This window comes from Dipteris shenzhenensis, chromosome 2 (genome assembly GCF_047967505.1).
Source record: "Dipteris shenzhenensis isolate YYH24624 ecotype China chromosome 2, Dip_SZ_1.0, whole genome shotgun sequence".
In the NCBI taxonomy this organism is placed as follows: domain Eukaryota; kingdom Viridiplantae; phylum Streptophyta; class Polypodiopsida; order Gleicheniales; family Dipteridaceae; genus Dipteris; species Dipteris shenzhenensis.
This window is the reverse complement of record NC_141597.1, coordinates 20,172,020-20,236,296: the sequence shown is the minus strand read 5'-3', so window position 1 is coordinate 20,236,296 and position 64,277 is coordinate 20,172,020. Positions and strand designations below refer to the sequence as shown.

The 64,277-nt window shown below is 41.9% G+C and overlaps 1 protein-coding gene across 2 annotated transcripts; it reads right to left on the bottom strand.

The window, feature by feature from the left end:
* Positions 1-33,341: 33,341 nt before the first annotated feature.
* Positions 33,342-60,333, bottom strand: LOC147904453 (zinc finger protein-like protein). 2 transcript variants are annotated; one of them, XR_015542261.1, is made up of 8 exons: positions 59,794-60,333; positions 59,211-59,686; positions 58,965-59,079; positions 57,908-58,573; positions 52,681-52,755; positions 52,181-52,306; positions 33,903-34,271; positions 33,342-33,783 (listed from the first exon to the last, which is right to left on the bottom strand). XR_015542261.1 is itself a non-coding variant. In XM_087386529.1 (7 exons), exons 1-7 carry the CDS (start codon positions 60,127-60,129, stop codon positions 33,993-33,995), a joined length of 2,073 nt encoding a protein of 690 aa, XP_087242655.1. In that variant the 5' UTR covers positions 60,130-60,333; the 3' UTR covers positions 33,342-33,992. The 2 variants fall into 2 exon arrangements, 1 of the variants encoding a protein (XP_087242655.1); XM_087386529.1 differs by having other exon boundaries at positions 33,342-34,271.
* Between the last annotated feature and the right edge of the window lie 3,944 nt (positions 60,334-64,277).

Sequence of the window (64,277 nt, the reverse complement as noted above, 5' to 3'; positions counted from 1 at the left end):
TCTCCTCCCCAATCCGAGTCACAGAATCCAGTCAAGATGTTGCCCTTGGTATAGGTGATGCCATAATCAAGTGTGCCTTTGATGTATTTCAGCACCCGCATCCCTGCCCTCCAATGGTTCTCCTGGGGCTTATTGGAAAACCTGCTAAGTATACCAGTCGCAAAACTGATGTCTAGCCGTGTGTTGCACAGGTAAATCAAGCTGCCCACAAGCCTTCTGTACTTCGCTTCGTCCACCAGTGGTGATGAATCCTCGTTTGAGAGCTTCGCGTCAACCTCCATAGGGGTACCAACTGTCTTGCACTCAGCCATGCCAAATGCCTTCAATATCTCTCCAGCATACTTCAGTTGTGAAATGAAGATATGTTTCGGCTCCTGCCAAACTTCAATCCCCAAACAAAAATGCATCAGTCCGAGGTTTGTCATTTCAAACTCTCTTCCTAGCAAATGCTTTGTCTGCGAGATCTTCTCTTCATGGTTCCCTGTTATGACAAGGTCGTCCACATAAAGGACCACGATCATACACCTGCCTCCTTCTCTGAAGATATACAAATTTGCATGAGATGGGCTCCCCTGAACCCGTTTTGCAGAAAGTAGGCATCAATTCGCTGGTACCACGCTCGTGGGGCCTGTTTCAGCCCGTAAAGTGCCTTCTTCAGTTTGCAGACTTTACCTTCTGAACCGGGGATCTCAAAACCTGGTGGTTGTTCCACGTATACCTCCTCCTTGAGATCTCCATTCAGAAAGGCGGATTTCACATCCATTTGAAACACGGCCCAGCTTCCCTAGGTAGCTAAAGCCAAAACACTGCGAATTGTGGTTAGTCAAGATGTGGGAGCAAAAGTATCTTGATAATCAAAACCATGTACCTATGCAAATCCTTTTGCCACGAGCCGAGCCTTGTACTTATCCAATGTGCCGTTGGATTTGTACTTGGTCTTGTACACCCACTTGGTACCGATTACCTTGCGTTTTGGTGGTCGATCCACAAGGTCCCAAGTGTTGTTCTTCATTATAGAGCCATACTCCGACTGCATAGCCTCCATCCACCTATCATCGCCCTGTGCCTCTTCAAGACACTTGGGTTCATCAGCACGGATCACTTCTGTCATCAAAGCATAGTTGACCAAGTGTTCCTGCACCCTTCTTTGCTCCTCTAATCTCTTGGACCGGCGGTGTTCGGATGGTTCCTCCTCAATGGCTAGAGGTTCTCTGCCGTCCAAAAGCTGCTTTACCCACTTCGGGAATGGCCGTTGCCGTTGTGGTTCTGTAGGCTTTTCTTCATCTTCTTTGTCTTGAATCCTCCCAAGCACCGTTGGGGGAGTTCGGTCTGCTGTTGGTGGTGGTACTAGATGGATATTCTGGTCCTGTTTGTCTGGGAAGGGAGCATCCTCCTCCACTTGATGCGGCTGTTCTGAGAAGACCACATCACGACTTACAATTACCTTCTTGGTAACAGGGTTATAGAGACGGTAACCCTTCGCCTCTTCACTGTAGCCCAAGAAAATACACTTCCGGCTCTTCGGTTCCCATTTGGTCCTGGTAGCATCAAGGACATGCACAAAACAGTCACATCCAAAAACTCTGAAATGTGCAGCTGACTTGCAGTGGAGTCATCCCGTTCACAGCCTTCGTGTAGCTACGATTTAGGATGTAAACTGCAGTGTTACATGCTTCAGCCCAGAAAGTCTTTGGCAAATCTTTCCCTTTCATCATACTCCGGCCCATTTCGCAGATGACGCGCATCTTGCGTTCTGCTACTCCATTTTGCTGTGATGTATGTGGCGGGGGTTTCTGCCTCTTGATTCTGTGACTTTTGCAGTAATTTTCGAATTCAGTCGATGTGAACTCTCCACCTCTGTTTGATCTCAACTTCTTCACCTTCCTCCCCGATTCTTTCTCGACCATTACATGCCATTCCTTGAACCTACTGAAAGCCTCGTCTTTCATCTTTAGGAAGTATATCCATATCCTTCTACTATAGTCGTCGATCAGCGTCATGAAGTAGTAGGAACCACCCAAAGCTTCCGTCTCCATCTTTCCGCAGAGGTCCGTGTGAATGAGCTCTAGAGGAGCCTTTGCCCTACTGGCCTCTTTAGGAAAGGGCTGCCGATGCTGCTTGCCCATCATGCAAGCTTCACATACATTGGGCAGATCTGAAATTTCTGGTAGGTCTGCAATCATTCCACTTTTATGCATCTCCTTCAAAGAACTAGGGTTTAGATGACCAAACCTCTCATGCCACAGCTTAGTGTTCTTCACATCCGCTCGAGCACTGAAAACTGAGAGTTCGTAAATGTTGTTGTACCGTGTACCTTTACCAACGACCTTTCCTTGAAGATCCAGGATCTGTGCACCATTCTTATCGAATTGAACTTTGAGGTCCCGATCCGTGATCGCAGAAATGGACAACAAGTTCCTCTTGATATCTGGCACATAGAGAACATCGGACAACTGTTTACAACTCCATCTGACTTGAGAGCAATCGTACCTTTTTCTTTTGCTGGACATTTTGCATCATTGCCGACTGCTACCATGATGTCATTCCCTACCGGCTATAGAGAGGTATACCGAGGGTATACCAATCCTTCCGACTGGTCATGTGGCGCGATGCACCACTGTCAATGATCCAAGGTTCATCCGCAGGTACATGAACTGCCTCCGTGCAAATCTCCTCAATTGTGACGAACAGCTCTATTGGTGCTGCCTGCGCGCTGTTGCTGGACTCTTTCTTTACTTCGTTCTTCTCATCTGCAATCTTCTTTCGGCACTCATTCTGCTTGTGCCCTGCCTTGTTGCAATAGAAGCACTTGATCTTCTTCTTTCTCTTTTTATCATCAGAAGAAGATGGGTTACCAGAGTCCTTACCCTTACCTTTCTTTGATCCGGTCCAGAAAGCTGAATCTTCTCAAGTCCTCATCTTTTGACGCATCTCCTTTTCCAGAAGCATCGCACTAAAATCCTCAAAGTTGAGGGGTGGATTTCTGTTCTGCGTATTCAGCGCCGTAACAAGACCGTCGTACTTTGGTGGGAGAATCCGTATGCACCTTCGTGCTAGATTCTCGCTGGTGATGGTGATGCCAATCGTAGTCATTTGATCGCGCAGATTCTTCACCCTGGTGATGAATTTCTCTGCCGCTTCAGACTCAGACAACTTCTCGTTCACAAGTTGAGTCTCCAGATTCTAAATCTGCGTCTGCTTCATGGTCTCGTATTGATTTTTCAAGACCGTCCATGCCTCCTCTGCTGTGGTGACATGTTGAATTAATGCCATGACGGAATCACTAACACTGCAGACAATAGAACACAACGCATCTGCATTTCTTCTTGTCCACGCGAGAATCTCATCCGCAATTAGTACTATCTGTTGTCCTGCATTGGCTGGATCCGGTCTCGGAACTGGCCTCACGTCCACCCCAGTAGCAGTGTCCCAAAGCTCATATGCGCTTAGGATGGTCTTCATCTTGAACTTCCAGAGAGGATAGTTAGAGCCGTCCAACTTTCCGCTTTCGCCGAACGGTGGGATTCGTAGTCTTGCGGGCTGGGCCATCTCTCACAATCTGCTCGCAAATAGAAACACACTACCAAATCTTCTTACTAGAGTCCAGGCTCTGATACCATCTAAGAAAATAATACGTCTGTGCTCAACAGATAACAGGATCTCGTACACAAGAGAGAAAACAAGATAGTATGGAGAATCAAAGATTTGATCACTATAGAACTGATACAATAGATGGCGCTGCCTCCCAACCATGCGTTCCTGTGAAAGAAGCTTCAATGGTGTGCTGGAAACAGTAGAAGACAGAGGTTGAATGCTAAGGAATCAGGGTTGCTGTAGCCAGTGATGAAATGGGCTTCATGGGCTTGCTCTTATATAGCCACCAGTCGTAGTCGGTTAGGCTCAATTGGGTGACCGACCCAGTCCACCCAAAATGGTCGACTGGGGGTCGGTCTGGAAATAGGCCACCGACCATACGATAGAATCGGTGCGTAAAACAGAGCAACTAACCTACGAACACCGTTCGGCCCAGAGCCATCCGAGATCATCTGAGGCTCCAAACGGGCCCCGCAACCCGAGAGTGGGCTGCCCTGGGAAATGCTCCATCTACCCTCAGTGTGGTCAGTCAAGGGATGCCTTCCTGCACTTGCATGTAGCCTAGTTGGCGGTGTGCCAACTCTATCTGAAGCCGTCCAGCCATCGGGCCACACATGGCCCCCATCTGGTGTCCAAACTAGGACCTACCGCGGATAACCGAGCTACTCAAATGCCTTCTCCTCATATGGGGGGCTTACAAGTAGAGTTAGTTGGTTCCCGCGTAGTTACACGAGAGTGGAGCATTGATATCTAACAAGAAGGCCCAAAAATCCTAAGAACGATTGTAAACATGCCTATGTTGCTAGACCTATGTTTTTCAAAAAGTGGTTCTTGGAGCACCTAGCTAATAATTTTCGACGAGGATTGGCTAGGTTCGAAGACGATTAGCTAGGTGCTATAAGAACCCCTTTTTAAAAAACATAGGTCTAGCAAAGTTGTCAAAACATAAACATTCCTAGGGTTTTTGGTCTTCTAAACCCATTTTGGATGTCAAAATGCTAAAATTTTGCACCTAGAGAAATGCAGCATAATAATGATTAATTTTGAAACGAACCATTGAAGCGTAGAGCATTTGCATCCATGCATCATTCAAAGAAATGTAAGAACATTGAAATACACTCCTTTGCATCCATGAAACATTCAATCTACCACACTAGGTATAGGAGCTATGCACTAGAAGAAACCATAAGAACATTTGAACACCCACTCCCTCCCTCTCTTAGATTCTTGCAACTCAATTTTAGTCCACTACCCCACCACAGAAGCATTGGACTACAATATTGCAAAAGGAATCCAAAAGAACAATGAACACTCACTCTCTTATAGTATTCCTCTCTTAGATTCTTGTCACTCAATTGTAGTACACCTTGCCCCACCACACTAAGTGCAAGAGCTATGGACTATCATCTTGCCAAAAGGAACCAGCAGAATAAATGAACAATTAATCTCTCACTCTCTTAGATTCTTGAGACTCAATTATGGTCCACGTTGCCCCACAACACTAAGTGTAGGAGCTATGGACTACAATCTTGCCAAATGAAAAGTGCTTGCGGCTCTCGCAAGATTTTATATGTAAAAAATGAGTGAAAATAATGAAATATTGCCATCGGTAGTAGGCCTATTACTATCAATAAAAGGCCTTTTATTGCTTGTAGTAGGCCTACTAGCTCCAATAATACGCCTACTATCGCAATAATAGGGTTACCACTGTTGGTAATATGACCTACTACCGTCGGGAATAGGCCTATTACCCCCTTGGTAATAGGTCCCCTACCGTTGAGAATATTATCTGGTTTACTGGTTGTTTTTTTCTGGTTACCAACATGGGGAGATTATCTTCATGCTGTTTGGGATTGAATATGATGTTCGTGAATGACACATTAACGCAAACGTGAAAACATCAATAGAATATCTGGTCAAGGAGACTCTTTGGGTAGATTATTTGAATAGGCATGCATCCCAAACCCAAGTTTGGTGAATGCATCATGCCTCTCCATGCCAATGGTAACAAGATCATGTTTGGTGTTAGTCGCAAAACTCTCTTGTCCATGGGAATTTGCAATCTCATATGACATATCAATGGATTTGCCAAATGGCCTCTTGGATCCTTATGAGTGTGCAAAGATGTGACCAAGGGATATGTTGTCTCTACCATCAATGAAGGTAAATGGAGTTGGCCTTCTGTAGAAATATCTAAACATGGAGGAGACCTTGTGAGTGGTCAACATAGGAGCACCATCCTTGCTAACAAGAGACCTCCTAGCCTCTTTCCTAAATCCTCAAAAAATGGGGTTCGTGTTGCTCCTAAGATACACTGAATAGGTATCCTTCCTATCCCCATCATTTAGGTGCATAGAAGAAAGCATGGGCTGCTTACCCATCCCCTGCATTGCAAGATGCACAACCTCTCCAATCTTCTCACAAATTTTTCTACCCCATCTTCTTTAATGCCTCAGTTTCCTCCTAGGTCATGCTCTGAAGCATTTTGGCTATCCCTATCTTATTAGATCTATCAAATCTACTTTCAAGCTCAAGCTATTACAAGCAGAGCTGTGTTATTACTCCACACAATAATCACATATTGGCTGCCCTTGACAATGTTTTTGACCCTTATTGCCATGGGGTTAACATAGAGGAATCCCTAGAAAAGGAGGGATTATTTCTACGGTTATCGAATCCTTGATCCAAGATATTGCCAAAGATCTTAATGAGCTGTTATGCCCTACAATGATGGATATGAAGTCCCAGGTAGTTAGAGCTCCATGAGATAAGTCAAATATGACTTGTCGTAGTTGTAACAAGAAGGGGCATTACCAATTTGAATGTCTCAATACCCCTAGGCTTAATCTCCTCAAGGAATCTAATTTAGATGTTGACTTGGACATTGAGACCTTAGACCTAGTCAAGGGAAGGCATGAAAGTGAACCACAATTGGGATACATGCATGCCGTTTTACTAAGCCAACCATATTCAAAGATGTAACTGATTATTGTGGGTCCTATGAAACTTGTCAATTCTTCGGCAGGAAGGATCTACAAACTGGTCAACTTCATCATATGGTTTGCATTCACCCTTTCTAGAAATGGGGAGTGGAGTTTGTTGGTCCCTTACCTTTAATAGGTTGAGTGAAGAAGTACCTCTGGTTGCTACACAATATGTTGCAAATTGGGCTAAAGAAATGGTAGTAACTTCTTGCAATGGAAATGTTGTGTTATTTCATATTTGAAAAGGTTTTGTGTACCTATGGAGATTGTCATTGACCATGGGTCCCATTTTGTGAATGATTTTGTGGATTTATTGATGGAATGCATGTGCATCAAGCATCACACATCTAGTGTGTATTATCTCATTAGTGGTCAAGTGCAGAGGGTGTGTAGGTCTTGTGCAAATCTATTAGCAAGATGGTTGCTAGACATTGGGGACATTGGGATAAAAAGGTAGTTGAAGCAATGTGGGCCTATAATATGATAGCACAAAGTTTCCATAGGGCATGCACCTTTTGAGGTAGTGTACAAGATTAGAGTCAATCTTACGAATGGAGATTGAGATTCCTTCCTTTGACTTGTCTCATAGTGGAAATTACTAGAAAATTAGGTATTAGAAGCTAGTTTTGTGCACCTTGAGAGTCTTGATAGGAGGTTGGCTTGTTCTAGACAGAGGTAAAGCAATGACAACTAAAGGCCCATCTAGATTCTAAAATCCAAAAGGGTTAGATCAAGATTTCAACAAGGATGACTTGGTTCTATGCTTTGATAGGATAATCATCAGCTTAACAAGAAGTTCCTAACCACTTGGACTGGCCCCTATAAGGTGGTGAAGGAGCAAGAAAATGATTCACTATTGGTCAAAGAATTGAATGAGCTTCATGGACAAAAGGTCTTTAGAAAGAGACATCTTAATCCATTCCATGTTTATGCATGAGGATGCTTTGCGATCCTAAACCTAGGGAGGGGAATATGTACTAGGTAGAAAAAGACCAATCATATGGTATTTCCATTGAAAAAGTAGCCACCTTATGGTGGTCTTCTCTTGTAGATTGGATAACAAAGACTGACATACACTTCCTAGTGGGAGGAGATTCCCTCAAAATTCCTTTGATGTGGTTAAGAAAAGTAGCTCCAATTCTTTCTATCTAAGTTAACATTGCTGCATTATCATCATTGATTCTATCAACTTGTTCATATAGTTGTTTTTCTTTAACTCCTTGGGAAAAAAACTTTAAAGGGGGAATCTCCCTCCTTGAGCCATTTCAGCCTTGACCTTGCTTGGAAGGATTGAGAATTCTTGCACCAATGATCTTCTTCAAGACATTCTCATTTGGGCATCTTGGTGAAATCTTGCAGATTGTATTTGTCCAAAAGGTCTTTTGATGATTCAATTTCATTCTAGGAATGATCCCTTACATGTGCATGTGTGTGCACGCACATGCGCGTGTGCGTATGTATAAGAGCGAATAACAAGCTATACAATAATGGGTGGCTACTTGCTTCCAATGATTTGATGGAGAAGATAGGATCCCCTTTCGAATTGGTGACAATATATGATGTGACTCCTTGTCTTCCTAGATTTTATCCTCAACTTTGGCTCCACTGAATAGGCAACCTTTTCAGCCACAAGGATTATCCTTATGAGTTTGCATATTCTCTCCTAGAATGTTAACAACCTCCATAGTAGAGGATCCCTTAGTCCAAGGAAGTTGGTTCTTCATAATGAGTTACAACCATATGGAATGTTGATGATCTAGGGAGTGTACATATCTTTCTAGTAGAGAATAGGCACCTCTTTCGAGCCCTTAATTGGGGAACATGGTCATATCAGTGGACTCTACAATATGATTGGTGAAATTCTATTGATTGGGGAATATGGTCATATCGGTGGAGTCTACACTATGATTGGTGTAATTCTTCTATCTTGTGTGATGGCACATGGCAGTCTTGTTCCAAGGAAACTTGATATCACCCCACTAATGTTCATGCCAAGGATTTATTTTGGTGTATGATAGTGGACACTTTGGTTGCCTTGGATTCCTAGATTGCAAGCAATGATTTCAACAACCTAAAGACCTCAAAGGATTAGTGTGGGAAAGGCAGGGAATTTCATCATATTGCTCAGCAGGTTGAGTTGCCTTCCTCTTTGCACAACTAGTGGCAAGGAAAAATCATGCAATGCTTCCTTTTAACAAAAGGCTAGGAACCTTGACTTCTCATGAGGACTTCAAGACAAGAGGGGGGTAGCTTCTTGAGAGGCTAGATAGGTTATATATAAGTGACATGTAGGGAGGGTCAAACTAGAGATGCTTTTTTATCGTGCATCAGCTTTCTTGGCCCTTGATACTTTACAGTCCCTATCCCATGGGATTGTCACATTCCAAATCAAACTATAAAAGAGCAGAGGTGAGATATTAGATTACAAATTTTTGTAACGTGTGACTAGTTGGCAAGGGAGAAGTTGCTTGAGTATGTGGGCCTCATTCTTGTGGAGTTGTTAACCATGTGTCAATAAGGACTTAAGAAGCACAAAATATATGTCTAGAGTAGTGGCAAAGATCCACTTGTACTTACATGTGCCTAGGAATAATCTCTCAAGAGTCTCTCTTAGGAATCCTACATGTGCATCCTACAAGTGATTCCTACATGCACATCCTACATGTGATTCCTGCATATGCACATCCTACATGTGATTCCTACATATGCACATCCTACATGCGATTCTTATATGTGCATCCTGCATGTAGGTCCTACATGCAAGTCCTCATGCAATTCCTACCTACAAGTCCTTCACATAGACAGAGAAACTCCTACAGACTGTGCTGATGAAGATGAGACTGCCTCGTACTAAGGACTTACTATCAAATATGCCTCATGCTGAGGGCTTACTACTGAATGTGCCTCATGCTGAGGGCTTACCGAGGAATGCGCATGATCAGAAACTGTAGGCTAATACATGCTAACATCCAAAGCATCTACATCTCATCTGTCAAGGCCAATGAGGCTCGAGTCTGCATTATAGACTGGTACATCCCCTGTGGCAATGAATGGTCGAAGTAGGTTCTCTTTCCACTTGCGGATCTCGTCCGGAGTCATGATTGGTGTATCATCAACTATGTGATGTAAAGAACTCCATGATGGAGGGCTTGACATGCAAATATACTACAACGACGATACCCATTACATATGTAGGTGACAAAAAGCCTCAATATCTTTCAAATGATGGAGAAGTGGCAACATTTGCAAGTGAGAATAGCATCTTAACTTGAAGTAGACATGCACAAGCATGTGTGACAAACAAACCTCAAATGAACTCTTACTGTCATACCACTCAAGGGCTAGGAGAGATATAGTATTTTCAACTACAACCAAAAGCAATAATTTCTAGCTAAAACCAAGATTAAATAATGGAATTCAAAAAACTAACACTGCCAAGGTTAGTTCAAAAGAATTGTGAACAATGATAGGTTACTTCAACAAAAGCTTAAAAATGCTTTGAAAATACTTTATACTACTATTTGTAGACCAGAATGTGCCATCCACAAATTCTAACATTGCCAAGGGTAGTACAAAAGAATTGGGACACAATGATAGGTTACTTCAGTAAGCTAAAAAATGCTATCACAAAGGGAACTTTGTTACTATCAGAGAACTAGTTAATCAAAAGTTTTGTCAAAGGACTGCATGAAAAATTTAAAGAGCAAATGGATCATTGCTCTTACAAAACTCTAGTAGAGGCATAGGATGTCACAATGATAATTGAAGAGATGTAGAATTGGAAAGACAAGTTTCCAAACCTAGATTTAATACAAGTGGAGCCATCTCTAAATTCATAGACACACATAGGTCAAAACCTATAGAATCATCAAATAAATTGAATAAAATTTGTGGATACTCTGGCAATGTGTTCAAAAGAATCATCTCAATGGAAGATCGACAACAAGAAAAAAGAAAAAAAAGAAAGAAAGGAGCTAAGAAAGATACCGTGAAGATACTGTGAATGTACAATCAAAGTGATGACCTTGAACCAAACCTAACAAAAGTAGATTGCACAAAGGGGGATGCAACCCAAAGAAATAGCATTAGAAGGTTCTAACACACATCTATCCAAGGATGTGAAAACAGGATGTGGCATTCAAGAACACCTCCGCCACACTAGAGCTCTTTGAATATAATACTTCTGCATAAAAATGATGTAGAAAGTATCCTCTTGGATAAGTCTCAAATATGGATGCTAGACATGGAAAAGGAACTTTATCTTACACATAAGATGAAGATTTCACCAAGCCTAAATACAAAGATGTAAGAGTCGAAAGCACTCTCTTATCAACATCCTCAAAGGCCAACTCTTGACATGTTTCAAAAAGGAGAACAAAAAGGAGTAGACCCTTCACCAAGACTCCAGCAATTCAAGGATGTTCTCCAAGAGCAAGTACGACTAATGTATGAATTCCAAAATGCTTGGCTAAAATAGTTGACATAGCTCAAGAAACAACTACAAGAGGAGGAAGAGCAAAAGAGAAAACTTACTTCAAGCCATGTAGAGCAAAGAAATGAGATACAAGACTTAAATGAGGAGCTCAATAAATTAAACAAATGCTAGAATTGACACCGGCCAGGCATTGGCCCCTATCAAAGATCTCCAACATTTATCAAGATTCAAAAGGGAGAGTCATCATTGCTAATATGACAAGAAGACTCTTAAGTCAATATCTCTTCAACAATAAAGGTTAAAGAGGACTCCAAAGAAAACCACTCAATTGAATGCCAACCAATCGAAATGTCAATGTGGTCCCATCAATGGGAAAAGAAATGGTCATTCAACACAAAATTTCAATCCATACAATTAGATGCAATCCAAACAACCAAGGACAAAATCTATCTAGATACAAAGGAAAGATGTGCAATGCTTTGTATCCAATAGACAACAACACTTGGATAGAAAATTAGGTGGGCATGGATCCTCAAAAGATGCATCAAGAAAGCAAAGAATCCAACACTTTCAACTATTGATACCCATGCAATGAGCTAAAGGAAATCTAGATACCTTGATGCATGTGTGCAAAACCTGCAAAGAGTGACTTGATGTCCACAAAAATGGGAAACACACCAAGCATGAAGCCATCAAATACAAATGTCCCTCAATGAAAAAGAGCTACATCCCGTCCCAATCACAAATGGAACACTTTAAACATTTGAAAAGAATCAATCTCAAGAGATGCAAAGTACAAAAGATACAAAGCTACATGCATCAATAAAGACAGATAAATTAGTACAGGGATGCGTAATCAAAGGATAAACTCATACACAAAGATGAGGTTGTGCTTCTGTCAAATACATATCCACATATGAATTCAAGTGTCAACTCTCTATACCTAACCACAAATAATAAATGGTTTCACAAACTAATGAATAAAATTTATAGATAAAATTCTTTTGATGTATGTTCTTTTTCATATTTATTGGTGCCCTTCTCTATCTCCCATTAGTATAGTGTCTCTCAAAATAGGCAAAAGAAAAAAAGTTTACATACTTGAGGTAGTAAGACTGACTGATAGGGATGCATATTATTATTGAGCCAATCGATTCCTTATATCTTGACCCAATAATATTCCATTTCCCTCTCACCCAATCTTGTCTCACTATACCACTTGCTTGGAGGACTGGCACTTGGTAAAGGGGGAGCCAATGTATCTTGTAAGTATCTTTATTGCTTAATATCTTGTTAGTTAATGCATTTTGATTGATGTGTTCTTTTTCATACCTATTGGTGCCCTTCTCTATCTCTACCTCCCATCAATATAGTGGCGCTTAGAGGAGACAAAAAATAATGCTTACATACTTGAGGTAGTAAGATTGAGTGAGGGGCACATGGATTATTATTGAGTCAATTGGTTCCTTAAATCTTGACTCAACAATAAACATTTACCTCTCACCCAGTCTTGTCTAACTATACCACTTTTTTGGAGGATTGGTGCTAGTTAAAGATGGATCTGGTGTATTTCGCAAGCATATTTATTACTTACTATCTTGTTAATTAAAGCGTTTTGTTTGATGCATGTTATTTTTCACACCTATCATTGCTGCTCACCTTGGGATAGGTTGTTTAGATGTAAAGGTTCCAAACAACAATTTCTAATTAAGAAAATAGAGAAAAAAAATCATCCCTCATACTCTACCAAATTAGGTTCTACTAAGGATTACAAAAGGCAACAAGAAAAAGCAAGCGAAAGAAAAAAAGTGAGTGGTCCAAACCAATAAAAGATTGAAAACACCATATTTCTAGGAGAAATATGTGATTCCTTTAAAGTCTGATTGTCTCTCCAAAAATGATTATGTTCTGTCAATTTGAAATTTTACTTTTAAAAGATGCCTTGGAATGCTTATCTCACTAACATGGCTACATTGAATCAAAGAAACCCTAGTGCCTTTTTGGAATAAGAGATTGTATCATGTTCACAATAATATTTCCACATTCAAATATGGGTCATAGTAACTAAAACACATAGAAGATCCATCAAACAAAAAGATACAACTATACAGTTGCTGACATCTAAATTTTCTCCAAACTCCAATATTAGTTTTGGCAATAGTGAGCCTATATTCGCTTATATGATTGAACAAAACTCAAGTGTTGTTTGAAAAAATGAGATATTGAGTGAACAAAACTCAAGTGTCATGAGATTTTATCAATGCTACAATAATATTTGCATACAAAATAGGTCATGAAAAGTGAAACAAGCTCAAGTGTCACCATGAAATGTACTATGTGTTAGAGTTACACACTCCATTCATCCTCAACACCATGGTTCACATCATGCTCTAATGGACATTTTGTCCCATGGTTTAATGTACATAAAAATTTACAGCTTTGAAAATGCAATATAGACATCACAAAATAGATAATAGTAGGGTTTTATTTTCATCCATACCGGAGTTGTTGGGTTTTTGCTCATAGATATAGCTTGAAAGAGCTCGAACTTTATAAGTGTGCTAATTGGTGCATAGATTGATGCACAACATCACTCAATTCAAGCACAATAAGAAACACAAATAAATGTGCTTACAAGGCACGTAAGGATCTTAGTACACCTCTTGTTTTGTGAAGTCAAGACATGTACACCATGGGAATCCTAAAATTGTGATAGCAAATCGACCCCTTGGCATGGAACACATACACCTTGTAATATTCAATTACTTACTCAATTTAGATCTTCATCTCACCAACATTCGATCGTGATGAGAAGGTCTAATATAGGTTCATGTATTGCCATGTTGAACACAAGAGTTTGTCTGCATTCTCAGTGATGATGAAGATGATTCACTTAAGCTCAATCATGAGATTTATATTAGTATTTACCGCTCTTTGCTATCCACTTTGATTTTAGAATGAATTGAATAAGCATCAACCCTTGCTTTGATTTTGCATTCTTTCTTAGTGCTATTGTTGAGGATTGTAACAGGGTTTTTCTGGAAAGGATTTGATAAAACCTCCAAATTTGTTGGCTTGCTTCCTTTGAACACTCTGTGCAACTAGAAAACTTTTATTCAAAGCCTTTGGCCTGAAGAGATCCACCTCTTGTTGGATATGGGAAAGAAGCTCCACGATGTACTTGATGTTGAGTATGTCCTCCCATTATTCTACCTTTGTCCTTAGCATGAGGTGATTAAAAATCTCTATGCATTGTGGAAGTGACTATCCTTGCTTTTCCTAAAAATTGCCATGTATGTAGCATTATTTCTTTGTAGCCAAGGGTATGAATTGCTTCTCCATGGCTGACTGCTTCATCCCATGTGGTGAATGGGATGCGTAGTCCTCTCTAAACTCTTCTTTGGATGGAGTTCCACCAATGCAAAGATCCCTCAGTGAGCTTGATGGTGGCTAAGGTGCAACCGTAGGCCTAAGAACTTGGCTAAGGCTAACATCTTATAAGCAATATCTAGAAGGTTGTTGAATGCCATTGATGGATATCAAAATAATGTCTGATTTCAAAATCACGAAAATCTAGCCTTGATTGAGTGATTGGGGAGAAAACCAAAATGGACAATCTCTTAGAGGGCCATCCGTAGGGGATTATGCATGCACTCCCAAAAGCACCTGAAGAAGGCTGGGATAATCCATCATCTCTTGGGCACTTCTACAATGAGATTTCTTTGAGGCCTCCATAAACTCCTCATTTATGAATAGGTTTTCTCATGCACTAGTAGACCATAGAGGGAGTGTGTGCCCACACAGATTCCTAGGCTGTGATAACCTATGGGATCTTCTCCTCTGCTTGGAATAGTTATTAGTAAGAGATTGTGGGACTTGAACCCAATATATGCTTTACCCACTCATTGGTCCTTTCCACTAGGCTACATGAAGATGTTGTGAAAGAAGTATAGTACAAGGGTTTTAGAGGGGCATAGGAGGATGCCTTATTAATCACTCTCCTCTCCATTTCTCCGGTTCCCTTTTCCATGCCTCATTTTATACATTATTTCTTTTTCTTTTTTTCAAGAAAGAGACTTCTATGAAGAGAAAAAACCTGTGAGAGCAAGCTCAAAGCGGAATACATCATGAAATCATGAGAATAAATAAAACCCCCTCAGAGTGAGGTGGAAAACAACCAAGATTGAGGCTGAAAGTGCCACCTCAACCCTGTAGGAGTCTCAGAGAAGAAAGGAGAATCCTTCCATTCCCTGAAGAAAGAAGCCCTCCTAACTGAGGCTGCATGGGAGTCTCCCAGCAAGTGAGTGGCATATCATCTGTGTCTACCCAATCCTCTGGAAGGGCTGCCTCAATCTGCAAGATCCTCCCTGCACTCCCTCTGAGATGTCCTGTCAACTGAGATTTGGTCTCCTCTGGAAGCCTGCGGAAAGCTTTCCAAGACCCCAAAGATGATGCAGGTCCCCTCTCCCACCTGGACCATTGCATGTAGAGTGAGGCACCAAGTGGTATACCATGATCATCTAAAATATTGTCATTCCACATGATCGGTTGCTATCAATCTCTTCACGAGAGGAAGGAGGAATTCTCCGAAGAGTGCTCCTGAAACTAGCCCAAGCTTTCAGAATGGCAACCATGAGAGGGGACGAAGGTGATCTGAGGTGTGCTGTGGTAAAGATCCACCTAATACTGCTCATCCAGTCTCCTTTTGAAGAAGGTGTACACCTCTGTATGCTGCTAATAAGAAAGGCCTTCCATGGTTCCTGCCCTAGCATAAGTCCCCGTACCACCATCTTGCATTGTAAATCTGGATCAATATATTTAATATTGAGACCCCCTTCCTGTGTAGGAAGGATGAGGGTCTCTCAAGCCACCCTGGCTAAGGCATCTACTATGCCATCAAGCCCACTCCAAAGAAAATTTTTGATCGGTATCCTGAGCTGAGTGATGCAGTCCCTAGGACGGCACTAGCATGAACAAACAAACCAGATCGTGGCCAAGAGGACTTGGTTGACCACCATAACTCTAGAGGCAAGATCCAGCTTGGCTGAGCTCCAAAAAAGAAGCTTCCTCCTGATGCTCTCCAACACGGGAGCAAACTGCTGCGTGGAAGAAATATCCAAGCCGACCTAATAGGCACACCCCTCTGAACCCAAGAGAATCCTATGTCAAGCCCCCAAACTGGAGTGTCCTCATCACTGATCCAAAAGCCATTGGATTTATGCCAATTTATATGTGCCCCCACCGCCAAGAAAATAAATCCAATGCTGTCCTGAAAGAAGTGAGCGTCTGTGGAGAGGCATCCAAGTAAACTGCTGTCATTTGCCAACTCACTGTCAAGTAGCTCCTCTTCCCTTCTAATGGGAAGTCTCAGCCCAAATATGTTAGCTTGAGATCTAATATAGATACTCATAGCTTCGGCCACGAACAAAAAAAGAAAAGGAGCAAGGGGGCATCCCTGACGAACTGATCTGGAAATCTGAAATCTCTCACCCCTTACCCCACCAATAAGTACTTGGCTATGGGCTGATCTGTACAAAGAGGAAACACCTCTGATCCAAGCATCAGTAAAGCCAAGACGTAGAAGGGTGCCCTCCAAAAAACCCCAATCTACTCTGTTGTAAGCTTACATTATTTCTTTTCAATGTGCCTCCATTTTTAATAATCCATACATTATTTGATTTGTTTCAATTAGGGGGACCTATTAATTTAACATAGCGTACATCTTAAAATTATGCATCAGACTCTTCATTGGAGATGAGGCAACGATTATGGAAGGCACAATGGATACCACTAAGGTGAGCATCTTGATTATTGAAGGCACAATAGATAGCCGTGAGGTGAGCAAGATGCTGCATATAATTGATCACTTTACTTCAAAGAAAACAAGGAATAAAAAAATCTCTCAATCATATTTTAGTTGAGGAGGCATGTGCATGTGCATGTGCATGTGTGCAACATTGATTACAACATGGTTCTATGTTTCAACTTTGTCCCCTTCATTGTGAGTGTCTAAACACATGTCTAGCTAGAATACTACATAGCTACTACAGAAGTGAACTTGCACTGTCACTAATTACAACATGGTTCTGTGTTTAGGCAAGCAGCATAGTGAGATCAAAACAAAATCCAAGCTATGGTTGCACCATGTGTCACCCTAATTCAAACTGAGGCCTGGTTACCTCCACTCTAATTCAAGTTGTGGGCACCTCCTAAAGCTGTTGTCACCTCGTAAAGCTGCGGTCACCTCCTAAATAAGGTCGGTTTGCTTTTTGCATGGATACTAACTTTGTGACACAAGTTTCTTTCCCATTGTCTCCAACTTCAATTTCATTTGCTCTGTCTTTCATTTCTTTTCTCTTCTGGCCTTTTAAATTCTACAAAACGCAGGCTACCCCTTCTCCACAATACACCACCTCCCCTTGCCTTGCTTCCTTCCCCTTTTCAATCCCCCTCCCTGCTTCACTTTGCTGTTTCCCATAGCCAAGCCTCTCCATTTCTCCACTTCTCCTGTCATAGCTCGCTTCCCATCTAGCAGCCTTCTACTAGCTATACTACTAGCTAGATTCTCGTTTGTGGTTAGTGCTCACGAATCTTTTCTTCTCATTTGGCGCGGTGGATTTCTTTAGAAATTTAGTGATAAGTATTCAGGGAGAAACAAGAATAGTTACAACAGTCCAAGATCATTTACTTAACGATTCAAGGAGAAAGACGAATCGCTACAATAGTCCAAGATCGATTGTTAGGTAAAGGTTTCCTGAGCTTGATATTCAGATGAAGCTGCTATCAGATTAAGGACGTGGGCATATTAACGTAAGTAGGAGATAGAAGTAGCAGCTAAGTTCTTGTTATGATTCTCGACTGCTTCTAAACGACGTATTGCAACAAGGCTCTTGTAGCAACAATGCTCAACTTGCCGGTCGCTCGAGGATCCCACCCTCTTTCTCAGATCCTTCGTCATTAATAGCCCTTGAATCAAGCTTTTCCCCGCTGATATTTATCAGCATCTAATCGTTGATGGTGCCTTTGAATGACATCCTTCCAAACAAAATCTCGAAGAAGAAGATCCCCAAGGTTTGTTGCAATGATTTCTGGGTTCCCACGAAAGATATGGAGAGAGCATGCATGATCTTCTTTTCGTCGACTTCTTTTATCTCAGCTCGTAGCTATGGACATGGTGCGCCGGCAATGCCGTCCAACCTCTACCATGCCTCCATCGTACATGCTAACCTTCATCTTGATTAATTCAGAGAAGTCCTACGGTGCTACTCCAAGGACAGGTATTCCGATTCTTTTCCTGCAAGTACTAAATATTGAAACCTTAAACAACTCTGCAAGATGCAACGAGGATGCAGGCAGTTGCTGCTTTTACGATGCAGTCTTCCTTGTGATCTCTCACTGTCGCCAGATACATTCATCACACTGGTGTATGTCAAGTGAGTACCCCAGCTGGTGTCCTTACAAATCCAAGAATCGTGATCTAGTCTTGACGCGGTTTCCCTTATAGCGTTATCCGAACAATCTGCCCGCTATCAAAATAGCATAAGGCAAGAACATCAAAATGGTCGCAAATTAACGGCCTTTCTAAAAAATAAAACAACCCCATTTTACACTTTTACAACCAAGCAAACTATGAAAGGATCACGCCTTGCGACATCCTAGGCAATGCACCTGATGTAGGCACATTTTGATCCATCTTAGTCAGGCTGCTTCTCAACCCGAAAGTTCATGCGAGCGCTAACTGAGTAGCTCATTTCTAGTGACACTCTCTTGCAAGCTATCTGCGAGCGCTGTATTGCTTATGGATTGCATCCTCTTACCATATACACTGATCAACTAATCTAGAGAAGCAACTGAGAGGCCCCAACTCGCTACCATAGCGGAGTTCATATGTGCTAAGGTCCTTGCGTCTTAGAACATGTTTGTGTCTCGTGTCCGGAGTCAAATCCTAAATAGCATCGACAAGGGATGACCAACTTTTTGAAAGAAACTTTTTATCTTCTTCCTTCTTCGTTTGTTCTTATCTTCTTCAAAATAAAAACAACAATATTCTTACAAAAAATACATATCATGCAATGTGCAAAATACATTATGCGATTTGCAAAATACACAATGCAAGATCCCAAGGAACGCACATACATTATGCGATTTGCAAAATACACGATACAAGATCCCAAGGAACAACACATTCCTTGGTCTTATAATTTTTGGAGAGAAAGTGTGCCAACTCTCCCCCCACATAAACGTGTAGTTACATGAATATCTGGTTATATATAATGTGAAATTTGTGCCCAGATGATCATGTTTTCACATTATTATATGGTTAAATATACTGCCAACTTTCTATCCACATGCCAACTCTCTATCCACATCAATGTGTGGTTATATACAAGAAGTTATCTACAAGCACATCTACTCTTATATTCTAATTGTTATCATTCATAGAAATGAAGCGAACATTTACTGAAAAGCGAGTATGTGCTTATCATAATAGTATCCGGAATAAGAAAAGACAATTATACCCTAGTGTTATATCATGGCCATTCATCGATACATATTTACAAGAGTGGCAAAAGATGTTCTCCAAATTTATAACAAAAATGAATACTTCTTGAGTTCCACCCTCGAACATCAACTCATCATTCACTTTCACAATCTAAGAGAGCTGCCTTCCCAATCTAGTTATTACTTGCTATGTTTCACCCTTGTCCCCTTCATTGTGAGTGTCTAAACACATGTCTAGCTACAAGACTACATACCTACTACAGAAGCGAACTTGCCCTGTCACATGATGCAGCAATTGGCAAGGGATGTAATTCGACTTGGCGATTCTTTGGGTTGCCCTTTGATGGCACCACCAATTTCAGACTCGGGGGAAGGCAGCGTGACGCCGGGCCAAGCCTTGCACATGCAATGCTGGCCCTGAGGTATTTTCTCATACACACTGGGAACATGGCGTCCGCACCCTGCCCACGACGATTTGCCGCAGCTCGAGCACTTCACCTCGTAACACATGTTTGCTTCTTGTGGTTCACCAACTAGTCGACCGAATGCGATCCGTAAGCGTATAATTCCGGATCTGTTTAAAACCACCCAACATAGACACAGGCCAGTTTGTTTCAGTCCAAAGAATGTTTAATCCCGCAACAGGGCGGCATAGTTTTGAAGGAGCAATCTGCTGATCGATAATTAGGACCCAGCTACGCAAGCATTACCAGTTTCACGACACAAAGGGTCAGCTCGCGCCAATTGAAGCTACCCAAATGCCAAATTCCAAAGGAAACAAAGGCAGAGCAAAACTCCCCGAGAATCTGGCAATCAAAACGGCAATACACAAATTGGGTGAAGAAAAAGAACCTTGTGTTAGGGGAGCGTTCTTCAATGGTTGGCGTAAATTTCCGTGTGAAGATTTTTTATAGCGTGGGAGATTTTCCCAAGCGTTAAAGGAAAGTCAAGAAGGAAGACATTTTCAACAACTCGTAATAATGGCATGGAAGACATTTTGCAACATATTGCCATTATTATTTCAATCACTCTCGAATCTTGCAATGAGGATTTTAGTGTGGAAGATTTTGAGGAAGATTTCCCATGAGTGGACTAAAAGTCAAGGAGGAAGATATTTTTCCTACAGAAAATCTCGATAGCTTTGTAGAAAATGTGGACTCTCCTTTGCTTTCCTCTCCCTAAAACGTCGGGAGGAGGCCCCTTGTGACTAAGTGGAATCATTGGTAAATCAAACAATTCGCAGAGGACCAAAGATGGTCAATGAAGAAATCAAACAATCCACAAGAAACCAAAGATGGATAGTCCACAAGAGGGACAAAAGATGATTGTGAGCCAATGATGGAGAAATGGCCCTTGTGACATTTTCAACATATTAGGAAGAGCTATGATCATTTAATCGGCGCCCTTCATCCTCGCTATGGACTCTCTAGATGACCTTTGTTACCTTTTATCATTTGGCACCGAGAGAGTGTCTCCACTAGTATTGGAAGAATAAAATTTTTGAGAAGATATGAGAGACAACACTTTCTTTAAAATAATTTCGCACTATATTGAACAAGGGCCAAAATAATTGGTGTGCAATATAACAAATACAATATCAAGACTTTGCATCATGAAAGAGGATATTGTAGTTGCAGAATGAATAGACTTGCCTACTATAAGAGCGTGAGAGTGATAAAGGATGTCAAATATAGTATATCCCCAACTCAACAAAAAATGATTATTCCATTTCATTATTTAGAGAGGGGAGAGGAGAGGCATGAAAAGGAGGAGGCAATTAAGCTAAGGGAGGAGGATGGAGTAATGGGGATATATATATATATATATATATATAAATAAACTCACACACACAGTTGAGGCTATCAAGGGGACGCCGCTTTGCCTCTACTCCCATTGGGAATCGAGCGAGGGCCGCCGCCCTGGTAGGCTGGCAGCCCTACCACTGGGCTGCTGCAGCTTCCTCAATAGGGATATATTAATGAAGCACAAAAAAATTAGCAAAGGGGAGGGAGTAGGGAAGCACATGGAGCTTAGCCCCCATTCAAGTTAGGGACCTTTAGGATAGGCAAGACCAACCCAGAATGTCATTACTTATCTCCCTGATTCTAGTGGAAATATTACTCCTGAGGTGGGGGGGGAAGAGGTGGCAAGGACATTAATGAAGGAGGGGTGGATATCATGTTCTCTTTATTAATTATAACTTTTGTGGCTCCCTTTGGGAACAAAATAATGCTCCATATCTTAGTGGTAGGACTTACGTGTGTGGAGAGCAGATTATGAATTTAAAGCTTTTATTGAGGGAAACCTCCTTCTTTTGGAGGATTGATGTGTACCCCAAATGCCCAACATGAGAGCAACTTGTAATGTGAATTACTTTGATATTATTTTAAGATTCAAAGTAATCTATAAGATAGAATTTTATGGCACTACCTATTTAGTTGAAAGTTTTGTTGGGGTTTATTAGTGTATATTAAATGAAAAAACAGGACATGGAAATGAATATAGATACAATAGCATTTATTGATTCAATCCACCAATTTTTTTTGGCAAAGATAAGACTCTTTTTTCTTTTCATTGATCAAATTAATTCAAAAGATATAAGCATATGGATAGATATAAGGCCACTAAAGGAAAATATGCAGCTTCACAAATGTTCTACTCAAAGAAAAGAAGAACGTATGCTTCAATTAGGTCATGGCCAATCATAATTGTAGTTCTTTGTGAATGGGTAGGCATTTGCAAAAATTCATTACGAGGCTTTACTTTAGTGCTTTTTGTGGCAAAATACAACTTCAATGAAGCAACCATCAAAACTAAAACAAATAGACCATCACAAACATATACCATCACAATACCTCACACACACAAAAACCTATTTATCATGCAAAAACACACCTTCAAAAAGACTTACTATGTGCTTTACACATCAAACTATGTCCAAGATGTAATGATATCTTTTGCACACAAGTATAAATGTCTCGATACAGTATCAAGGTTGTTTTCCTCAATAGTAAGAGTAGATACAAAGTTGTTTTTAGAGAATCCTTTGACATGTGGGGATCATCAACAAGATCTTTATAAAAACAAATGAGATATTGAAGATAATTGAAAGACCATGTCATTTAAATCAAATGCACAGTCCCCTTCTTCAAAAATACTTGGCTATGATGGAATATAAATGCCCAAAGCTAGTTCTTGAGATGCTCTCCAAATAAGATAGTAAGCCAACGCTACTTTGCCCTTCTAGATCAACAAGACCATATGTTGAGACCAAGATAAACTCCATGGTGGTACCAAATGAGGTTGGACCCATAGTCCTCATAATGATGGAACATGCACTTGAGCAAGAAATGATGACCTAACTAAATCATCCTCTATTTATTCAAACCTACAAATAGATAAAACCTTGTTTCTATTGGTTTCCATTCCTATTTCCATTTGGTGATTACTTGCAAGTGCAAATAAGAAGCCTTTCTTCTAACTTCACATTGTACAAACCATAGTTTTTGACGGTGTACCGAGCTAAGAGAATACATGATCCTTCAAAAAAGTTGTTTGTGTTCTTTGCTAAAATGAGACATGGCAAATGTAAAAGAAGGCCCATCTAATGAGCAAATTAGGCTCTCTATGTTTGACCTTTGTATGAGTTAAAGAACAAGGAACTTAGGTGGGACAATTAGGCTCTCTATGCTTGACATTTGTACGAGTTAACGAACAGGGAACATAAGGTGCTTGTAGAATAATATCAAGTGGTCTACAAGTCAATCTTTAATTCAAATAGTTGCTTGCACACTATGTGCAAAAGTCTAACTATTCATGATCCATACATGATGTACTAAAAGTCATGAAAGCATTAAAGACACTAATTAGCTCCTTGTAGCAACTAGTGAAACCACAATGAGGATCTGCTAACCAACAACTATAGTGCACTTAAGGTCTAAATTTACAGATTTATTGCTACTTTATATAATTACATTACCACCATTTAACCTAAGCTGGGATCCACAATTGTTTGCTTGCCCTTGGTGGACATGTAAGATATCCAATAGCAGTTGAGAGTCGAGAGAAAAGGGTTTTAAACATCAAAATGGATGGGTGGGCATGGAAGCTGACTCACAGATGGCTTTTGTATATGAGAGGTGACCAGCCTCCCAAGGCCACCTAGGAAGTTGTCTGCCAAGCAGGGGTCAATGTACATGCGACTCTTTTGCAAAAATTTGCAAGCATTTGATCCATGAACTCTTGACCTTTTATTTGAATAGAGTTACATACAACCATGTTACCTTCGGTTGGTGAATTCACCTATCCTATGCACATTTATGATCTAATAGAGAAGCCTCCACTCCTTGTGCATAAGGCCATGGACGGACTCCCCTTTTGATTTCAAAAAGCGGTGGACACAACATTTGGGGGCTTCACCTCCCTTGAGGAGGGTTGCGAATTCTCCCCTAAGAAACCGTATTTGACAAGTTGACTTTCATTCAATGGGCCTATCCTTGCCTATTTATGTCTTGTCTTTTGAAACTATGGTGTAGACAAGGGAATGGTCGAACCAATAAATGTAATTCATGCCACAGATATGTTGATAGATCTATGTGTTTGTCCATATATGGTACTGAGTTGACCCATGAATAGACAAAGGTGTGTTTATGAGTTATTTCATGTTTTGAAATGCCATGAAGGTCACGAATTTTGATATTGCTTGTGTTTTTTTGTTGTAGTCAAAATTAAAGTCTCCCAAGATGTAAGTCCTTGTCGATTGTTTAACTTTTGAGAGTTGTTGTTCAATTGAGTGGAGAATGGCATTAATAATTTACTTTGGAGACTTGTATATGTTAATTACAACAATTTTGTCGATATTCTCACATTTTATAATTGTTAACAAGCTCTCCTCTCCCTCATGGTAATAGTAGATACCTAGTCATAGTTGTAGTTCTTTTTTGTCATATGTTGTGATGCCTAATCGTTGGTCATGATAGACACTATTGAATCCTTGGATTGTTGCAGATTTTGTGGACTTGAATCATGTCACTTGTAGATAGAGTATTGTCGATGCCTGAATGCTTTTGCTTGAAGTAATTTTTTATTGATGTGCATTGTATCCTCTTGTGTTTAATGACTATAGGTTGCATTGTTTTGGTTTTTGTATTGAGAAATCGTGTTGTTGTAGTGTCCCATGATCATGTAGTCCTTAAGCGCTTGATTTCTTAAAGGACCATTGACTAGACCGTGCGACTTTATGTTAGAGGGGTCGAATGCTAAGCAATCCATTGATAGCCCTTGTGCTTGATGAATTGTTCTTGCTACTAGTGGTTGTATTCAAAATTTATATCAACATATGGTGTTGAGTTTGTTCTTCCCTACCTAAAATTATCTTGCAATTTGGAAGATGGGAGTTCATTTTCATGGAGTGTGTTCAGAATATAGGCTTGAGTTCTTTGTCCTTGTCACGGTTCCTATGTTGGGGTTATGAAATTTGACCCACACAATTGCTAGCTTGATTTTTATGTTTGAGTCTATGAAAATACCATCTGCTCCATTTATGATGCCGTCAGAGATGTCAAGGTTCCTCAACCAAATATCTACTATCATCCCTGGTTTGAGTCTTAGCTCTGCATGCAAGCCTACAATACATTTGCAGTTAGTGGGTACTTGTTATGTCTTGTTACATGTCTTGTGTATGATATTTGTAGCTTTCAGAAAATGTGGTATTGTATGCAGCATATTGAACACCTCTTCATTGTGCTTGTCATCAGAATTGTTAGTGTCATAAAGATGATGGATGGCATGCTTTATTTCTAGCGATCACCAGTATAGAGTTTATTATTTCAATGTCAATGTGTTTGTTTGCCCACTCATATCCTATTGAAGATGTCAATGAATAAGCCATCTTTTTATCATATTGGTTGTGTTAGTTCATACTATGTAACATGGTCCCTCCAAACAGTGGGTGACATTGCCAACAACGAAGCACATTTGTCAAAGAAAATCCATGCGTCCTTTGTTGGGCTCGCTTGACATAGGTCTCCTGGTTTTGAGTGGTTCAGCTTCATTTCTCTCATGCCCATGTCCATTGCAAGGAAAGTGTTTTGACCTATCAGTGAGACTTTGTCAAGGACGATGAGGTCCATTTTTCTATATAGACTTGATAGTGTTTGTACACTTGATAGACTTGATAGTGTTTGTAGGGTTTCTCCCATCAATCCTTTGTACGATGATGTTAGGAGAGGCAATTGTAGTGCTGAATGTATGGTTGTGTCCCTCCTATGTTGTAGCCTACTTGATAGTGTTTTTAGGGTTTCTCATGTCAATCATTTGTATGATGGTGTTAGGAGAGGGGTTGAGCGTATGGTTGTCCCTTCTTTAGACTTGATAGTGTTTGTAGGGTTTCTCCTGTCAATCATTTGTATGATGATGATGTGATTTAATAGAGTCGTTTGTTTGATAATTGCAAGAGGGTGTTGTCAATGCTAATGTAGCAGTCCACATATGCTTCTATGTCTTCATTTGAGGTTGTAATGTACATTGGTGCATCCTTTATCCACAACAAACCATGTTCATGCTAGATCCCTCTATTTTGAAACTCAGAGACAAATAAGAACTCTTGTAGTTTGCCCCAGATGGTTGCGTTTTGTCTCAATAAATGCTTTATGGTGTAGAACCTGTGCACATAATATTGTGCACTTATTATCAGACCCCTTTGAATCCTAAGTAGATAATCAGCACTTGCAGTCAATGAATCAGCATATTCACACAATCTAATGAAATAAAATCCACATAATTTAAAGTGTGTCTTCCAACAAAGACGACCACAAAGTGCCATGCACCCAAACGAAGTAACAAAGCTTTAGAAGTCCGTGTCAAATGAATATTTAGCTACTAATAATAGAAGCTAGTCTCTGCAAGGGCAGTCGAAAAACTCAAACAAGGTCTCATGCAGATTGCCAAAGAGACCACAATGCCAAAATAATTGCCAAACAAAGTCTCTCTCAATGGAATGAAGCTCCCATTCTTTGGGGTTCAGTGTTCAAGTTCACAATTGCATTCATATGATTGATCTCCATTGCGTCCATGCTCCCTTATACTACTGTGTTCTAGCAGACCCTTACCCTTGCGCTCCCTATCCTTGATATCCCACCTCCCAGCATCCCCTTCTCCTCCTCCTCCTCCTCCCTCTTCCTCCTCCCTATGTGAAAAATAAAAAAGCAAGGGGTTGGTGTCTTTGAAATCTCCATGTGTATTTCTAAAATAGAGGCCATAAAACGATGGATACAACCACCTTATCAACCATGTGCAAAAATATGTTGTAAAGCTTAAATTGATCAACTTTCATAAGGCCTTTATTAATGCCCTAAACCTAGGTCTTAATTAAGTCCCTAAGCCTAAGCCTTAAATCTAGGCCTTTATTAAAGCCTAAACTTAGACATTAAAATTTGGTTAAGACTTGGTTAATAGTTACTTGTTGGGAAAATGCTCAAACAATTATATAAAACAAGAGGCTAGCTAATCTCACTATTCATCACATAATCATCCACTCTCTCATCCTTCCTCAAACTTTTATGGCAAGGACTAAACAAATCATGGAGAAGACTGGGAGGAAACATAAACAGATAGGAGGAGAGATACATAGGAGAAGGCAGACTAGGAGAACAAGCCATAGAGCAACAAAAGGAAGAAAGGGGGCAAGACACATGGGTCAAATCACAAGCAGACATTGGCAATAGATTGGAGGATTTTGATACAAAAGGAGATTTTCTTTTGAGCAAAGCAACCAAGGGGCAAGAGGATGATGAAGAAATGGAGTAATGGAAAGAGGACTATGGTATTGAGAGAGGTGCATGGGTGCCTTGTGACCTGTTATTTGAGTGTTGCCACAAAGATCCATCATTCAAACACATGATAAAGATGTTTTGCAAATATGTGTTTACTGACAAACATTTTTTGCAATTCTCAAACAAACTATCTTGAGAAGTCTTAAAGAGCAAAAAAATTGGACTTCCAACTCTCATCGGGTTTTCTCCCACTATAATGATTATCACATTGGGGGGCATTGGGGATGCCTACATTCAATCTGCCCCATTTTTTCATCAATCGCCATCTAGCATGCTAGTTAGTACTTGTAGACATCCTAGTGGTTGTTTTAAATGCAAACATGTAGCACCATGTAGACCCCCCTTTGTATAAAAAATGCATGCTTAGCCTGGCACACCTACCTATAGTGGGAGCCAAAGTCCAATGCTTGTGAGTCACGAATTATCTATACGACACATCATACTTTTAGATAGTGTGCTTCACCACCTTTATGCCATACGTTGAGACTTGGATATAGTGTCCTTTATTTATTGTGGTAGACACAACTCAATAGATTATGACTTATGGGTGCCATCACCCATTTGCTTGATGCCTCCACTTGGCAAGCTCATAGGGGCACACATGGACCAGCTCAATGGATCATAGTGGCACACATGGACCAGCTCAATGGCTCATGTCATGTTAATAATTACATTGGTTCTTGCCACAAGGCATGTGTCGCACTGCTAGCTAACAGGGGAACACCTGGACCAATCTAGTGTCGCATGTGGACGACCATATTGGTCTTGATGTAGGACAGGTGGTGCTTTGCAGCTTCATGGTAGCGTACAAACCAGCACATTGGCCCATGTCGACCATCGAGCTAGACTCGGTTTCTTATTTTCAAAGACATTTAATTGTTTATACAGAGGTTAGTTTAGTTTTTATAGAGACCCGTTATTCTCAAAGCATCTACAGCATTCCATATTTCCTTATTTGTCTTGATGTTGCACGTGGGCATGGTGCAATGAGAGATCTTGTGTTGGTGGTACGTGATCGCTTCACAAGCTCATGGCCGCACACAAACCATCCCCATGGGTTGATCATAGTGCTAGCTCTTGATGCACATGTAGGATACCACAAACCAATACTAGTCCATCTATCTTATAGGGTTCGTATAATAAGGCTATTTTACAGCTTTTCATCATTTTAGAGTTTCTTTAGGGCATGCTCATGGTGGTGCACATAGAGTCATAGTCCAACCTACTAGCCCATCTTAACCACCATGTTGGTTCCTAACATAGCCACCACTACTGGTTGAGGATACATGTAGCTATCTAGAGCTGTCTTATAGGGTTCATATGCCAAAGCTACTCATAGCATTTAGAGCTATTCCAAAGCTATCCTTTATAGCCTAGTACCAAATGACAAGTAAAGTACCATTTTTATCAACTCTCTCTCTCTCTCTCTCTCTCTCTCTCTCTCTCTCACACACACACACACACACACACACACAGCGAGCATATATATATGTGTGTGTACATATATATATATATATATATATAATATATCTTTGTGCACAATTGTATTCTAACTTGCATGGTGGTAGAGAGCACGGACACACACATGGGGCAATATCTTTGTGTACAATTGTATTCTTACTTGTATGGTTGTAGGGAGAGAGAGAGAGAGAGAGAGAGAGAGAGAGAGAGAGAGGGAGGGAGCGAGGGAGGGAGAGAGAGAGAGAGAGAGAGAGAGAGAGAGAGAGGGAGAGAGAGAGAGAGAGAGAGAGAGAGAGAGAGAGAGAGAGAATAGAATAGAATAGAATGTTGTATTATCGTCCTCTGGGGGCCAAAAAACGACCCATGGGACCTCATCTGATCAGAGAAGATACAAAAAAGGAAGTCTCTATCCTCCAAAGAGGAAGGGGTGATAAAGTAACACAGTATCACTGCTTTATAGCCTACGACATCGTGCATTGTTCTCTGTGCTTAAGAATCCTACCAATATATGTGCCCAAGATAGGAGGATGTACATGCGTGAGTAGGCTCACAAGATTTGAGTGCCTCTCTACGACATTTTGAAAATCTTTCCTTATGTGGGCATACTGTGGGCATGTCAATAAAACATGTGCTTCTGTCTCCACGTCCTGCAAATCACACATTTGGCAAATTCGTCAATCTCTTGAAGTATCTCCCCAGGCTCCTCTCTCCACCTCTAGCATATGAGAATGGGTACGTATACTTGCAATATTACGCCTGACATTAATAGGTATGGGCATGCTTATGTATCTTTGAACATTGTCCTTTGCTTGAGCATATGTGCTCCAATAGCTGGGACTAATATGTTGGCAATAGTATTCAAACTTAGCTCTTTTCTTAGCTGATTGCCATTTGTGATGCAATGCTTCAAGGAGCACTTTTTGCAATGCCTCCTCATCCATTTTGTCTGAGGGGCTATCTAAATATGAGGCAACTTCCCACCTTTGGAACTAGCCATGAATATCTAGCCACCATCCTGAGGATAGTATCTTACTCTTATTTGTTTTTTGAAGTCTTCTACTTGCTTCCCATGCCTTTCTTGGTAGTCTGTGTATGTCCATGGCCTTGACCTTCTTGATGTAATTGAAAACTCTTTCCAATGCCCTTATTTCAATTGGTTTGGTGCCAGTCTCTAGAAGCATGATTGAGTAGGGTGTGGTAATTTTGATTCCCAAGTGCCTTCTGATGAATGATTTTTGCATCCTCTCAATATCATCCCATTTTGATGCTGAGATACTTCCTCCCCAAACTTCCACCCCATATAACACTGTCTGTACAACATATGCATCAAAAAGGATTTGTCTAATACCCCATCTTATAGTGTCATTATTCCTACAATCATTCTCAAACTGATAGTACTTACCCCACCCTGCATCAATCCTCCTTTGAACACAATCACTCCACCTGTGATTTGCTGGTATATCCACCCCTAGGTATTTGAAAGTTTGCACTCTTTCAATTTGCTGGCCATTGTACATGATATTTGGTGTGTTTGCTGGCTGTACTGTTTTGAGAGAGAGAGAGAGAGAGAGAGAGAGAGAGAGTTTTGAGAGAGAGAGAGAGAGAGAGAGAGAGAGAGAGAGAGAGAGGCAGGGAGGGAGGGGGGAGGGAGGGAGCCAATATGCATTTTACAAAATTCATGGCATAGGGATTCAAGGGACATTTTTTCAACCTTAAGGAATACAGAGGGGGTCAGTATGCATTTTACAAAAGCATAGCACAAGGATTCAAGGGTCATTTTGAGAACATACGGAGACGGAACTTGCATTCTACAAAAGCACGGCATAGGGATTCAAGGGCCTTTTTTGGGGTTTTTTCAACTTGAATGAACACCTCCATATATATCCTCCCTACTTCGCGACATCAATAGGAGATCCAAACAAGAAACTATTCAATTTGTGTATACCCAAGTTGTATGGGAAATGCCCATCCCATTGCAGAAGGTATAGGGTAATTGACATACAAATGTCATGGCAATGGAGAGCCACCACATTCTGGGTACTTGTCAATAGTATAGGGATTCTCAATCTAAGGAATAGGAAGAAGAGGCATGGGCCTAAATTAATAGAACACAGTAATGAGCTGAACTTGTAGCCATACAAATATGTGCAGGAGTTTAATCTTCTACTTACACTATTGCAATGAGGGAGACAAAGGATGAGGGTGGAGACAAAGGAGGGGGATGTAAACAGAAGTGGATAGGGTGCAAATAGAAGTGGAGATAGAGGATGAGGGTGGAGGTGGAGGAAACAAAAGTGGAGACAAGGGAGGAGATAGAGGGGGAAGATGAGGAAGGATGAGGGTGGGTCCGTTGTTCTTATAGTTGCCCACAATCAAGGCAAATCATTAGCTTGCATTATTTCTTTTTTTTAGCAATGTGGACTCAATCAGGCACTACAATGGCTTGGTTGGCCCAATATAAGCACCGCAATGGCATAGCATTATGCACATTCTTTGTAGAATCCATGCAATCCATAAAGAATCCTTGTGGACCATGGCCCATATTGTCATTGCAATGAAGGGAATTCTTATCGTCATAATTTGAGCCATATCTAATATGCTTGCATTTTCCAAGATGCTTGTAGTTTGATTCATCATCAACCTGTGTAACTAAAACCAAAACAATGGTCCACATCCTCCATCGTGGTGGTTCAAACATGATGGCATCCCATCTTGGTAGCCATCTCATAGATCTCCCAAATTCCAAGATAATCAATTGTACTTGGCTACAATTTATCCATCATCACCTTTATGCGAACATGTAATTAAAACTAGCACAGTTCACGATAGGGTGGGATCTTGTTCCACATATGAATGAATGCTATAGCTATCAAGTGTTCATGCTCATTAGAGTTATTATTCCATTAGGATAGTAGGCTCATTAAGAACTAACCTCTTGTTGGGCTTAGAGTTTTTATTGGGCCTTTATATGATACCTTTTTCATTGAGTAGCTTATGAGTTGTACTAACCCTCATGACATTGTTGCAACTTGTGCTCAAGTGCTCAAGTGCTTCATCCACTGTGATAGATCCGATACAAGACCTTGTCATACATGCTCAATTTCAATGAAACTTGCACCGACTAGAATACAAGCCTCTTTTTTCCTTTTAAGACACTTCTACATTACACAAAATTTGACGACTATTATAATATATGCCAAGCATTTCCACTTTATGCCTTCACTTATGGTACCATCCTAGAGCCAGTTATGTTGTGTCTCTTCACCTAGCCATGAAGCAAAAATAGTAACCCTAGATATCATGGGTCTTTTTAAAAATATGAAGAATGGAGACTGTGTGAGCTAGTTAGTCTTAAACCTTCCACTTTTGACATATTTCTCAAGTCCCCAATACAAGTAGTCAATGAACCATCATACAACTCCACGTGTTGAAAAGTCCCTCTAAGGTTGTTGCCACCGAAACATTGTCTATTCACGTTTGAAACATACACTATCATTATAATAGAATTGACTTTTGATCCTCTTCTTGTACTTAAAACTCGACATCAGCCACGATTCCTATTTAAGTAAAAACCCGTACAATTCAATTGCAGCTTAAGCATTTACACGATTGATAAAATAAAAGATCCGTTGTACACTTTCTCACAATGTCAGAGTGCTCAAAGTCGAGTTTCATGTTGTAAATCGCCCTGTCCCCCATCTTTAAGTTGAACCTACTCATTCCTAAAACTGCAACGTCTCTAATTTGCAAGTAATACTCCTCTTAACCTGGTACCAAACTCAAAAGCCTCTAATTGCTAAAACAACTTTGTAAAACATATTAGGACGCTACATATACCATCTTGAAAAGTACAACACAGTAAAATCGATTTTTAATGCATAACTGAAATCCATTGCATGTGACATAAATTTAAGATAAACATTATAAAACATAAAGTGCAGTACATACATTATGGCTTTAACATTATGACTTTAACATTAAGACACTAGATAGCGTTTGTCTCAAAACATGTGTACTTGCCACCCTGATTCCTCAGGTGCCCAACTAAAATATGCATAGTGAATCTACAGAGTGGGGGCTGGGGAAAAGCATGCATATCAAAGTTTGCATTTTTATCGAGGGCTACGTTGTAAATAGGGAGCAATCAATCTGCAAAATGGATTTCAAATTCCCAAGGAGCAATTGCTTCTACTTGCGCTTACAAAATCCATTCACGTATGCATCTGTCGTCTGCACCAAAATTTGTAAAGCTCAGTCTATCTGACAGCAGAAGCTTTAGGTCTGTGCAGGGTGTATGTGTGGATTCTCCAACCTGTTGCATGCATCAACTCTTAAGTCCCTCGATGTTACATGCAAAATTGCAGATCTATTATGTGAAATTTTAAGAATGAAGCTTCTTGGAGTTGACGATGCAAAACTTACCTGCTTATACCATAAATCTATGAGCTGGAGAAGAATTCATCTATGAACTACAGAAGATTTCATGTTCAATTTTCTAGCCTCACTTACCCACATTCTGCCAATCCTGTCGTACCATTGCAATTATTAGTCAAACAAAAACAGTACAATAGTCTGTCTCCTGTAAACCCAATGAAAGGCCTATTAATCTGTGTACCATATTCAAGGTAAGCCTTTCTCATTAAAACTGACCACTGTGTCTTACAACAGCGTATGAATTGCTATTCATAGAGATGATATGTTCTGGATTGCTCTTAATCATAAGACCAAATAATGAGAATCTAATCCGAAAAGCATTTTGTCTCCTCCAAAAATAAAGAGCCAACCACTGAGATATACTCAAAATGCACTTGCCTGCAGTAGAAAAGGGACTAAAGATCTAATTGTTACCATGCATATTCTGACAGAATAATATTATTTGAGATCAGAAACCCAGTACACATGAGAGCTAAGCTTTTTGCCCTTCAAATGAATAAACTCTTATCTCGGAATCACATCTCAGCAGAGATAGATCCACCTGCAAAATAAAATGGCAAAGAACATACAAAATTCAAACTACAAATAGAAGATAACCATGTAGGAGTACGACAGGACTGAAGGAACTGACGTGAATTCTCTTGATTCCTTTTCACTCACATTCATGGCCAACTGCTGTCCCCAATAGAGTCACATCTTGGCAGCAAGCTGGAATACTAAAAAGATAGCCACATCATCTACACAGGTTTTCTATTTATTCTTGTCACTCTCCAACTCATCAGCTTCAAGAGCCACTCTGTGTGCCTGCACACAGGCTGTACTGCAATATTGATATGAAAACCGATAAAAAGGTGTCCTGCCTGCCAACGACACACCACAGAACGAGCAGCAACTACCCAAGTTACCCGAAGAACTCGAGCTGACATTGTTTCTCAAGCTCGTCTCCATCCCATGTGTCATAGAAAATATTCTTTTTTCAGCTGCTGAAGCACGTTTCTCTCTTTCAACAGCTTCCGCTTGTTTTACTGCCTGCGATTCGACAACAAGATGCTAAAACTTAAAAACAAGATACAACCTCATTGGAATTTTCTGTCGTTACTCATATTGTTTTTAATACTGAAAATGAGTGAGAGCTAAATTGATACAGAACTAAACCAGAAAGTTCAGATCTAAAGAAGATTCTACTGTCAGTTTTGTAAATCAAGCATTTGGGAAATTCACATTGACCAGCTTGCAGCCAGGACAAATGGCTTTGGCTGTGGGCCTGTCCAGTCATGGCCAGGACATATTAGCCTTATGTTTAGGAAAAGGGTAGGAGAGGAAGATCATGGGCTGGATCTTCAACAGAGACTTGTGAGGGGCTGCACAAGGACAGGAGGAAGTCAATCCTTTTTAGAATTCAGCTTAGTATTGAACTCTTGCTGTATATTCTATTTCAGTAATGAAGTACAAGTCATGAATGTCTTGCCAAGTACAACTAGAGCCCTTATATAGGTATGGCCCAGGGTAGTACAAAGCAGTATTGCTTATGGGATTACCTCCTAGGATGCCACGTGGCAACTTATGGTATCCCCTAAAAAAAAGAAGAAAACACTTACAAGCCAATAAAGGCCTTTCTACTAACTTTTAGCCTAAGTAAAATGTAACCCTTTGTTACAATCCTCCCTCCTCAAATAGAAATTTGTCCTCAAATTTGAAAAGGCTGTAACCTGGACATACAATGCTCCTTGTAAACCTGAACAGCTCAATTTTGGTCATATCAGCTGAACAATGAAGTTTCTCAGTCAAATACCTCCCTCTAGGCATGCTGATCTGTAAATGGATCATATAATATTCCCAAGAAATCAAGCAATCGGGTGGAAGAGCTATGCTGTCCAATATAACAGATTTGATCATATAATCCAGTGAGAGAGATGCTGATCTGAGAAAGGATAGTGAATGCTGGCTGCAGCATGTCCATATATGCTATATAGCAAGAAAAAAATCAAATCTGCTCATACAGACTCAATTTTGGCCATAGAATTCAGCTAAGCAATTGAGGGTACTGCTCCACAATTGTAGATGGCTGCCAAGAAGACTCCTCATCCAGTAGACCTCTCCATTTGATAAGATATTCCATGTAGGACTTGTTCCTCAACACATGATCTCTAAATCCAAGGATCTTCTCAGGTATATACTCAATTTGGCCCTCTTCATCCATAGGAGGTAGCTCTTCCATAACTTGCTCCTTAGGCCCCAAATACTTCTTGAGTAGTGATACATGGAATACTTTGTATATTCTAGAGGATGGTGGGGGCTCCACTTCATACGCCACTTCCCCAACTTTCCTCAAAACCTTGTAAGGTCCATAATACCTATGAGCAAGTTTAACATTGGTATTACCTTTCAAAGAAGCATGCCTACACTTATGTAATCTGAGAAATACATAATTCCCTTCTTCAAAATGAAGATCTCTCCTATGCTCATCAGCATAATCCTTCGTCCTTGCTTGGGCCCTTACCATATTATCTTTACATTGCTGTAATAGAGGAGTCATGTGAGCCAAATCATCCTTGGCTTGCTGGCTTGTCAATGCTTGATCAATAATGGTTGATGGGACATGAGCTTTACAGCCAAACATGGCTTCAAAAGGGCTCATACCAATTGAAGTATGCTTGGTGGTATTATAACAAAATTCAGCTAGATGCAACCATTGATCCCACGATGCTTGGGTCTCAAAGCAAAAATGCCTTAGATACTCTTCCAACCAGCGGTTAACCCTCTCTGTTTGCCCATCAGTTTGAGGGTGATCTGCTGTACTTGGGGTAAGAAGTGTTTCCATAGAACTGAAAAGATCTTGCCAAAAATGCCCCATGAACTTAGCATCACGATCACTCACAATCTCCTGAGGAAGTCCATGTAATTTAAACACATTCTCCATGAATTGCTTAGCCACCTTGGAAGCTGTAAATTGGGTCTTAGTAGGAATGAAGTGGGCAGCTTTAGTAAGTCTATCAACAACCACAAAGATGCTGTTCCAACCCATAGAGGTCACTGGTAGACCTGTAATAAAGTCCATGCTGATATGTGTCCATTTACCTTGAGGTATAGGTAGAGGTTGTAGTAGACCAGCTGGCCTCAAATTCAACTCCCTGTTTTGTTGACAGGGCTTACAGCTTTGAACATAAGCAAGAACATCCTTCCAAAGCCCCTTCAAGTAAAAACTATGTTTTACCTTATCATACGTCTAGTTGAGGCCTATATGCCCAGCCATAGGAGATGAGTGAAATTCCTGCAAGATTAGCAGCTTATAGGAGGAATTTTCAGTAAGAAATATTCTATCATTATACCACAAGAGCCCACTGTGCAACTTGAAATTGGGATATTGCTGACAGTCAGGATCTTGCAAGTCTTGGAACATAGCAGCTGCTTGAGGATCATTGAGATACTCTTCTTGAATGCCATGGATCCAATCTTTATAAACCTCAGTAATAGATGATGAAGTACAAGCCCATATCCTGGAAAGAGAATCTGCCACAATATTTTCTTTGCCCATCTTGTAATCTATGTCAAAGTCATAGTTTTGCACAATGGATAGCCATCTCCTTTGCTTGGGTGATAGAGAAGACTGAGATAGAGAATATCTGAGAGTCTTATGATCAGTCTTGACCTTGAAATGACTGCCATAAATGTAGTGGTGCCACTTTTTGATTGCATGAAGTATTGCCAACATCTCTTGGTCATAAATGTGGAAACTTGACTCCTTGTCATCCAATTTCCAACTTTCAAAGGCAATAACTCCATGACTCTGCTTTAGGACAGCTCCAATGCCCCTTCCACTAGCATCAGCCTCAATTATAAAAGGTTGAGAGAAATCAGGACATACCAAGATAGGCCCTTATTGACACTGTCAGACCATTAGAAAGCATTCTTTTTTAGAAGATCAGTGAGAGGAGCTGCCAACTTGGCAAAATTGTTAGAATTATTATTATAATTTAGCAGTGACCAATGTCATGTAATAAGTAGGTTAGGGGCACTTTTCCCTCATTTAGAGGTTTTTCCCCCTAACCACAGTTAGTTCACTAACTACGGTTAGTGAAGGATAAGGTTTTGTCACTTAGACAAGACCCATTCCACTTCTTGTATTAGTCACTTTTTCTATTGCAAGCACTACGTTCAGCTCTCTTGCTCTTATATTCTCTTTTCTAACATTTGATATCAGAGCCCAGGTTCTGCTCTTTTGCTTCCTAGCCCGCAAGCTCCCTGCTCCCGCAAGCTCCAGCCCGTACAATCTGTACGAACTGTTTCCGTACAGCCCGTACACTCGTCATATACCCGTACAGCTCCTACACCACTCCACTTGCGCCGCCATTCAGTACATTTTGTAGCACCGCACCTGCGCCGTACCTTCGTTGTACAACTATCGTACAACAGTACGATCATCCGTACTGTCTGCATTTCGCACGTGCGAACCGTACATCTCATACGTCATCCGTACCATCGATTAGCTCGTCAGTGTGCCGTACGTCCGTACACAGGCGTTCGTACACAAGCATTCCGTACTACGTGTCACCATTCCGTACCTGGCTGCGCTGGTTGTCCGTACTCCGTACAGGTTTCTGCAAATCCGTACACATATGGATTTCCGTACATTTTGCAGGCCCTTGTACTTTTAGTTGGCATCCACACTTTTGTGAGGTTATATTCTTGCAGGTACTCGAGCAGTTGTTTTCTGACAGGCATTATCTGCAGATAGCCATTGTTTGGCTTAGATCTTGCAAAGAATTTAGGGCATTCTGTATTTGTGGGCAAACATTGCAGGTTGTCCAAAATTTGGGGCTTTTGTAGGCTGAGTGCAATTTGTGCAACATTTGGGGCTTTCAGACCATTTGCCCTCTTTTGTATGCAATTTCCCACAAGAAATTGGGGCTTTTGCATTTGGGTTGCAATTTTGCAGGTAAAAGGGCATTTTGAAAGTTTGCAAACAGTTTTGGACTCAGTACGAGTCAAATTGCAAACTTTTGCCACTTTTTGCAGATTCTATTTGCAGATTTTTGGGGCACTGAGCAGAGCACTGTGGTTCATTTTGAGCAGATTTTTGGGGCATTGAGTAGAGCAATGTGGTGCATTTTGAGCCTTTGACAGGCTGTGACAGTATTTGTCACTGTGGGCATATTATTCTTTGTAGACTTTACTTGTGCATTTTATATCCCAGGAAGGGATTTCACCTGGTCTGTCTGCTGTATTTTTTCTGAGATTATCTGGTGAAAATGGCTCAAAACAACTCAAATGAGGTGTTCGGGGTTCTCACACAGGAGGATAAGTTGGATGGCACCAACTACTACTTGTGGAGTTTCATGGTTCGCAATATCTTGGTTGGCAGAAATCTTTGGGATTATGTCAATGGAAATGAAGAAAGACTAGATACAACGCCTATACCTGTCACTCCTACAACTGGAGGCAGGGGTAGAGGTACAAATACAGCATAGGTGATTGGAGTAGCCGCTCCAAGAGCTCCCGCAGCAAAGCAGAAAAGATGGGACTCTAGAGATGCACAAGCTCTTTCAGTAATTTCTATTTCTGTCAAGAGGTTCATTGTACCTCATATTCGGTCATGCAAGACATCTATGGCAGCTTGGGTAATACTTGAAAGTATGTTTGCAGCAAGGAACGATGCCAGGGTTTCCTTTCTGAAGCGAGAACTTTCCCATATACATATGGAGGAGGGAGATTCCATGAATTCTCACCTCACCAAGCTTCAGGATCTCAGGGAACAATTGCTGAACATTGATGAAGTCATTCCGGATTCAGAGATGATCTCCACCACTCTGAACTCTCTTCCTGAGTCCTATCTCGGTTTCCACACCTCGCTGAATTTGTCATTGAGGGGGCAGCAATCCTCTCTCCTTTCACGAGTTGGTAGGACTTCTGTTGCAGGAGGAACAAACACGCAAAAATATGGCAACCCAGGCTAGCGAGCATGCTATGCTCTCTAAGTTCAAGCCCAAGGGTAAAGGGCAGCAAAAACCACATGCCCATCAGCCCACACATCAGCATAAAGCTCATTCTGGACAGCCTTCTTATAAGGCACAGGGTGATACAAACAAGCAGAAAAAGAAGGGCATCTGTCATTATTGCAAGAAGCCAGGTCATTATATTGGAGAGTGCAAGAAGCGCATAGCCAAAGAAAAGAAAAGGGATTCCGGTATGGCTGTATCAGATGCATCAGGTCCACATTGCCATGATGGAGGAGATGTTGCAGCCAACTTGGTTGAAGAGCACTATGCCTTTTTGTCTTGCACTTCAGATTTTTTAGTGGGTAGTTCAGATACTACAGCCACTAATGATGATAACCCATATGCTTTTTTGACTTGCAGTTATGATACTTCAAAGGACGAATGCTCTTTCAGTGTTGATGAGACACTACATACTTGGTATTTTGATAGTGGTGCTTCAAAGCACATCACTTCCAAGAAAAAATCTGTTTGTAACTCTACATTCTTCACCCACCAAGAAGAAGTTAACTTATGCAAATAATTCTTCTTATTCAGTGTGTGGAGTGGGAGACATTATTCTCACATCCACTGATGGCATAGATTTCAGAATTTCAGATGTACTCTATGTGCCAGGTATAAAGAAGAATTTGCTTTCAGTGTCCTCACTCAATAGAGGAGGATTTCAAGTTGTTTTTGATGATGACAAGTGTGCAGTTAGAGACAAAGAAAATGAATATGCTTTGAGATTGTCTGGCACTTTGTATCGGGGTATTTTTCAGCTTGATTTATGTGAAAAAAGATCCCATCTTGCATTATCAGTTAGCACTCCCACTGCTGCGATGCAAAATGCGGAGTTATGGCATGCCAGGTATGGGCAGCTTAATGACACTTCAAAGGCATGATATGGTTGATGCATTACCTCCTTTGGAGTCGCCTCCTCCTCATGCATGTGAAGGTTGCATTCTTGGCAAAATGCATAGGCTTCCCTTCAGAAGGATGGTGCAGTGAAAGCTACAAGAAAATTGCAGATTATTCACAGTGATGTCTGCGGTCCCATGAGGACACCTGCTTTTGGGGGTTATCTCTATTTTGTTACATTCATAGATGACTTTACCAACTACACTTGGGTCTATGGTCTCAAGGCAAAATCAGAAGTGTTTATGCATTTCAAACACTTTGTGGCTATGGTTGAAAATGAGACAAGACTCAAGGTGTAGACGAGGGGGGGAATATATGTCTCATGAATTTGAGACATTTCTGGAAGAAAAAGGCATTATGCATCAGCTTACAGTGAGACTTACACCTCAACAGAATGGTAAACCTGAGCGGAAGAATCGCGCCGCCATGGAAATGGATAGATGCATGCTCACAAGTAAGAAGTTGCATCACAGGTTTTGGCTGGAAGGCCTCATGTGTGCCAAATATATTTTAAATCGGGCTCCTACAAAGGCTTTGAAGACTATCACTCCCTATGAGGCATGGCATGGGAGAAAGCCTTCAATGGACCATTTAGCCATGAAAGTGCATTTACTTGATTTGGCATACAACTGGTGTGTCCTCAATACTTCCAATACTTAATGGACATGCAATAAATGCTCTTCATTCATTTTGTTGTAGATCAATATATCATCAAAGAATACCAACACAAATTTATAGAGGAAAGGCTGCAATACCTTGTTCATTAGGGCCTGGAAAGTTGCAGGTACATTGGTTAGACCAAATGCCATCACTTTGAATTGATAAAGCCCACGTTCTATCCTGAAGGCAGTTTTATGTTCATCTCCCTCCTTCATTCTTATTTGATGATAGCCTAACCTTAAGTCAATTATCATAAACTCTATCTCTTATTCACAAAGCTCTATTCCTACGTGGATACAAATCACGGGCGATGGCATTCGATTGTTCCACCCAGCCAATTCTCATGGATAGCAGATCGTCAAATTTTCATTCTTTTTTTCGTTATTTCTTTCATGCTTATCCATGAGACCCTCATTTCCCTAGATAGTTCTCCTTGCCAAATGTCAACATTTTAGCCTCTCCACTTGGTGCACCTAGGCCCTAGCACTCAGAACTACCTAGTCAATGCCATTCCACCCTCACCTAGGACCTTGGCAGTTACTTCTCTTGACCATTTCAATTACGCACATTAACTATTACAAAAGTTGGTCATCTTAAGAGAAAATGCCCACCGATCTATCCGAGGTCATGCTATCTCGGCTAGAGCATAACATTCCTTCCCTCTTCAAGCATCAGCGTCCTCGATGATGAAATCTGGGAACGCTCTCCGTAACTGGTATACGGATTCCCAGGTAGCTTCCGATAGAGGCTGACCATGCCATGCAACCAACACCGTGGGTATCTTCTGATTTCGTATTTGCATTGTTCCTCGGTCCAGGATTCTCGTTGGTTTGCGCCTTGCAATATCCTCTATCTCCTGAAACAAAACCACACCTTCGATTAGTGAGTCACCTGTATGCAAAAATTTCTTTAAGCGCGAAACATGAAAAACCGGGTGCACCTTACACCCCTGTGGCAATTCCAATTTATAGGCTACACTGCCTATTCTCTTTAGAATTAACCACGGCCCACAGTATCGAGGTGATAACTTAGCACACTCTCTTGAAGTCAACGACTTCGAGTGCGAAGGAACTCTGAGAAAAACTTTTTCTCCTTCTTTAAATACTCTTATAGACCGATTTTCATCCGCATATACCTTGGCTCTATCCATAGCCTGGCGGATATTAGCTCTCGCAAGTGCTAGCATCTCCCGCATCTGAACTACAAAGTTCGCGGCACTAGGCACTTTCTGAGGTACTCCAACTATAGTCGGATTGGCTGGTCTATAACCATAGTTCAGCTCAAACGGACTGAACCCGGTAGAGGAATGTTTCCTATCATTGTAGGCAAACTCCAACAATGGCAACCACTTGTCCCACGTATGTTTTCTCAATGACACATATGTCCTCAGCATATCCTCTAAAGTCTGGTTGACTCTCTACGTCTGACCATCCATCTCAGGATGATCCCCACTACTCATTCCCAACTCAGTCCTTAGGGTCTCAAATACCGCTGTCCAAAAATGACCGGTAAATCTAACATCTCTGTCTGACACTATGGATCTAAGCAATCCATGCAGACGAAATATATGTCTAATAAACAAATCTGCCACTTGCGGGGCACTAACAGACTCTCTAGTCGGAATGAAGTGAGCCATCTTGGTTAGACGATCAACCACCACAAGGATAGAATTATATCCTCCTTGTGTTGCAGGTAGCCCTACAATGAAGTCCATGGAAATGCTCTCCCACTTACTTAGTGGTATTTCCAAGGGCTATAAAAGTCCGGGTGGCTTCACCTGCTCGGCCTTACTTACCTGACACGAGAAACACCGTGTCACATATTCATGAATATGCTATTTCATCTTTGGCCAAAAGAAATCTCACTTTACGAGATCATATGTCTTCTCGACACCTGGATGTCCCGCACACAGGCTATCATGGCATTGTCGAATGACTCTCTGCCTGAGATCATCCTGACCAGGTACTACAATCTTGCCATTTCTAACTAGCATACCATCCCTTATGGTATATCTTGCATAAGTTTGGCCTTTTCTGGATGCCAGGTCATCCTTTTCACTTTCCCCGGGTTTTAACACATGAGCTTTAGGCCATAAGCTCTGGACAAACTCGTCCACCTTTTGAGTTTCTCTTATCTCGGTCATTAGAGCACTCTCTAATACCATGAAACTCAGGTTGTGCATAATGCGAGACAACGCATCAGCCACCTTATTGTCTTTTCCTCTTCGGTACCGAATCGTTAGATTAAACTCCTGCATGAGCTCTGCCCACCTAGCTTGGCGGCCCCTCAAGTCAGGCTGTTTACAAAAATGTTTCAGAGTATCATGATCCACATCCACATAAAACTCTGAACCATACAAATAATGTCTCCATGTTTTCAAAGCATGGATAACTGCATACAACTCCAATTCATGAGTTGCCCAATTCCTTTGAGAGGGAGAAAGCTTCTTGCTTTCAAAGGCTACTGGCCTTCCCTCTTGAAGGAGAACTGCTCCTACCGCAATGCCACTTGCATCGGTTTCTAGGAACAACGGTTTTTGGGGATCAACTATTTTTAACACCGGTCCTGAGACCACAGCTTGTTTTATGGTGTTAAAACTTTCTTGTTGATTCTGTCCCCAAATAAAAGGTACTTTATCTGAGGTTAGATCAGTCAATGGCGATACGATTCCGGAATATCCTTTGATATGCCTTCTATAAAACTGGACAAATCCCAAGAATGATCGTAACGCGGTCAGACTCTGAGGGATTGGCCAAGTTAGTATCGCAGCCACTTTCTTCGGATCCATTTCTACCCCCTGTGGAGTAATTATGAACCCTGAGTAATTATGAACCCTAAATATTCAAGCCTAACCATACATAGTATAGTTTTCTTCTTATTCACATAAAGACTGGCTTTCCTCAAAGTACTGAACACTATCCTTAAGTGTTCACGATGCTCAGTAACACTTTTACTGAATATCAGGATGTCGTCAATAAAATGTACTACGAACTTTCCGATATACGGACGTAGTAAATCGTTCATAAGCATGACGCATGTCGCCGGAGCATTGGTAAGTCCGAAGGGCATTACCAAAAACTCATAATGACCAAACCTGCTTCTAAAAGCGGTTTTATGCACATCCTCGGCTCTAATCCGGATTTGATGGTAGCCGCACTTAAGATCTATCTTGCTGAAAATCACGGCTCCATGTAATGCATCTAGCAAATCATCAATCCGAGCCATCAGATACCTGTGCTTAACAGTGATATTATTCAATGCTCTGTAATCTATACAGAGGCGAAACGTATCATCCTTTTTCTTCTTTAATATCACTGGCGAAGCAAAAGGTGAGAAACTTGGTTGAATCTGCCCCAACTTGAGGTATTCTTCTAGTTGTCTACGCACCTCCGCCTCCTCAACAAAACTCATTCTATAGGGAGGTCTATTTACAGGTTCTGCCCCCAGGATCAGTTCAATCTTATGTTGAACTTTCCGCTCTGGAGGTAACCCATAAGGTAGTTCATCCCTAAAATATTCAGAGAACTCCTCTGTTATAAGATTAGCCAGCTTGGCCATCTCACCACTTTGTGCAACATCAGTGCTAGTCGAAGAATCACCAACCGGCTCTACCGATGCTGTGCAAAGGAATAAAAACTCTACTTGAGCCTTTCTGATTTCCATCACGGAAACCAACGGTCCCTGAGGTATATCTTTTTCACCTCGCAAGACATAAAGCACATCATTCATCTTGAATTGCTATACGTGTTTTTTCCAATCAATGGCTGGATTCTTTCTAGAATGCCACGCCAAACCCAGGGCTATATCTGCATGAGCAAGCTTGGTCATTTCAAAATCAAGCTTCTCAGCATAGTCCTGAATCCGAAGCTCCAACTGGGTAACCCTTTGGTCCCATACTTCAGTTGAACTTCCATCTGCCATCCTGACTGTATACGCATAGTCAGATGGACTTGTCTTTAATTTCAGGCTCTTCACGAGCTTGGAGTTAATCACATTGTGAGTTGACGCCGAGTCAAACAACACAATGACATCATGACTAGCCACTTGCCCTTTCATTTTAATTAACTCAGTATCATTAAAGGCCGTATACCCCGTTGTTGCGGGCTTAGATAGGATGTTATCAGGTGCACTCGTCACTAACTTAGCAACAGATACACATAACAAACAAGGTACTAACCTCTGAGAAGGTCCCGCCAGTTGCATCTGCATATGTTCCGCATTGGGACTCTCCTGCATTTCCACGTCGCATTCAGATATTATCATATTAGCCGTGCGACGGTCTTTATTCAGTGGACAATCCTTCCACTGATGTCGCTGAAGGCAGCCGAAGCACAATCCTTCTTTCCTAGCTTTCTCTTTTTGTTCAGGGGTCAACGAGGACTTTGACCAAGCCCGGGCTGCCATTGGAGTTATTTTCCTTTTCACCCCAACGGTGGTACTTGTTTTTACTGGTCCCTCAACCGGCTTCACCTACTTGGTTTGACCACTTGGCTGCGAGACACTTGTCTTTGAAATCCATTTCCTCTGAAATCCCCCTTTTTTCGGGTGCTCATACTGAGTCCCTGCCTGCACAAATCCACCAGATCTGCCTCTGGCATCCTCATAGTTCAGGGCTACTGCAATAGATTCATCTAATGTAGTCACATACTTAGCCCGAACTTCCATTTTGATCTTGTCGTTCAGTCCATAGATATAGTCTTTTAACTGAACCGACATAGGGAGAGGGTCTGTTATTTTCATGACACATTCCCTGAATTTGTCAGTGTACTCTGCCACTGACAGACTCCTCTGACGAAGATTTCTATAAGCATCCCAAGCTCGGGATTCTTCATCAGGTGGGAGAAAATGTTTCTTGAATTCAGCTTTAAACCCTTCCCAGGTGGTTGGAGCAACTTGATCCTTCTGTTGCTTTATCCACCATCTGTCCGCTGCCTCAATAAACAGGTGGGTGGCCTCGCGGATTTTCTTTAGATCAGATCTAATTTCACAAATGGCGAAGGCTTCTTCCCACTTGTGTAACCAAACCTCGATCACATCAGAGCTGCGCTCGGTCATCCGACCAGCGTACTTCTCCGATCTATAATTAGCGATATTAGGCACTTTGACCCTTGCGCGCTCTAAGGAATGTATACTGGGCTCTGGCTCTGCTGGAGCTTTGCCCTTATCAATTCTAGACGGTCTAGCCGACAAGGCTTGCACCATCTCCCTGATCTCATTTTGACCAGCATTCACTTGAAGCTGCTGGTTCATAATCTGCTGTAAAGCATCTTCTAATATCGAAATCCTACCAATCAAAGTAGGTGCTGCCTGATGTGACATCTGTTGTGTAGACTGCACTCTAGACTCACTAGGATTCACCCTAGAATTCTGCCCTTCTGCCTCCATAGTTCCACAATGGAAGATGGGGTTTTTTTTTTTTTTTTTTCAGTCTTTTCTAAAACCCAAATAACCAATACATACACCCTTCACTTCTGTTCTGCTTTCCTGGGGTTTTTTTTTTTTCTTTTCTACGGTACAGAAATAACAGGACCATATGAAAACAGAAAAAAACTGCATGGAAAGAAAGGGCTCCCTGGTTGTTTCGCAACGATCCGGCTGCTCTTTCTCAAACGTACAGTCTCCCTTCGAAGTCCATTCCAAATAGGCTGTGCAGGGACCTTCGAATGCCTCGGAGGCGGTGCTTCTGCAGATCAGCAAGCGAGATGCGACCGGATATGCGGGCTATTGATTGACGTGACGCCTTCACGCTACGTAGACTATCATTCCGCTCCAAAATCATATATTGCCAACTGTATGGCCTAGTTTCGTCAACGGCGCGCAACCTGTTCCATATTCAGCCGTCCGTTAATTAAATGCTTCATAAGCCACAGTAGCCCACTTGCGCTACGTCCCCTGCGCTCAAGCTCCACTTGGGAAAACATCGTCAACCTTGACGACCTCCATCGCAATAGTCCAGCACCCACAATTCATAGGCCAATCGGATTTCAGCGCGTTACGGGACCTCCACTAGCCTTTCACGTTGACAATCCGGAACGCCATCGATGCTTTCCTCTTCGTCAACACCTCACGGGCTTCCGTCGATCTGTTTGACACTCACGTCGCTACCCTTACCTTCGTCGAAATCTTCCGCCACCAAGGGTTCCTCGTCACGGACAGCCAACGATCCTCCCCTCACCTAGCTCGTCGCTCTTCCAATGATCTCTTCCTTGCCTTGAGCTCTGATACCAACTATCATAAACTCTATCTCTTATTCACAAAGCTCTATTCCTACGTGGATACAAATCACGGGCGATGGCATTCGGTTGTTCCACCCAGCCAATTCTCATGGATAGCAGATCGTCAAATTTTCATTCTTTTTTTCGTTATTTCTTTCATGCTTATCCATGAGACCCTCATTTCCCTAGATGGTTCTCCTTGCCAAATGTCAACATTTTAGCCTCTGGTGCACCTTTTTTTTACCCCTCTTGGGGCACATTAAAAACCACTTGCCCCTTGGCATTATTGCACATTTAGGTGCACCTAGGCCCTAGCACTCAGAACTACCTAGTCAATGCCATTCCACCCTCACCTAGGACCTTGGCAGTTACTTCTCTTGACCATTTCAATTACGCACATTAACTATTACAAAAGTTGGTCATCTTAAGAGAAAATGCCCACCGATCTATCCGAGGTCATGCTATCTCGGCTAGAGCATAACATCAATCTTTGTGAAGTACTTTGCCCCTCTAAGTTCATCCAGTAGATCATCAATTCTAGGGATATGAAACCTATTCTTAACCGTCATTTTGTTCGAATCCTTGTTATCAATACACATTCTAAATGAGCCATCCTTCTTCTTAACCAATAACACAGGAGAGTGTAACAAATTCCTTGTCAAGGAGTTCCTTTATTTGCCTTGCCACCTCTTCCCTTTCAGCTCTAGAAAGTTTGTATGGAGCTTTGTTGATTGGCTTAGATCCTGGCTCCAACACAATTGCATGATCCACATCTCTCATGGGAGGGAGATGGTTGGGAAGATCAGCAAATACATCAGAGTATTGCTGTAATAGGGACTCCATGTCTTTATCCTCCACCCACAACCCATTACCCTCTTGAGACTTGGTCAATTGAATAGCATAAACTCCACAAACACTTTTGAGGTCTCTGGCCATTCTTCTTGCAAAAATTAAGGACATATTAGGAGATCGGTGACCCATCAAAGTGATGTGCTTACCTTCATGCATAAACTTCACATACAGCCTGTTAAGGTCCATAGAGAATTCTCCCAAGGTTCTCAACCATTCACAACCAAGGACAATGTCAATAGATCCCATTTCCAAGACAAATAGATCTCCATGAAAAGTATAGTCTTGAGAAAGTTGCACTTGAGCAGCCTGACAATGTTGCTTACTCTGGGAATGCTGACCATTAGCCACCTCAACTTTAATCCCATGATCCAAAGTGGATGGGCATAACCTCACTGTTTGAAGTGTCTTTGCATTAATGAAGTTATGAGTACTCCCACTATCAACCAAAATGTGGACTGGTCTGTTATTGATTGTTCCTTTTAACCTAAGGGTTTGAGAGCCCTTGCAGCCCATAAAAACATCAGGAGATATGCTGTACACAACTAATTGTGTATCCCAATACACTTCATCATCATCAACAGCATCATTTCCATCAGAATTTTTGATCTCATCCTCATAACCTTCAACAACTTCAATGTTCCATTGTCTAGATCTATTTGAGCAGCTTGGTAAACTATCATCCATAAGCATGGTATCAAACATGGATAACCCACCTGGATCAAAGGGAAAGGTGGTCCCCTTTTTGGAACTATGACCCTCATCATCATCAAGGCCTTCATTCACACAGTCCTGATATTCATGAAATTCAAATTCTGTTGCAGAAGTATTAGGAGCAAGATCCTCATCAATCTCTAGAATCAAGCTCAACTTTGCTCCTGTTTTTGCTTTGCACACATTTCTATGTTCAGGAGTCCACTTCTCACCACAAAGGTAGCACAAATTCTTCTTCTTCCTGTCATCAATAATTGCTTGAGATAACTGCTTAACCAACTTGTTTCTTTTATCACTCAGATCATCCTTTGGAGTGGGTTTAAAGGATGACTTTACATCTGTAGCCTAGGTGCAGGAAGTTTGCTTTCATCATTGGAAACCCCTTTGACCATAGGTTTAGTTCCAAAGTGACCAATACCCAAAGTCTTCTCCTTCCCATTGTATTTGGGTTCATAAAGCTCTGCCAACTGCATGGCCTCTTTAAGAGAATTGGGCTTTTGAGCTGCAACATCTAAAGCAATACTTGGATGAACTTGAGCATTCTAACTCTTTCATCAATACCATGAACAAACAGCGCCAATTTCCAAAACTGTCTGATATAAATTTTCACTGATCCTTGCTGAGTAAGATCATACCACTTACAAATATATTGATCCCTAGTGAAAGGAGATATAAAAGTTTTAAGCGAGATATAAAAGTTTTAAGCAACTGATATTCTCAGTAATAAAAAACCAGATCACTATCACACTTTGTCAGTTGCATTCATGGAGCTAGGCAACCATCTGCAGTAAAGCTGACCCGAAATGGAGCTGTACATCTGAAGTTCGCAGCAATTCCTCCATGCCAACCAATCGAAATAGCTCATAACTCCTCCAAATAGTCTTTAATCACCACCAGACTTAGGGAGCAGCCTTATGAGATTAGTACGAACAGATCAAGCCAAGAACACCTTAGTTTGGTGCAGGAAAACAGCAGATCGTCGCTTTCTTCAGTCTCTTGCGCCAGAGAGAAAATTCACTTCAATGTTGACTAAATACTCCACCATTTTAGGATTCTCACACATAGAAATGATCAGGGAAGCAAGGGCTTTCCACTGATGCAAGAAGCCCCAAATTCTGAGCACTTTGAAAATCAGGGTTTCTCAAAGCCTGCCATGTGGCAGCTCACAATAGAGAGCACTTCTGGCACTGAATTTTTGCACAGAGGTAGGCCCTAGGCTCAAGAGTAGATGCTCCAAATTTCAAAGTAATTGGATAAAGAATTTCCCACAAATTCCCACGAAAAGGGCTCTGATACCAATGCAACAAGACTGCTCCTAACTAACAGTAAACACTACTAAGTTTAGTAGAATTTGCAGGAGAGTTAAGTAGTGTAGTACCTTATGCTTAGGAAAAGGGTAGGAGAGGAAGATCATGGGCTGGATCTTCAACAGAGACTTGTGAGGGGCTGCACAAGGACAGGAGGAAGTCAATCCTTTTTAGAATTCAGCTGAGTATTGAACTCTTGCTGTATATTCTATTTCAGTCATGAAGTACAAGTCATGAATGTCTTGCCAAGTACAACTAGAGCCCTTATATAGGTATGACCCAAGGTAGTACAAAGCAGTATTGCTTATGGGATTACCTCCTAGGATGCCACGTGGCAACTTATGGTATCCCCTTTTAAAAAAAAGAAAACACTTACAAGCCAATAAAGGCCTTTCTACTAACTTTTAGCCTAAGTAAAAAGTAACCCTCTGTTACAATAGTGGACCCCAATTCTCTTTGGCCTTATATTAAATGTCCAGATGATGGAGTCGTTGGAGGAGTGGCTAAGAGGGATCGGTCAGGAGCTGTGGATATTACATGACGACAATGCCATCTTCCATATTGCTTTCCCCGATGACAAGAGCTGTGGATATTACATGATGACAGTGCCATCTTCCATATTGCTTTCCCCAATGACAAGAAATTGTGGTTATGTAGTGGCAGTGATTCATTAAGAGAGAACTGAGAAGTTCAGTAGGTGTCACATTGGCCTCGGAGCAAGGGTGCAGATAGGCTAGGAGTCTCGATCCTTTCCTCTTGCATTAGCATGCCCCTCTGGGCCTCTCTCAGGTGTGGTGCAGCAAGCCGCAGCATCAGCTGTCCCTTGCGAGGGCCCAAGCCCTCCGTAGAAAGGCTCGTGCACAAGTGGAAGGTTTTGAGCAAGCTGGCCCCTCCCTTGTGGTCATTTCGGGGAGTGGAAGCTCCTGCCCTTAACTTCAGCCTAGCTCCCTTGCAGTTCGAAGTGCTCGAGTTCCGGATCAAGGCTTTTTTACTTGGGGCTTTCACTCTTAGTTTTCACTTTTTTGGGACAGCTTTTGGTGGTTGTTTTAGGCCATCAAAGTGCACCCCACAGCCCGCCTGCTCTTTTGGGTCGGCTGCCTTTTGTTTACTTTTGGTGGCAGAGGTTCCAAAGGGCTTCGCCCTTGTTGCTTTGGTGGTTTTTTCCTCTTTCTTCCTCCAGCAACACAGCAATTGTGTTATTCCTCTAAAGTGCGTATCTTGGTGGCGACCGTTGGTCTGGCTAGAGGGGCTCACATGGCAGCACCCTCGACTCCCAAAGCCATTAAGGTTCTTCTCTCTCCAAAGGACGAACACCAGGTGAAGAAAACCATACCGTCACTATAGGGCAGGCCGGTGGTAGGCAAGATAGTTGGCTCACGCCAACCAGGAGCCAAGTTCGTGATTGGATCCAGCCGAGCTTAGCATTGGATGGGGACCACATTCAAGAGGTTACCATCTATGGCAGAGGGGTTTTCCTTCTCCATCTAAGTTCCCCGACCCTACTCGGTCACTAGTGGAGCATAGCCCGATCCTTTTGGGCCCGATCCTTGTTTACCTTATTAGTGATTTTAAGTTCAAAATCTCAAATTCAGAAATTGCAACTTGAAAAATGCAGGTCATGTGTGTGAGAACAATAGCAAGGGACATTCATGAAGTCATGTGTTCTCAGTCTTTTACTGCATTCCCACACGTGTGGTCACGCAAACATACTCGCACATGCGTGTGTATATGCGAGAGCATATGTTTATACTAAGGTCTTTCCCACTGTTGGGCATTGATGATATCAGTGCGAATGTCAGAGTAGCTAGTCTTTGCTATGTGTGGAGGAGTTAACCTTGGGGCTGGCTGCCATGAGTTTAAAAGTACGCTGTTTTCTTTGCTTTTACAGGATGAGTTTGGGCATGTCCCTAGATCTACTTATATGTGAGCATTTGCATTGCTAGTTGAGACAACATTTTGCTTTAGTCTTGCATGTTTTCATTCTCCCTTTTCAGGCCTTTTGCATACAAAGCAGGGTTGGGATCTAGCTAGGCAGAGGCAGTCTTCTTCAAAGTTCTATGTCCAAGACAGCTCCTGCTTCCTGCTGCCATTGTCTTCGACTGAAGGGTTGGTACAAAAGACTGAAAACAAAGTCAGGTATGGAGGAAAAGAATAAAAGAAAAAGGTGCAAACATGCATAAGTTTTAATTATGATCCAAAGGCGGTAGAGAAACAATTGCAGCTTGATCATAATCAAAAGAACAAACAAAAATAAGAAATTTTGGATTGAAAAGATGTTTGTTGCATCGCCACATTCTTACATCTTTGAGAACAGATGAGCTAATATTTTGATTTGAATTCAAAGGGCTTTCCAGAGCCATCATTTGACCGTGGCAGACAAGCTGAGAAGCAACTGCTTCTAGCTGCTCTGAACTGTTTGTTTGTGCCTGCGAAAACAAAGTTCAGTTAAAAACACTTCAAACTTCAGTAAAATACAGCCCACTATCCAGAAGAGGACATAACTGCAAGACCACCTCTTCATTACCCCCAAAAAAAAGACTCTACAGGAATGCTTTACATGCAGATGTATATGTCCTGCATCCGTCAGCATGGGTTAGCCCTCTGTTATACTTCTTTTTATAAAGCATGTACACACATTAAAATTTAAAGGAACTCATCTTAAAATACCTATATTTATTTGCAACATTATATTAGAGTGAGACCAGACTGATACACTTATGGACACAGGTTAGCCAATATTGGGGGCACAAACAACAAATCAGGACTCGCTCTTCATATCGACTATTTGAAATCAACATACCTCAAGTTTCTGCTTAGCCTTTCTCAACTTTTTCTGTTCCTTTGCCTTAGCTTTCCGTTTAGCTTCCTTCTCAGCCTATCACACAGAAAAAACAAAACACAACAAATAGAAATGATAAGCTGATTATTTGAAGCCCCTTAGCATCTAGTCATACTCCATTGCCTTCTGAATGCAACCAATATCTCAGTGATCAGAACTACTGTATATTTTGTATTTCATCAACCATACTAATATAAGCATATTGCAAGAAACAGAGGCAGCTAAAACCAAAAGTTTACAGCATTTTGCTAGACCCTTGAATCCAACACTCAGTCCAATGGCTGTCCATTATTGAACCATAACGAAAAACAGTATATGGACTTCCAGCAATTAAAGGATGATTAGGCTTACAGACGCTTTATAACAGAACTAATGAGTTTGTCCACAACAAAGGACTAATTGGTTGCAAAAGGATGTAGACAACAGACTCACAAGCATACGTTCACAAACACGACAAGATGCAAGATAAGAAACAGTTTGAAATCTCTCTTTAGAAAATCTCTGGAGTGATGCTGATGCATTCAGGGGCTACCTTATGCTCAAAAGCATGCAGAAATTGCAGGTGGCCCGATTAGCTCAGCAACCAATTTAACCCAGGACCTACATTGGGTCTCATCATTTGAGATCTCAAACAGCAACACGGCACAAAGGTCTTGGGTTATGTATCATGTGCCACCATAAATCACAGAGATTGAAGCAGCACATTCTTCTGGAGTACCCAGCCTATTTTCACACTTGTGAAAAATGGGAAGATCTCAGTGGCACTTCGAATCACTTCCTCCCTACAGGAGCTCTTAACCTACTTCCAGCAGTGTTGCAGTGAAGTAAGGTTTCCTGGTGTGTAAATTGAGCGATTGGGAGGCAAGTGGTGCAATATGGTGGGGCAGCTTTCTTGCTTTCCACTATCATGATGCTTATTGTGGTGATGGCATCTTAATCACATTTATACCACACTGCAATGCCTCGCAGGATTTCTATGGCAGAAGTATAATTTGTAATATTTGAGTTTGCCTGATTACTCATTCTCATTCAAGGCTCAGCAATTCCAAGTTGTTATGTCATACATTTGTTTTGCACTGGATTTTGTAATAACGAGGCTCAGCTAGGGGCTCCCACTCCAAATACCCGTGAACACATGTGATGGGTGTATCTGGGTGTCATCCAAGGCCTCTGTGCATCTAGCTCTCCAAATGTGCCAAGAGGAAATGCTAGCCAAAATCTCCCAAGAGGTGTCCATTGAAACATGTGAAGCTCTGAAAGGAATATGTGGTACATCCTGAAGAGAGCAGGGCTCTATCACCTGTCGGCGGATCGAGAGTGCCCAAGAAGAAGGCTCACCCTCATAAAACACCTGGGGCCTAGTAAGGGATAACCATGCGACCGAGCCCCAAGTCATGAAGAAAGGGGAAGTATGAAAAATGCTGAGTATCCGAGCAACTCCTTTCCAAACAATTCTCGCTTGATTGCAGTCCCAAAGGCAATGTCGCACTGACTCTTCTGCAGAATGACAGCGAGGGCAAGTGGGATCAGCCCCAAATCATAATCTCCACAGGTTCACTGCAATCCCTCCATGAATAGAAAGCCAAAAGAAAAGAATGATCTTTCTATTTCTATATCCTGACAGGCTGAAAGGCAACCTCTAGAAGAATATCATCCATGGATATAGAGAGTATACCTCCATCCCCAACGTCAAAGAAAAGCAATAATGCCTATGCTTGAAAATAGTGTTTCAAGCCACATTTCCAAGATCCATGGCAACAATAGTGAACTCTTCATCCCACAGTAGATTATATTAGTCAAATATTTGCAGCCACACCCCCTAGATAAAAGTGTTAAGTTGCTCCAGAAGATTTCATGATGTGGATTTTCTGCACTATTCGAAATTCTAACAGACATGTAAGCAAGATATTCCCTCATGAGCCTTTAATTCACTCACTGTGGAGGGGATACTCCTACTTCTTGTGGCCCTGGATATGACAATGGCAGCCTTAGCCCTTCCAAAAAGGTCAGCTCTTTTCACACGTCTTTCTCAGCTCTCTTTAGTTCCATCTCTCTCAGTTTTCATATAGATCTCTCAAGCTCCATATCTCAGATTTCCGTCTTCCGTCATGTCTCTCAATTCTGCTTCATGCCCGGGGACAGCACACGCCTCTTCAATAGCCTTGCACGGTCCACCTCTTCCGTGTGGGCAGCATTGGTCTTGGTTGAGATTGGGTTGCTTCTCACGCATCCGTGGGTCAGCTCTAGTGTTGAAGGGTCATTCTCAAAGTTGCATCACGCGCTCTCTGAATGAGTGTTATTATATATTTGCAGTTCTCCCAGTATAAAGCAAATTCTTCCCTATTTGGGAAAGGGAGCCTTCAGTGGGTACGGGGACCCAATCCGTGGTCGTCTACATTCTCTCTGTAGTTCTAATCTCTCTCTTCCTCTTTATGGTGCATATGCATACACCTCGCACAAAGGTTTAAAGAAGGTCTCGCTGCGCATTACATGATCATTAACCGTTGCATGTTACATTCGAGTTGCCATCGAAGTCCTCCTAAATCCTTTGATTTCCTGTTTGGCTCCACCTCTTCATCATTTAGGACTGTCTAGACCTCAGCATTCGATTTCACCTCGATCCTTCACTCTTCGATCGCGCTCACTCTTTGGAATCGTGGATTAACACTTAAGAATCTTTATTGTACTCAAAGGAAGTCATTTGGGCTGCATCAACCCTCTCAAAGGCCTGGTATGCAATTAGGCATAGCATCAGCCTCAGTTTGGACCACGTCTGGTTGCTTTGCCTTTAATTACTGCACGATCGATGTCGTTGTAGAACTTTGAAATCTTGCACTCGCTTCATTCATGGCAATGGATCCGCCTCACCTTTGTGCTCGTGCGCTCCTCTAGACCATCTTTCAAAGTTCTCTTGCATTTCATCCATGTGGGCAGGCACATGGTGTTCCCTTCGTTTGATTGATTTGCTTCGTTATCCAATCACTTGCTTTCAATCCTTTATGCTTGATCTCAGCCTCGTTGGCTTCAGGCTTCTGAGTTAAATCTGCAATTATCTATTGCTTCTTCTCATTCCAACCTTTGTATTCGATCTATATTCGACTCTCTATTATTGATATAGCATAGAACTTCCTCTATGCTCAATTAACGGTTTCATAATTGAACCTCTGCATCCAAAGTGTTTATCAAACGCTACATTATCAAACTGTAGGAGGTCAACATCTCCCAATGTCACATTGTAGAGAAAGAGAGGAAGAGAGAAAGAGAGAAAGAAAGAAAGAAAGTTTATTAAAAGTTTTTGGAAGACCAATGTGTCTATATGAGACTATGAGAAACCTGATACACGGATGAATCCAACTATATCCTAGAGGATCAACAAAGCCGTACTCTAAAACGCGTAGGCAATGATTTCTGTAGAAGCTAAGCTTCACTAGGAGCTCACTTGGTTCCAACAAGGTCCAGACTGTATGTAGCTGCAGGAGGTCCTCATGTATGACCTAGTTAACCTCATGATAGAGAAATGGCGCGTCAATGCTGTACGGGAAAGGAGGAAGTCTATCAATATGGAGCCCCAATCTCTCGAACCCCCTGTCTGTGTGTGCATACCAGCATCTCTGATCACCCACAACTACTAGGGCCATAGACGAGGATAGTGCAAGCCATCATAGTCTATGAAGTCCTAAAGTACAGTGACACGCCGTAGATGTGTGATGATATGAAATGCTGCATCAAGCTGCAGTGGGGAAGATCCAAACTCGGCCTTGCTTGTGGGTGTGCCCGCCCCGTCAGAAGTTAGGGTAGGCTGAGTGAGGGCCTTTGTTGTGGGTGTGCCCGCCCCCATGAGCATAGAGTAGGTAGAGTAGACCTGTCCACTGTGGAGGCCCCACCTTAGGCCTCCTGGTTGCCATTGCCATGTGTCAGCCACAATTGTGGCGCAGTGTGCAGGGCAATCTGGAGGGCCTGTTTGGCTACCCTATGGTGCTGCAGACTAGGCACTTGGAGGCCTTTTGTAGGTAGAGGTGGGCCAACCTGCTGGTCCGCCACCTAGGCCTGCTAGTCGAGCCTTGGAGGGCAGGGGGCTAGGTGCGTGGTAGCCCTGGTTGAGGGCAGGAGGGGTCACCCAGTGGGAGCAGCCTAGTCAGCTCTAGGGCCAGGGGCACATCCCTTTGTAGGACTACATAGCAGCTCCTATTTGTAGGAGAGGGGGTCGGCCCTAGGAGGGCAGTGGGTCGGCCCACCTCTAGTCAGTGCATGGCAGTGGGGGCAGCCCATTTATAGGGCTGCAGGAGTCGGCCCACCTAGGGCAGGGGTCGGCCCATTCAGTCAGCCCACTAGGGAGGGTGTGGCTGCCTATATATAGGCCCCCCTTCCCTTACTTGTCTCATCTCATTGTGGAGCAGTTGGTGCCATATATAGCAGAGGTTTTCCCCACCGGTTTGGGGGTTTTGTCCTGATATCCCTTGCAGTCTTGTGTGCTTTCTCCTCTCCTCAGTTTTGTGTGTGTAAGGTTTGCTCTCTCTCCATTTCCGTCCAGATCCGCTGCACTTCTCACACAAACACCGTTGAACATCCAGCTCGTCGCCTTTGAAACTCAGCATCCACTCCCTGATCGCATTTCATTAGTGAATGCCCTGCTATGCTTTTCTCTTTGCATATACAACTTCGCTTCCTATGGGTGATCCACACATGGGTCGCCTCTCTGCTGGGCCCCTCTTTGCTTTGCTCGGAAAGAGGCTGTGATACCAGTAGTAATGAATCAGATTCTCAGGTTCTCCTCAACTTCCTGGTTTCCATTCAATTCTGTTGGGGAACTAAGATCTATGGCTGATTTACGGGCCCAACTACAGCATTCAAAAGGCAATAGCACCCCCGTGACCGCTACACTGGGTATTTCTTTGTCTATCCTAATCTTTTCTCCACATTGTTGGAACCCTACAGTGAATGTTTGTTCTCAGGTTCACTATTTTCGTGCTGCAATATTATACAGTTCAGTTTACAGTGTGTTCTCTGAGTCGATTGCTGAAGGTGAACTTGTGTAGTGCATGATGTGTGAGATTTCTATCCTTGGCAATGCTTTCCCTCTGTTTTTCTACAATTTTACCATTAGTTTTGCTCGGCTAAAACCTTCTTTGGAGTACACATGAAGACAGGAGGTATGCAAGCTGGGAACAAGGGGGTTTGGGGGGATTACCTGCTTTGCAGCCTGTGCTGCTTCCAATTCACCTGTAAGTGCACTTGGCACATTTGCTGCATGCCAGTCCCACATTCCCATGTGCTCAGCCATAAACCTGCGAAATACATTCCTCGTCTCCTTGTTGATTGCAACGGTATACGGAGTGTGACCCCGTTCATCTCTAGAACATGGATCAGCGCCTTTCTCCAATAAGTTCAAAACCAGATCCAAATCACCCAATCTGGCTGCATCATGCAGTGGGGTCGATATATTGCCTCCTCTTGCAGCAGCCGCTTCAAGCTTGTTGAGCAACCCACTTGTGTCATTTGATAAAGTTCCATCATAGGTGACGCCCTCATCTGACTCTTGATGTGCTCTATTGACCGACAACCCTTCACTGAGCATCTCATTGCCTGATGTTGGCGACCCCACTTCATTAGACACATCTATGCACTCAAGTTTCTTGTGAGTAAGAGCAGTAAGCTCATTGAAAATGCGCTTAGCTTCCCTAAATGTAGGTCGGCGTGTTGTCAATGGCACAACACGAACTCGATTATCAACTCGATTCAGAGAAGCATCCTCTCCACCAAATAGTACATGGCTATTAGTAGCGGGTGCATGCACAAAGATGCAAGAAGCTGCTTCGAGATGACTTTTCCAAGAAGCCAGCATGTCTCGTACCTCCTGCAAGTTCAAAGAACATATTTCAATTCTCACAAAACTGATAGGGGACATAGATAAATTTGTACTATCGAGTTCTGCAGACTTTCAGAAAGCAGTTAAGACATATGGGCAAATTAGCACACACAGAATCGCAAAATTCCATGAATCTCTCTACTCAATTGATCAGACGCTTTCCGTAAGAACGTACTGCAGAAAAGATCCTTGAAGCCACAGCATCAAAATCTCTCACAAACATAGACTTGACCTATAAATACAACAGTTTGTCCATAAAGTACTCTTTGAATCTCACAGGGCTTACTCCCAATCTAATTCTTCTTGATGATTGACCCGACAAGACTAACTATTCCCAATGCACTCTTCAGTCCTCGACAGTAAAAGCAGAGAAGTTTACTCTTTGTAAAGCCGCTTCATTATGCCGCCGCAAAGAGGCACCAGCAGACTTTGGAGCCCTGCCACTTCCATCTTTGGATGATTGTTTGCCACCCGCCTTAGCTCTCACAACATACCTGCAACCTGGCAAACTTCAAATCAGTCTCATCCACATTGTAGAAAAAAATGAAATAAAAGCACAAATGAGGCAATTCAGTCTCTTTAGGCTAAGATCGATGCCAACGGTCTTCAGTAACCGACTCCTCACCTGTGGTACGTTTTGTGAGCAAGAATCGAGCCTGTCCTAGCGTCAACAACACAGCCAGCAAAATGTCCTCCTCTTAAAAGTAAGAAAACCCAAATGCTTTTATTCGCAGAATCCCGTTTAGCAACAAAGATTTTCAACCTTCGCAATAATTCATCTTCTGCCAAGCATTCTTGGCTTCCCATATTTGAGTTTCTCTTCTCTCTCACCAACTTTTCCTTATCTCCTAATAGTACGCACTTCCAGATGCTTACTATCTCTCCAACGTTTTGGAGCAGAAAAGAGATATGATTGGAGTTCGTAGTTCTAGATAAGTTTGATGATCGAGTTCCCCCTGATGTTTCCTTGTCACTATCAGTGTCATCTTCGTCTGAGCCAGATATACTCGACATATCATCGTCTTCCTGACGTTGTCCCAGGGCAAGTACCTCAAACTCTTCCTCTGTCACAGGTGGCTTTCCAATGAACCTGCGCTTAACCTGGAAGGAGAAGCATCAATTTAGTACGAGCGCTCGACATTATCCGCCCTGATTCTCAGCTAGAGTGATTATTGACAAGCTTGGCTTTTGCTAAATAAAGAACTCACGTTCAAGCGGTGAAAATCTGACTTGAAATGGGATCGTTGGTCATCCAAGGAAGTAAAGTCCAGGCTGCCGCAAGCGTTGCAGGTCCATCGATTCATAGTACCGGAACTATCCGAAACCTGTACAACGACAGTCTCCTTGTCCAGAGATTTATTTTCCGATCCGTTTGTTAAAGATAGGCCCTCAAGGACATGAGGAACGGCATCGAATACCGGATTTTCACCTCGGGACGTAGATGGGTCACCCCAGAAGACAACAGCAGAGTCGAAATATGTATGGGGTAGGTCAAGAAGGGATTTGGGTCTATCGGCGGACGGAAGGAATGAAGGCGGAGCCATGAAAGTTAGATCTTTGCGCTCTCTCTTTAGCTCGCTCTCTCTGTCAAAAACAAAAAGGACAGACAAAGCCAACGGTGAGAATATGGTAATTGCTAAGTCTGAGTCAGATCTCTGGCTCACTCAATGCCTCACAAAAACGCTCGCTTCGCTCCTAACGTCGATGCCCACAAACACTTTGTCCATGGAAACTCTCCACCTCTCTCCTTCATCCAAAATTATGACGATTATTGTTCTTGAATCTCACGGTCCAAATCTCTGCTCTGCCAGTGACGGGCTTATATATACAGACAATCTCTCACATTATAACATTATAACATCATCATGAACTTCATCACGGGAGGGGGAGGCTAGCTCGTGTTCACACAAAACATTTTTCTTAACATTTCACAAAACTTGGGTTTCAAAATTTTCATGAAATTTTGCAGAATTTTCAGCTAAAATATAACTAAATTGTCTAAAATTTGGCTGATTTCACAAAATTGAGAAAATGTTTTTTATAAGTGGAAATGAAAATGGTCCAAGTTCATTGTATATCATTTGCAGGTTTTCTGTGAACACTCGTGCCACTAAGTGCATGGGACTCCCACCTCACCCCAGCCACACCTAGATAGGTGCATACAAGGGAAAAGTTTTGTGCTAATTTAATTAACTTCAAGGTTTCGATTGGTGCACGTGTCACGAAGGGTGGTCTTTGCAATTTCGCTCCACAATCCTTGCATGTTGTACCACGTGGATACCCAACTTCTTCCTCTGTTGCATGGTAGCGCCACTTCCAGCGTTGCATGTCAACATTCATTTACGGCTCTTCAGGCCACGATGTCCATTATCCTTGATTCTCATTCATGATGGCAAGCGGTTGTTGAATGGCTTCCATTTCCTTGATCTTAGCTTCATCGACACTAGATTGTGGTGTGAGTTTCGACGGATGTTAGTTCCCACTGATGTAGCACTTTCTTATTTGATGTGGTTGAGGGAGGTCTAACATAGGGTTGGTGTCTATAAGTACATATTGGCCAGTGCGAACTCGTGCAATTTGCAATCTGCGCTACGTGTGTTCTTTGCTTGGAATACTTCCAACAATGGCTCAAGCTTAATCTTCTCATGATTCGATGGAGACGGGGAGCAACAGTTTGAATCAGGGTGTGATGGGTGACTTCGTGCTTCATTTCCGTGCTTCAATCCATTCTCGATTTTCTTTTTCATGTCTTCAAGCTTCCATTCATATCATTCTTCCGTTTCCCATGGTTTCCTAAGAGCTTTAAATTTAATGATCGTATTTGCATTGGCAGAACTTGTGAAGAAGTATGGAAAACATGTGGAACCCTTTATCGACGCAGTGAACTCCCCTAATGGAAAATGTTTTCTTTCGTTCTGTAATAAGAAAGTGGGATCGAACTCTCCTAATGCACACAAGACGAGTGTAAGAGCTAGGGAGCGTCAAAGCACACCAAATAAGCCATAAGATGGAAACAATAATAGACACACGCAATCTATTACAAATGTTCTTATCAACCATACAAGAGAGGCTTCTTATATAGAGAGAGCCTTTAGAATAGTCAACCTCATGTGGTATCATCTGATCCACATCTCTCCTAGCGGTGGCCCTTGCTCCACATCATCTTCTCATGTAGTCCACATCCTTGGGTGGCTACTTTAGCTCATACAAACACCATATCTTAGCTCATACCTTTGCCTCTAATTATGTGCACATGGCACCATATCTCTCAACACCTCCCCTTGGTGCCATGATGCATTGGCTACTGCAAGGTGATTAGATGTTAGTAAAAGTCCATCACCTCCCCTTAGTGCATACTTGCTACTTAAGGTGGTCAAGTGTGGGGCTACAACATGATCAATACCTCCCCTAGGTTCTCACATTGCTACTCTCAGGTGGTCAAGTTTGATACCTGAAAACAAAGGTCTACTCATTTGGTGACCTTTACAAAATGTGGGCTAAAGATTGTAAGGTGGCTTCTTAGAACATCTTGTCAATGGCATTCTCCTCTTTGCTTGATGTATCTTTATGCATGATGCATTGTTCTTCGTGTGCCTTTAATGCGTTATGTGTGGATTCCATGTTTTGTGATATGGTCATCTAATGCACTTGTGCTTTCTGCATGCTTACAACAACGATTTGTGCCTTCATGCTTTGCTTAGTTATTTATTGTTGCAAAGGTCTTACCAATTGATTTCTTTCAATATTGGTAGTGTCTAACTGCATACAATGATTCTGATGTTACAAGTGCATAGGGCTCGAAAAGAATATCGTTTTTCCTTTTTGGATCACAAGCAAATTCTTCCTATATGAGGTAACCCTCTCTATTGAGGGTTGGCATAAAGGTTGCCACGTGGATGTCTATCTCCAGGATCTTTGCTTGGTCATCACCTTACAGGTTTGTGTTGGTTACTACTTCTGAGTGTCGCCTCCTTCACGTACGTCAATTGTCTCACTGTAATTATGTGGCACTTGACTTGTTTGCTTTTCTAGAGTGTTGATGTTTGCTATAGACATCATTGTAGATGTTGCGCTACTACTTGACATTGCTTTGCCACGTAGCATTGCTTGATTGCTTCGAGCTGTCTCAAGCTCTCAACCTCTCTGTGTCAAAGCTTTGGCTAGTGATAGCAGTCTCATATGTTGCATTTAGCATGTATGTCTTTGCTTCTTGCTATAGAGTCCTTTGTAGCCTTGTTGTTGTCGAGCTGCTACTGATTGTGTCATTGTTTTTGAAAGCTTGTTTGATATGCCGCTCTTGTGCATGCTCAGTGCTGTAGTCGATCGTTGTAGAAGCTTACTGCGTGGAGTATCCAAGTTGTCACAGTAGGCGACTGGCTAGGTAAAGTGCTGCCTAGTGGCTTGGGTGCTTATTGTGTGCCTTTTATGGTTGCTTGGTGTTGTGTATGAGTCACTGATTGTTGCTAGGGTCGTAGATGCTTAGCCGTAGCTTTGGCACAAGTCAGACCGAGACAACTAGCAAGCAAAGCAATTAGTCTGCAAGGTCTAAGCTGGCTTGCTTGCATCCCCAGTTGCGCTTGCTTGGCTATGACTTCTCCTTTGTTTGAAGTCTTGAAGGTGTGAGGGTGCTTTCATAGATTTCAAAAAGAGATGCCGGATTCTTTCATGGGGCTCAATTTAGCCAAGTCAGCTAACGAGACAACTATCTCTCAACCAATGACAGCTGTCTCTCTCTCTCTCTCAAATGACACTAAATAGACTTTCTTAAGAATAGAATTCTCACAAGACTCCCTTTTCAGTCTCGATGGAAACCTCTCTCTCTCACTAAATAAACCTCACAAAGACAGAAATGTATGGGAAGAAATGGAAAGAAATCTCTTCCAATGAATGGAAAGTCTCTCACCAGATGTGAAGATCACTTAAGAGAAACCCTCAAAGAATCTCAATCTCTCTTTTGAAGAAATGAAACCTCACAAGAAATCTCAAGAAACTATATCTAAATCTAATCTAGAAGAGCTAGACCTAGGCTCTGATACCATATTAAGAAATTGGGATTGAAATCTCCAAGCTAAGGGTAAGAGCTAGCAAGGATCAAACCACACCAAATAATCCATGAGATGGAAACATCAATAGACACACTCAATCTATTGCAAATGTCTATATCAACCATACAAGAGAGTCTTCTTATATATAGAGAGCCTTTAGAATAGTCGACCCCATGTGGTATCCTCTAATCCACATCTCTCCTAGTGGTACCCCTTGCTCCACATCATCTTCTCATGTATTCCACATCCTTGGGTGGCTACTTTAGTTCATACAAACACCATACCTTAGCTCATACCTTTGCCTCTAATTATATGCACATGGCACCATTCTTCTCAACCCCTCCCCTTGGTGCCATGATGCATTAGCTACTACTGCAAGGTGGTCAGATGTGAATAAAAGTTTATCACCTCTCCCTAGTGCATACTTGATACTTAAGGTGGTCAAGTGTGGTACTACAACATAATCAATACCTCCCATGGGTGCTCGCATCGCTACTCTTAGGTGGTCAGTGTTGATACCTGGAAACCAAGGTCTACTCATTTGGTGACCTTTACAAAATGTGGGCTAAAGATGGTAAGATGGCTTCTTAGAACATCTTGTCAATGGCATTCTCCTCTTTGCTTGATGTATCTTGATGCATGATGCA

Excerpts from the sequence above, each read along its gene's own strand:
- LOC147904453 (XM_087386529.1), bottom strand. The coding sequence starts at position 60,129 with ATGGCTCCGCCTTCATTCCTTCCGTCCGCCGATAGACCCAAATCCCTT. Across the intron at positions 59,687-59,793 it reads CAGATTTTCACCGCTTGAAC|GTTAAGCGCAGGTTCATTGG; the intron begins GTGAGTTCTTTA and ends TTCTCCTTCCAG. Across the intron at positions 52,756-57,907 it reads CAGCACAGGCTGCAAAGCAG|GCTGAGAAGGAAGCTAAACG; the intron begins GTAATCCCCCCA and ends TCTGTGTGATAG.